The 72,089-nt window shown below is 35.6% G+C and overlaps 5 protein-coding genes across 5 annotated transcripts; 2 read left to right on the top strand and 3 right to left on the bottom strand.

Moving 5' to 3' along the window:
* Positions 1 to 22,588: 22,588 nt before the first annotated feature.
* Positions 22,589 to 24,942, top strand: LOC145018383 (uncharacterized). Its single transcript, XM_078976278.1, has 7 exons — positions 22,589 to 22,786; positions 23,234 to 23,322; positions 23,437 to 23,619; positions 23,837 to 23,917; positions 23,993 to 24,064; positions 24,174 to 24,290; positions 24,399 to 24,942. The coding sequence occupies exons 1-7, from the start codon at positions 22,651 to 22,653 to the stop codon at positions 24,855 to 24,857; spliced, it is 1,137 nt and encodes a 378-aa protein (XP_078832404.1). The 5' UTR covers positions 22,589 to 22,650; the 3' UTR covers positions 24,858 to 24,942.
* A 12,148-nt stretch (positions 24,943 to 37,090) lies between these two features.
* LOC145018488 (uncharacterized) lies at positions 37,091 to 38,195 on the top strand. Its single transcript, XM_078976369.1, has 4 exons — positions 37,091 to 37,167; positions 37,268 to 37,339; positions 37,420 to 37,530; positions 37,645 to 38,195. Exons 1-4 carry the CDS (start codon positions 37,120 to 37,122, stop codon positions 37,936 to 37,938), a joined length of 525 nt encoding a protein of 174 aa, XP_078832495.1. The 5' UTR covers positions 37,091 to 37,119; the 3' UTR covers positions 37,939 to 38,195.
* A 6,295-nt stretch (positions 38,196 to 44,490) lies between these two features.
* Positions 44,491 to 46,195, bottom strand: LOC145017963 (peptidoglycan-binding LysM domain-containing protein). The gene is made up of 3 exons (XM_078975908.1): positions 45,711 to 46,195; positions 45,030 to 45,445; positions 44,491 to 44,659 (listed from the first exon to the last, which is right to left on the bottom strand). The coding sequence occupies exons 1-2, from the start codon at positions 46,140 to 46,142 to the stop codon at positions 45,071 to 45,073; spliced, it is 807 nt and encodes a 268-aa protein (XP_078832034.1). The 5' UTR covers positions 46,143 to 46,195; the 3' UTR covers positions 44,491 to 44,659; positions 45,030 to 45,070.
* Positions 46,196 to 49,374: 3,179 nt separating this feature from the next.
* Positions 49,375 to 53,010, bottom strand: LOC145017792 (histidine acid phosphatase family protein). Its single transcript, XM_078975745.1, has 11 exons — positions 52,803 to 53,010; positions 52,172 to 52,259; positions 51,785 to 52,078; positions 51,530 to 51,688; positions 51,307 to 51,447; positions 51,162 to 51,218; positions 50,902 to 51,040; positions 50,685 to 50,789; positions 50,368 to 50,558; positions 50,002 to 50,043; positions 49,375 to 49,758 (listed from the first exon to the last, which is right to left on the bottom strand). Exons 1-11 carry the CDS (start codon positions 52,913 to 52,915, stop codon positions 49,588 to 49,590), a joined length of 1,500 nt encoding a protein of 499 aa, XP_078831871.1. The 5' UTR covers positions 52,916 to 53,010; the 3' UTR covers positions 49,375 to 49,587.
* A 5,344-nt stretch (positions 53,011 to 58,354) lies between these two features.
* Positions 58,355 to 65,889, bottom strand: LOC145014756 (long chain acyl-CoA synthetase 7, peroxisomal-like). The gene is made up of 23 exons (XM_078973195.1): positions 65,538 to 65,889; positions 64,935 to 64,995; positions 64,747 to 64,824; positions 63,994 to 64,065; positions 63,803 to 63,884; positions 63,264 to 63,369; positions 63,113 to 63,189; positions 62,980 to 63,024; positions 62,791 to 62,877; positions 62,542 to 62,631; positions 62,374 to 62,453; positions 61,946 to 62,039; positions 61,389 to 61,477; positions 61,219 to 61,307; positions 60,922 to 61,051; positions 60,695 to 60,813; positions 60,106 to 60,229; positions 59,931 to 60,017; positions 59,733 to 59,836; positions 59,523 to 59,608; positions 58,919 to 59,005; positions 58,738 to 58,824; positions 58,355 to 58,543 (listed from the first exon to the last, which is right to left on the bottom strand). Exons 1-23 carry the CDS (start codon positions 65,659 to 65,661, stop codon positions 58,445 to 58,447), a joined length of 2,097 nt encoding a protein of 698 aa, XP_078829321.1. The 5' UTR covers positions 65,662 to 65,889; the 3' UTR covers positions 58,355 to 58,444.
* Positions 65,890 to 72,089: the final 6,200 nt, after the last annotated feature.

Raw genomic sequence — 72,089 nt, forward strand, 5'->3', positions numbered from 1 at the left:
AGTTTCCACCATGAAAAACAAAAAAGAAATTTAAGTTTTAAATCTATGAAAACTCCTAGATCCTTTGAGATTCATTGAACATTTCAATGGCATGTTTAAATCTCGATATGCCCCTCTAGTTTGTGACTGGGATGCCGAGGATCACAAAGCGGGTGTGAATAACCATGCAAACTACATGGTGCCCTCACATGTTACAATCACCTATTCGATGTGCCGGTAAACCACACACGCTCCACCGAACTATGACAAACATTTAGTCACCCTTTGCTACCTTTGCTTAGAACCATTTAGTGTGCTGGTAAACCACACACGCTCCACTAACGTCTTCGCAATGGCACAAAGTGTAATTTCATGGAATTGCATCAATTCACTTTGCCTAAGTAACTAAGATTGGGAATTTGTAAAACTATTTAGTTACTTTTTGTATTTCATTATACTTATAATGGAAGGTTTCGTCCTATCCTACCCGTTCGGCTAACGACCCTCCACTAGTCAAAAGTGCGGTGGGTAAGAGTGGATACCCATTCAATCGCCATTTTATAGGCAATTTCCTTAAACACCCCTTATAGACCAGCTTTGTGAATGAGGCCTACTAACGATAAGACTGACTTTTACACATACATATATATAATGTTAGACTTTTAATGTTATATATAGTATAGGGTGCATTTTTACACTTTTAAAATATTAGGTGGTTAACTTTAACAATTACACTTTTAATTCAATTAAATGGTTAACCTAGACTTTTATGGATTTATTAAGTCTCTTTTAATGATACTCCTTAATTAATTAATAAAACCATAAGGGTGTATTTGAACTTTTCAAAACATTACTAGAGTTTTAGAATTTAACATTCCTAATTAACTTTTAATCAACTTTTAAATTCCAAAACTTGAGGGCAAGTTTTGAAACATTTCAAAAACATTAGGGTTTCAATTATTTAAATTTCAAAACAACAAAACCTTTGGGTTCAAATTTAAACTATAAAACCTAAATGGTAAAATATGAAACTTTTCATAACAACAAGGATCAAATAACAAATAATCTACACTAACATTTAATTACATAATTATCAATATTTGATTTGTTTAATGATTTCTTGCAAAACAATTTATCAATTTACTCAAAATAATTAATCATTTATCTTATAAGGAAACAATTATCTTATTAATTGATAAATATCTTCAATTAGATCAAAAATATAGTCAAATATATCATATAATCGGATTAATATTGATCTAACATGATAAGGTAACTATCCATATGCAAAAATAGCAAGAAATCCCGAGATAATCACTATCTGACGAGTTGACTCGTCGAGTCAAGCCTGGACTCGGCGAGTTCAGCTATGGACTCGGCGAGTCCAGCCACTAGAACACCAAAAAAACGAATTTTTTAGATATACAATGCATCAATACAATTGAAACCATCCTAGGCTCTGATACCACTGATGGGTTTTGGTCATAAGACATCCTATGTGCTCATACAAACCCTAATGCTTGGATCTAGGTTTCTCTATTGTACATGCTTTGAATCCAAGACTATAAACCCTAATTCTAACATACATATAATCATATTAACATGAGAATAAGTTTATAGTGTTACCTTGATTGTTATGTAGCAATAACAATCCCAAATCTCCTTGAATTGACTTTGGAATGCTTAGAGTCACAAGTGTCACTCCTCTAATGGCTTACAAACACCATAAGCAAGTGGAGAAGGTATAAAGAGAGAGGTGAGAAGTTAGAATTCGTATCTAGGACCTCTTGGGAAGGGATACATGAATTCATGACCCTAGGGGTGTTTATATAGGTGTAGAGATAGGGTTTCAGTCATTATCCTTATCTAGTTGATTATCCATTAAGCAACCAATAAGATAATCCTTGAATCCTTATCATACTCAAATTCTAAGGCTTTCCAACCTTAAATTCCTCCACCATATAAATAAGATAATCCTTACCTTATTTTGTAACTATCACATAATTACAAATCAACCCCTCTAGTTTAATTAATTACATTTGATCACAAAACTAATTCTTAATTAATTATTGACCAATATTAATTAAACAAATATGATTTCTCCTTTAATATATTATTCTTATAACATATTAATAAATCATATTATCCTCTCTCTCTTTATTCATTTCTCCAATCAAGTTGCTTTGGTGAAGGCAACTCAAAAGGACCATGCACCATCGGGTCAAGTACATACCAAAATAGTTAGGGACTTAGACACTAATCCAACAGAATCTGGGTCACGGAATCCACTTGATGGCAACGATCTGGCACTGTAACGCCCGCAGATCCGGGCTAGTCAATTTAGAGGCCATAGGGGTCGAAAATGACTTTTCGACAAAAGATTATTTAGAATAAATAATCTTAACCAAGTTGTATAATATGTCACAAGGTTTCCGCACATATAAAGAACGCCGAAATACGAGTTATAACGAAGAAGTTATAACCAAGGTGTAAGGCCAAGGGACTTCAAAATCAACACAATGACTGATACTTTATGCTTCTCCAGGCCCTAAAACACTTGAATCTGAAGTAGCAACTCCAGATCCGGCTTCTAACCCAAAATAATAACATTATGGCAAAAGAGCCCCAACAACCACACATAGATCTAGGTGCAAAAAGGGTCCAGGAACTAGTTTATTACCTCCAAGTTCTCAAAATGAACTCACAATCCCAGATCTATAGCTCCTTCTTGCTCCTCCAAGTTCCTTCTTCCTTTTTCCAAGCTTTAAAGCACCTTCCAAGGCTCAACTAGGAGATATGACGGCTAGGGTTTGATATCCAGGGCTAAAGAGGCAGTAAGGAACCCTGGGAAGAAGATTAAGACATTTATATAGGCCCCAAGTCCCGAATTTAGGGTTTTCCACGCATAGACCAGACTCGCCGAGTCCCCCTGGTCGGCTTGCCGAGTCGGTCACTTACTCCCTGACCCGGATCCCGCTCGGACTCGCCGAGTCCCTCCTTAGACTCGCCGAGTCAACCCCTAAACTTAGGGTTTTCTTTCCTTTCTTGGTCTTCGAAACTTTGGGTGTTACAACTCTCCCTCACTTAAACTAAACTTCGTCCTCGAAGTCTGCTATGGCCCACTGCCTGCGAGCTGCCTCTAAACCCAACCAACTATTCCAACACCAACTGCCTACCCTTGCTGGCTTTTGCTCGATCCTTCCGACTAACCTTAATCCCTGCAGACAACACCTCGGGTCAACCCTGACCCTGAACATCCTGGAGACCCAACTTACTCAACTGGCAATCCTTCTGGTACTCACCGAGTGCTGAACTGAACCTATAGGGGTTCACCCCTTCCTGTCCTTGCGCAAATCCCTTGCCTTCCCAAGGCAAGGTTCTATAACCAACTATTTCTCTGTAACTGTGAAGGTCCTATACTTCACCAACTCCATCACCCCCGCCAATTCCAGTACGGGTCAATACCGCCAACAACCACCGACGCCCCTATCTGACATAACTTGGTGCCGAGCACCCCCGGTCCTTACTGACGTCTCCATATTTGGGTTACCGAACCCTACCGGTTACTACACCCCTTCGTAATCTCCTAGTCGCTTCCAGCGACTCCTGAAAATACTTCGACTATCTAACTGTTCTATCCATTCTTCCGCTCATACTGAAACGATGCTGCTGGGAATAGCTTGCTTATATCCCATTTGATTACTCAACTCCTACTAACTCGAGTCTTTCATCCCGAAGAAAAGCTACTTGCCTAGCTATCTTTACATGTCACTTATACTCGGCCGAAGGCTCAACTGATCCTGTTGAGAGAGACTTGTCATTTCCACATCAACCAACTATACCGTCAACACTAGTATTCCAACTCAAATACAATACTGACCCAAACTCTGAAACCTTTCAAACACTGAATTGTCTGCAATACCGAACCTGCCTGAAACATTAAACTGCCTGAAACGCTAATCTGGCTGAATCACTGAGCGGCCTAAGACACTGAGTTGGCCGAAACACTAAGCTGCCTGAAACATTAAACTGGCTGAAACACTGAGCTGCCTGAAACACTAAACTCAAGTCCAACTGTGGAGTCAAGGGACTCCTCCCTTAGTCGCTTCCACGACTTCTGAATGAAATCTCCCTCAAGGACTAGTTTCCACTAATTATCCTGTCACTGAGGCTCTAACAACCTTCCGATCCAACCGATCGGGTCCATACTTCACATCCTGACATCATCCATTCTATGACTAACAACATGATGGCTCCCAGACTGACGGTAGCCCTTAACATACCCGAACCTCAACGGTCCACTGCTACTCTGATCTCATAACTGATGTGACGATCTATAGCCAAGATTCGCTGACTTAGCCATAACTGAACCATTTGGGAAATCCGAATCTAATCCGTGGATTCCCATATTCCCACCGCTGCACCCGAACGGGTGGGAATTACTACATTCCCGCGTTCAGCCACGCGCTCATGCTGCTACCAATCTGATAAAAGCCACGGCTACACCCTCGGATTCACAAGTCTCAAATACTATCTGGCTGCTAATGAACGCTACGGCTACCCCCGCAGGCTTACAACACTCCACTACTATCTGACTGCTAGTGAATGCTACGGCTACCCCCGCAGGCTTACAACACTACTACTACCATCTGACTGCTAGTGAATGCTACGGCTACCCCCGCAGGCTTACAACACTACTACTACCATCTGACTGCTAGTGAATGCTACGGCTACCCCCGCAGGCTTACGACACTACTACTACCATCTGACTGCTAGTGATTCTTCATCCCGATTTCTCAAACCAGCCCTCAGTCTTTGAATTCTGCATCATCCTCAACATCTTTTATCCTTGATATACTTAGTGCTTCGTCGAGGAATTCTCCGGCTTGGTTCCCAACCCAACTGTCTACTAATCTGAATACAAGAAGCTATTGTTGGGAAGTTTCCAACCTCCCAACTCCTGAATCTACGCAATCTGCATGCTGCCTCAGACACTGGCTACCAATGCTAAAACATCTCCTGCTACCCGTTCTCAGGGTCTTCATTCTGACTCTCATGCGTCCGACAGGTGACCCTCAATCTTGGATTCCCAACCAACTTCTAACCATCTCGATTACATGAACTAACTGCTGGGAAAAATTCTCGAACTCCTAATTCTGAACTTCTCAATCCATCCATCACTGAGCTACTACCATTTCTTCTTAGAGGTCGCGCACTCATTCTGAGTCTACGAGACTCTTATCCAAATATACCCGGAGGGTTCTCCCCCACTTCGATCCTGCTTAACCCTTGCGGCTTCACACTCAAAAGAGATCCCGATCCTTTACTACCATTCCAAAACTTCTACTGGGGAACCCGAGCCCGCCAGGTAGGAATTTGACCACTCCATCCAACCCACTATCCACTCCGAACTAGCGAAACGATCCAGATCTCTCCCTACCATGCTACAGTTACTGCATCCTCCGAAACTTCTCCATATGAGCACATCCCCTAACTACCAACCAATTATCCGAGGTATGAAAATGGCATATGACGTAATCACAAGCAAGCCACTCCATAACACAACACTTATACCACCATTGATGCAAAAACCATAACAATATAATCATAACATAAGCTGATAAACACAAAGTTACATACCTCCATTACTCAGTGCTGCTCGAATCCCTGCTGAAATCTACCGGAGAAACTCGGCTCCGAGCCGTAGGCACCCTTTCCCGGCCTTGACAACCACTGACGGTACTTGAAGTTCCAAGGGCAGGAGCTGGCGCCTGCCCTGCTGAATACAAACTCGGACAGTGGGCCTTCTTGTGGCCCCTCAAACTGCAATGGAAATACAACAGATCAAGTCCCTGGGCGATGGTAACAACACAGTCTCTGCTAAAATGACCAATCTGGCCGCACTTGAAACACCCAGCATCGCCACCACTTCTACGCCTACACACACCCATGTGCGTCCTTCCGCACTTCCCGCGTCGACTGCGGCTCTGATAGTTCCTCGTCCTCAAATCTGAACCCTTGGGCCTCTTACTCGAACCTGTGGCAACCTGAGTCTCATCCATTTTCCTCTTCCCTTCCGGCTCCCTGCCCGACTCTCGCTCCTGTGTTACCCCAACGGTAACGTCTGCTGACTGAACAACAGATGTCTGATCCTGAAGCCTCGCTATCAATCTATCAGTGATCCTCACGACCATGTCTGGCAGACCCTCGTGAATGGCTCGCGAAACTTCCTCAACTATCCAATCATGCAATGGTTTCTCTTGGAGACAGAATGCCCCACACACCCCTGCCCCCTGATAGCAGAAACTAGAAATGGGATCTCCCTCCCTGATGGATCCCTGAACTCCATAGGATTCGGGACCTAGACGAGCCCCAATCTGTCCTGAAACTAATCCGGCCCTAAAGGCCTCAAGATGACTGTCCATGAGCTCCACAATAGCCTCTCTAACTGAACCGAAAATCATTGGAGTCTGATCGATGATGTTGCGCATAATCTCTGCGGAAATGAAATCCCTCATCTGATCATCAAGCTGCCCGGCTCTAAAGCCCGAGCCAGAACCCTCCCCTGCACCTGAACTGCCAACTGATATCTCGCGCAACGTCACCATGCTGAAAAATATAACAATCCCTGATCAATTACATACTACTGCTGAGGGATCTCTCACATACTCTACTAGTTCCCTGGTTTCGCCTCGGCCCCTCTTGAATCGAGTACGGATCCTCTGCTTTCAGTAGTATGGGCCCCTACTACCTTCCACATCTATCCGTACTTTCCTCAAGAGTTACCTCAACTCCACCAAGTCCCCTTTACTCTTCTACTGATCTCTGCTACTCTCATCCTAGGCTTGCCCTAGGGAACCTCTAACTCTACCCAAACAGTCCTCAGCTGCCGAAGGCCTCCTTGTAATGCCAATTAGTCACCACCTGAATACCATCACATGTGACGAGGCTCAGATAATCCTTCAAGTAAAGGACTCGTCCCTACAACGGTTGGACTCAAACAAGAGCTGCGCAGTAGGGCCAAATCCAGCACTCTGAGATTATTCAACCCTGATCACATGTAATGTGACGTATTCACCTAATGGCAAACTCTCATCACTCAGAGTTCTACAAAGCACGAAGCAAGCAACATTCGGATAAGGGAAACATACTCAGGCAAAACTATTCTCATAACAAGAAACTGCACTAGCATACAATGCTAAGCTCATACTATCAGGCATAACCTACCCAGGCTATCCTACTACTGTCTACTCATTACTAACATGCAATTCTCATCAAGCTGGAACACATAAAGCAGGAACATAAGGCATCATCCTAGATCCTTAGTCCTATTCCAGCATGCTGTTCTACTGAAGCTGGAACTGAAACTGAACTGAAACTGATACTGAAACTGATATCGAAAATAATAACATAACTTGTATGGGTAAATTGGGAGTACTTACTTGAGCTCGGCTGATTGCATGCACCACACCCTTTTCTCGTTTTTAAAAAAAAAAATCTTTTCTTTCTATGTTCTTTTTCCAAAACCCTTTTTCAAAAATGTTTTTCTTTTGAAAATCCCTTATCGTGCCCTTAGTTTGAGTTCAGATACACTCGAATGCATATCTGAATCCCTCAAACCAAGGCTCTGATACCAACTTGTAACGACCCAAAAATCACGACCAAAAATTTCTTTAAAAGCATTACTAGAATCATATTTATAAAAACTGTATCATAATTCATAACATAAATTCTCGAGTATTAATTCAAAACATAATATCATTATCAGAGTCGATCATTCCCAGGCTAACTGACTACGGTGTGTGCACTGCAATCTCCCCGAGCTCCTCTTTTGAAAACCGGGTACCTGAAACCAAAACTGAAAACCGTAAGCACGAAGCTTAGTGAGCTCCCCCAATCTAACACATACCATACAAAAACTTATAAAGCACATACTAGGCCTTGCCCACTGCATCGGACCAATGTCCGGACTAACTGGGGCCTTGCCCCCTGCAACGGACCGAAGTCCGGAGACTGACTGGGACCTTGTCCCCTGCATCGGACCGAAGTCCGGACTAACTGGGGCCTTGCCCCCTGCATCGGACCGAAGTCTGGAGACTGACTGGGACCTTGTCCCCTGCATCGGACCGAAGTCCGGACTAACTGGGGCCTTGCCCCCTGCATCGGACCGAAGTCCGGGCTAACTGGGTGAACACAGCATAGCATAACATATCAACTAGTATGAACACATATACTGCATACTACATCGGGCCGTAGCCCGGAACACATAACACATAACACATAAAACATAACACATAAATCCTGTCTGAGCCACGAAGGCATCAAACATGCTAACTACTGCATCGGAAACTACTGCTAACTGGACGGGCCGGCATTGTGGCCTTAGACCCGTCCCTACTGGAAGGAAACTCACCTGAGACTGCTGAACCCTACTGATAAATCTCTGGCTGCTACTCGACAATCCCCTGATCCGCTGCTCCTCCAGCTCTCCGAGCTATCAATATACATATAACACTTAGTCTGACAGTCAACTAAGTCAACTCTGGTCAAAGTCAACCTTCCAGGTCAACCCTACTCGCCGAGTCTTCCTAAAGACTCGCCGAGTTCATAAACTCAGGGTCTTTCTTATTCGCGACCCGACTCGCCGAGTCAGTCCATGACTCGCCGAGTCCTAGACAATCTTCAACCAACTCGCCGAGTCCATGCCTAACTTCATCCGACTCGACGAGTTGTTCATCCTACTCGTCGAGTTCCTCCTCATCTTCAAGCTACTCGCCGAGTCCACTCGAAGGACTCGCCGAGTCCAGTCGGTTCTATATACATGCAGAGGACCTTTGAGTCATGCATGGACTCCAAACTGTAGATCCACTCTTTTAAGGTCTATTCCTTACGTAAAGTTGCAAACTTTACGTGTAGAGAAGGAGATCTAGGCAAGATACGCCATTAACTAGGGTGTAAGGCCAAGGGACTTCAAAATCCACACAATGACTGATACTTTATGCTTCTCCAGGCCCTAAAACACTTGAATCTGAAGTAGCAACTCCAGATCCGGCTTCTAACCCAAAATAATAACATTATGGCAAAAGAGCCCCAACAACCACACATAGATCTAGGTGCAAAAAGGGTCCAGGAACTAGTTTATTACCTCCAAGTGCTCAAAATGAACTCACAATCCCAGATCTATAGCTCCTTCTTGCTCCTCCAAGTTCCTTCTTCCTTTTTCCAAGCTTTAAAGCACCTTCCAAGGCTCAACTAGGAGATATGACGTCTAGGGTTTGATATCCAGGGCTAAAGAGGTAGTAAGGAACCCTGGGAAGAAGATTAAGACATTTATATAGGCCCCAAGTCCCGAATTTAGGGTTTTCCACGCACAGACCAGACTCGTCGAGTCCCCGTGGTCGGCTCGCCGAGTCGGTCACTTACTCCCCGACCCGGATCCCGCTCGGACTCGCCGAGTCCCTCCTTAGACTCGCCGAGTCGACCCCTAAACTTAGGGTTTTCTTTCCTTTCTTGGTCTTCGAAACTTTGGGTGTTACACTATGTGTGCATATTATCTGAATACTTGTTGTCTATGCTGGATGAACGTTTTATACATGTTTTAAATAATTTAAACTGTATACGTATTTTATATATACAAATATGTTGGGTATGAGATGGGTAGATGAATGATGAGAGATAAAAGATTACATGAGTATACATTGGCAGCTATAGACTTAGTGTCTATGGGACAAACACTGGTAGCTATGGACTTAGTACCTGTCAGACGTTGGTAGCTATGGATTTAGTACCTGTTAGGAGTTGGTAGCTATGGACTTAGTACCTATTAGTTAGACACTGGTAGCTATGGATTTAGTACCTGTAGGAATTGGTAGCTATGGACTTAGTACCTGTTAAGCATTGGTAGCTATGGATTTAGTACCCGATGAGTAAGATATAGCAGCTATGGAATTAGTGCTTTACGAACGAATATCGGCAGCTATGAATTTAGTGCCAGTCCTATAACCCTGGGAGTAAGGGACTTCGGAATAAACGAATGCAGGATAGACGACTCTTAGGTTAAATCCTTAAGAGTAAAGAAGATAATGGGGATGGGTAATTGGGTTGATTGTTTGATTGAACATAATAATTATATTATTGTGGGTTGAAAACCCTATGTACTCACCAGGTTTCCCAACCTGACCCACTCAGTTTATGTATATCACAGGTGACGAAGTGAAGTGACATTATACTAAGAGATTTAAAGAGATGTAGATCACTAGTGTAAATCATTGTAAGTTCTGTTTATGCTTATGTTTCGGTATTAACGATGACATCCCAATTGTGCATGGTCCTTTTAGGTTGCCTTCACCATAGCAACTTGATAGGATGATTTATAATGAGAGAAGAAATATTATTATTATTTGATTAATATAAGTCATAAATTAATTAAGAATTAATTTGGTGACTTAAAGAGATTAATTAAATAGGAGGGCATAAATTGTCAATTGTATGATAGTTGTAATTTGGGCTATAATCCCTTAAGTATAAAGGGGGACGGTTTTGAGGACTTTGGATAGGCCTTGAAATCATCCAAGGCTTATCATTAGGGTATTGGATTGCTTAGGGCCTAAGTTATCGAATTAGGGTTTAAGGGTGAAACCCTAGGAGCCTTACAAGTATAAATAGACCCTAGGGGTCATGGAATATCGATACACTTGTCTCTACAGGAACCCTAGCCGATTTCTTCCTCCCCTATCCTCTCTCTCAAATCATCCTCTTGCTAGTTGGTGTTTGTAATCCATTAGAGGAGTGACAATTGTGACTCTAAGCTCCAAGGACGAGAAGATTCAAGCAAGCAAATTAAGGTAATCTTCTAGATCTGTTTTTCTTATGTTATTATCTAGATCTATTGTTCAAAAGTCTTGGATTTAATGCATGTTCAATTAGAGAAACCTAGATCCAAGCATTAGGATTTGTATGTGCACATAGGAATGTTCATATGGCTAAAACCCATCATGATGGATATGAGAAAATAGAAAAAAGATTATTAGTTAAAAGGGAGATGAGAATTCACAATATCAGTGGCTAATAACCATTGATTCCTTAATTCAATATATAAAACTAAAACAACATCACATATCACACTTAGATTACGTACCAAACCTATTAATGAATAAAATTGCAAAAAAAAAATCACTATATTATCATAAAATATCGACAAGTTATATTTTTTAGCAATTATATCATTATATTTACAATTTTGTTTTAATATCAACTAATGATCGGCTCTCCATTTTCTACCAATAATCACTTTCCCCAAATTTTAATAAATTTAATAAGTTTACCAAACTTTTGATTTTAACACATAGTTTCAAATTGCAAGAAAGTAACTATATTACCACAAAAGTTAATTTTGACAATAAGTCTTTTTTTCTCAATTATATCTTTACATTTAGAAGTTTATTGCAATATAAACCAATTAAATGATTTAGGAGATGTTATTATGGTTTAGAAATTCAATTTAGAAGCTCAATTTGTACAAAAAATAAATGAAGGTCGGTCCAATGGTTCAAAGTCGCTTACAAGTCAATAAAAATGGCATAGTCACCATTTCAGAAGATGTTATTGTGGTTTAGAAGCTTGATTTGTACATCATGTAAATGAAGATCCCTACAAGTTCGATTTAGTTGTTCAAACTCACTAACTTTCTCCGGAATCGACCTTGTAGGGATCTTCATTTATTTGTTGTACAAGGGGAATCCTTGACGCTACCCCAGTCATCTTTAAGATGGTCAAGGAGGGTATGATAGAGATTATGGAGGAGAGGCTCAGGGCATTCAGAGCCGAGATTGATCCAGGCCAGGTTAGGGCCCGAACTCCCTCATTCCGGGAGTTCAAGGCGTGCGGGGCACCGGAGTTTTCGGGGTCAGTGACCCCATTGTTAGTCGACGCTGGATGGCGAATATCGAGAACGCCCAGAGTACGAGTTCTTGCCTGGATGCGGAAAAGGTGGGATTTGCTTCTTGTATGTTGAGAGACAGGGCCCGAGATTAGTGGGGCATGGTTACTAGCCAGGTGGGAGCAGCTGGTGTGGCTGAGATGACATGGTCCAAGTTTGTTTGATGATTTGACTTGGAGTTTTCACCATCCATTGAGGTGTAGAGGATGGTGAGGGAGTTCCAGGAACTCCAGCAGACCACCGAGACTATGGCGGAGATCACCGCCAAGTTTCGGGAGCGAGCATTATTGATCCCACATTATGCTACCGATGATGATATGCAGAAGGAGAGATATCATTCCATCCTGAGGGATGATATATGGGAGTTTGTAAGCTTTATAGGGTGCAAAACCCTGAATGATATGGTAGAGAAGGCCCGAGAACGGGAGATAGAGTTGGACTTCCGCACCAAGCGGAAGCTGGAGCACGCGCAGGCAGTGGTGGGTCAGGCTAAGAAGCCTAAGACCTCACACACTTCCAGTAGGGGCCAGCATGGTTAGGGCCGGTGTAACATCCCGAAATTCAGGTAAAGATATTTAACCCTTCTCCTTTCCCAAGTTGTCAACTTAAGTCCCTTAGTTTAAGAGTTAGGCTAGTGAGTACTCTGGGCGTACAGAGGAGTACGTTGCGCGTACTCACGTGCTTAAATTGGATGAGCACTTGCCTAGGTGCATTGGGCGTACCCAGGGTTACGCTGGGCGTAGCGAGCTCAGGTGTAAACCCTAATTTGGGGCTTGTACACTATAAAAGGAATGTTATGGCCTTGACCTCAACCTCCATTCTAGAGAGTAATACCCTAATAGAGAGTCCTCCTTCGGTTTCTAGCTAGTGTGTTGGTGTTCTAAGCTTCTTAGTGTCATTTCAAGGTGGTGGAAGAGAATAAGAGGTCACTTTGGAGGCTAGAAGTTTATGGGAAAGAGTAGATCCGATCTTTTCAGAGGTTGGAGCTTCTTCCTGAGGTAAAAAGCTCAAAACTTGCATTGTCATTTGTGTTGTGTGCTTCTTGGACCAATTTCTAGGGTTTTTAGTCCCAAGATGGAGACTTTATGAGCAAAAGGTCTCCATTGGCCTAGATCTATCATATTTTAGGACTATAAGAGTTGTATGTTCATAAAAATGCAATATTGGATGTATATATTGAGCCATGCATGTGATCTAGACCTTTGGAGGAGGAAGGAAAGAGGTTTGAGGGTGCAGGGATCTTTACAGCCATGCAAAGGCTTAAAGGTTCTGACTTTATGGGATAAGAGGCTTTAAGAGAGTCATATCTGTAAGTTGAAGGAATGTCTTAACCGTTTAAGACCAAAATCTATGAAATGGTTGAACTAAGACTTATGATGGGCATAACTCTCAGTACATGCAGCATAAGGGGTTGAGGCCTCGATTGTGGTTCGCTGGCGTATGCCCCACGTACAGATAAGGTACGCGCCGCGTACTGCCTTCTGTTGACTTTTAGGGTTTTGGTCAACCTTTGGACTTTTGGGTCAGGGAGAGGTAAAATGGTCTTTTACCCTTCTATGGAAATTGTAGAATGGATTTAATCTAGCCTAGCTTTTATTTATTTGATAGTATTGTTATATGTTTAGGCGGGCGCTAGACCAGTGTGAACAAGTGCGAGACTATCCAAGATACCGAGGTGAGTCTTCTCACTATACTGTACCTGGAAGGGTACCTATGTGTGACCGGAGGGTCTTGTATGCTATGATATGTATGTGTTATATGTTGTTATGTGATATGTATGCGTTATGTATGTTATGTATGATATGGACCGGAAGGTCAAGATGACATGGACCGGAAGGTCAGGAGGTTACGAACCGGAAGGTCAATGTGGGTAGGACCGGAAGGTCTACCGAGATTCGGGACGGAAGTCCCCTGAGACACTCGGATTGGAAGATCCTACAGGGTTATGGCCTAGAAAGGCGTATGTGTTGTATGTGGTATTTTGGGGAACTCACTAAGCATTTATGTTTATAGTGTTGTGTTATGTGTTTCAGGTACCAGTGAGGATCGCGGGAAGGCATCGACTTGATCAGTACATACATGAGGAGTTCTATATGTTATGATCTTAGGATGTAACGTTATGGGTTGTTATGTGATACAATGACATTTTTATAACTATTATGGATGAAAGTGTGTTTTTAAAATGTGAAAATTTGTTTTGAAATTTACGTCGTTACAGCCGGTGTGCCAGGTGCGGTAAATCGCACAATGGGGCATATCGGACGGCAGGATGTGGATGTTACTCTTGTGGTCAGTAGGGCTATTTGAGTAGGGATTTCCCCAAGAAGGGCTTGATATGTTTCCACTGCAACCAGACTGGCCATAAAAAGGCCGACTGTCCGAGGTTGCAGGGAGGGGGAGGAGCAGTGGCAATGCCTACGCCCGCCACACTGAGGATCATCGATGGCCGCCCTGCTAAGGAGGATGACCCAACAGTGAAGAGCCATGCATATTAGCTGACTACCGAGGAGGCCCAGGCAGCACCAGACGTTGTGGCTGGTACGTGTCTATTATTCTTTGCTCTTATTATTTGTATGACTTATGTGTAGTTTATGCTTGTATAGGGACCTTTTTGGTCAATGGTATGTCTTCTCACGTATTATTCGATTCAAGAACTACCCAATCATTTGTATCTCTTGCACTCAGCAAGAAGTTCTGGGACGCACCGAGAACTTTGGATTCCCCGCTCGAGGTAGTGATTGCTGATGACCGCATTGTGAGTGTTGTGAAGGTGTATCAGGATTGTGTCCTAAATGTGCTTGGCGGGAGGTTTTGCATTGATCTAGTCCCGATACCACTGCGAGGGTTGAAGGTGATTGTCGGGATGGATTGGTTGGGGGCCAATAGGGTCATGATCGATTGAGAGCGCCAGTTGGTTAGGGTTTGAACCCCTAGTGGGGGAGAACTTGTTATACATGGTGAGAAGGCCTCGAAGGGGCCGACTCTATGTTCGACTGTGAGGGCTAGGAGATTTCTTCAGCAGAGATGTATGGGATTTTTCTGGCTTCTATCTCAGATACGAGGGTTGAGACCACAACGGATGTGGGCAGTGTGCCGGTAATACAGGAATTTTGGTATGTCTTTCCCGAAGAGTTACAAGGAGTGCCTCCAGAGATGCAGGTGGAGTTTTGTATTGATTTGGTATCGGGTGCACCCCGATAGCGAAGGCACCATACCGATTAGCACCACCCGAGATCCAAGAGTTATCTAGGAGCTGCTAGACCGAGGGTTCATCCGTCCGAGCAGTTCCTCATGGGGAGCACCGATACTATTCGTGAAAAAAAGGATGGATCGCACAGGATGTGCATTGATTACCGAGAGTTGAACAAACTAACAGTGAAGAACAGTTATCCGCTGGTGAGGATCGGTGATTTGTTCGATCAGCTGCAAGGTGCGTCTTGCTTTTCCAAGATTGATCTTCAGTTGGGGTACCATCAGATGAGGATTCGGAATGAGGATATACCGAAGACAGCTTTCATGACTTGATATGGGAATTATGAGTTAGTGGTGATGTCGTTTGGGCTCACCAATGCCCCAGCAGTGTTCATGGATCTCATGAACAGAGTATGTAGACCGATGCTGGATCGGTCGGTGATCATTTTTATTGATGATATCCTGGTCAATTCTAAGACTAAGGAGCAGCATGAGCAGCATCTAAGAGAGGCACTAAAGACCCTGAGGGCGGAGAGGTTATATGCCAAGTTCTCCAAGTGTGATTTTTGGCTGTGAGAGGTACAGTTTTTGGGGCACATCATCAGCCAGGAGGGCATTTTGGTTGATCCAGCCAAGGTTGAGGCAGTGATGCATTGGGAAGTACCAAAGAATGTGTCTGATATTTGTAGCTTCTTGGGTTTAGTGGGCTATTGTCGAAGATTTATCCAGGATTTCTCTAAGATTGTTGTGCCCTTGACCTGCTTGACGAAGAAGAATGTGACATTTCGGTGGGATATAGTTCAGCAGTTGGCTTTTGAGGCCTTAAGATAGAGGTTATGCGAAGCTCCGATCCTAGTACTACCCAAGGGGTTAGATAACTTAGTGGTGTACTGTGACATATCGATTTCAGGGTTAGGTGCGATGTTGATGCAAAAGGGCCACATAATAGCTTACGCCTTGAGGCAGTTGAAGCCTCATGAGGCAAATTACCCCACTCACGATGTGGAACTGGGAGCAGTGATGTTTGCCCTCAAAATTTGGAGGCACTACTTGTAAGGAGTGCGGTGCACCATCTATACTGATCACAAGAGTTTGAAGTATTTGATGGATCATCAGAACCTCAACATGTGACATAGGAGGTGGTTGGATGTGCTGAAAGATTATGATTGTGAGATCCTATACCATCCAGGGAAGGCCAACGTAGTGGCCGATGCTTTGAGCTGCAAGATGGTGGGGTCCCTGATTGGGAACATTTGTATGAGGATGAAAATGATATCTCCATTGTTGGATATGATTAAGGAGGCCCAGGTCGAGGGAGTGAAGAAAGAGAATTGGAAGATAAAGCGGATTCGGGGACAATATCCTTTGTTTGTTAAGGATAGTTGTTGCCTTTTGACACAGTGTGGCCGGGTATGGGTACCAGTGACTGGAGGAGTGAGATAGAGGATATTAGAGGAGGCACATAAGTCCAAGTTCTCTATACATCCAGGGGCTACGAAAATGTATAGAGACTTGAGACTGAGTTATTTGTGGCCTTTCATGAAGTGGGAGATCTCCTGGTTTGTGGAGAGGTGCTTGACCTGCAGGAAGGTCAAGGCTGAGTATCATCGGCCTAATGGCAAGGTACAGCCGCCACCCATTCCCATGTGGAAATGGGAAGAAATCACTATGGACTTCATCACGAAGTTACCGAGGACGGCGAGGGGCGTGGACGCCATATGGGTGATCATGGAAGACCAACGAAGAGTGCCCACTTCATTCCGATTTCTGAGAGTATATCCACTGAGAAGTTGGCGTATATTTATGTGCGAGAGGTGGTGGCTAGACACGGGGTGCCAGTGTCGGTAGTCTCTAACATGGATGTTCGGTTTACATCTAGGTTCTAGAAGAAGTTCCACAAGGAACTAGGCACTCAACTACATTTTAGCATGGCGTACCACCCCCAGATCGATCGCTGGAGTGAGAGGATGATCCAGACACTGGAGGACATGCTGCGAGCATGTGTGTTGGATTCTGGAGGGAGCTGGGATATGTACCTCCCATTGGCAGAGTTTTCATATAATAACAATTATCATGCCAGTATCGAATGAGCTCCATTCGAGATGTTATATGGGCAGAGGTGCAGGATTCCGGTTTGTTGGGATGAGGTTGGGCACGGGTCATGGGGAACATTGAGGTATTGCTCAAAACTACCGAGTTGATTCATCAAGCGCGCGACCGGCTGCGGGTCACGCAGAGCCATCAGAAAAGTTATGCTGACCGGCAGGAGATCAAATCTTGAGTTCCAGGTAGGGGACTTTGTGTTGTTGAAAGTGTTGCCCTAGAAGGGGATTATCAGGTTTTGGAAGAGGGGAAAGCTAAGGCATCAATACATAGGTTCGTTCAGGATTATGGCCCAGGTGGACAAGGTAGCATATCGCTTGGATCTGCCGAATGAGGTTAGCCAGATTCACAACACCTTCCATGTTTCACAGCTTCAGAAGTGTGTCATTGAGGAGTCCGCAGTCGTTTCCCTGGATGACATTCAGGTAGACGAGAGCCTGAATTACTTGGAGAGCCCCGTTGCGATTTTGGATAGGAAGACCAAAGGTCTTCAAAGAAAGGAAGTGAAGCTTGTAAAGGTGCAATAGCAGCACCGAAGGGGCTCTGAATGGACATGGGAGTTGGAGGATGAGATGCGGGAGCATTATCCCGATCTATTCACAACTACGGACTTCGAGGACAAAGTCTAGTTCAAGTGGGGAAGATTTGTAACACTCCAAATCATGTATTACCTTGAAGCCCTTGAGAATTATAAATATAGTGTAATAATTCCCTTAAGTACACTGATCGTACTCATGAGTACGCTTAGCGTACTTTGCAAGAATGGTCGCGGAGGGACAGCATGTACACTGGGCGTACGTAACGGATGTCCAAACCCTAATTTCCGAACTTGAGGCCAATTTATACGTCCTTAAGCCTATTAGACCTAACCCTAGAAAAGTTATGCTGACCGGCAGGAGATCAAATCTTGAGTTCCAGGTGGGGGACTTTGTGTTGCTAAAAGTGTTGCCCTAGAAGGGGATTATCAGGTTTTGGAAGAGGGGAAAGCTAAGGCCTCAATATATAGGTTCGTTCAGGATTATGGCCCAGGTGGACAAGGTGGCATATCGCTTGGATCTGTCGAATGAGGTTAGCCAGATTCACAACACCTTCCATGTTTCACAGCTTCAGAAGTGTGTCACTGAGGAGTCCGCAGTCGTTTCCCTGGATGACATTCAGGTAGACGAGAGCCTGAATTACTTGGAGAGCCCTGTTGCGATTTTGGATAGGAAGACCAAAGTTCTTCAAAGAAAGGAAGTGAAGCTTGTAAAGGTGCAATAGCAGCACCAAAGGGGCTCTGAATGGACATGGGAGTCGAAGGATGAGATGCGGGAGCATTATCCCGATCTATTCACAACTACGGACTTCGAGGACAAAGTCTAGTTCAAGTGGGGAAGAGTTGTAACACTCCAAATCATGTATTACCTTGAAGCCCTTGAGAATTTTAAATATAGTGTAATAAGTCCCTTAAGTACACTGATCGTACTCATGAGTACGCTTAGCGTACTTTGCAAGAATGGTCGCGGAGGGACAGCATGTACACTGGGCGTACGTAACGGATGTCCAAACCCTAATTTCCGGACTTGAGGCCAATTTATACGTCCTTAAGCCTATTAGACCTAACCCTAGACAGCCTCCGTAGCCATTTTTTCATCCTTCTACTCCCGAGAGAGCTTTTGAGATCATTTTTGAGCTTGGAGAGGGTATTTGTGGCCATTTTTAGTGCCATTCAAGAAGAAGGAGTTGCTAAGCAAGCTTAGAGTGGCCTTGGACTTCAGGAATCTGTATCTAGTTTACCTTGAGGAGCTTCTAGAGGTATAAAGCTTAGATCTTGCCTTCTTATTCTTCAGATCTAGTTAGGGTTTTCTTTATGGTCCTTTTTGTTGGTTTTGGACTTCTCTTGAGAGTTTGATCAACTTCAGAGCTTAGTGAGGACAGATTTGAAGCCCTTTGATCTATTCATAGCATAAAAATGAAGTCTTGATGGGTATTTTGACCTTATGCATGGATTAAGACCCTTAGAAAGGTCTTAATGTGTTGTTGGGAGTATAGGGGACATGCAAGGGCATAAAGTTTCAAACTTTATGCCTTAATGCATCTTAATGAGGTCAGATCTACGGTTGATCGTTAGAACACAAATTATTAAGCACTTAATAGAAAAGGTGCTTAATCTATTTGTACGCTGGGCGTAACCTGGAGTACGCAATGCGTACAGCTCAAGGACCAAGTACGCTATGCGTACTAGGATGGTACGTAAGGCATACGCACAGTATATGGACTTGGATTCGTTTTTGGCCTTTGAGTTGTTGGGCCTTAATTAGTCATTGGGCCTCTGGTCGTATTTTGGCGTTGGTGGGCCAGTTTAGCTGTTTTGGGCCATGGATGTATGATTGGGCTTTATTGGTCCATGAGGCCCATTAATGATTTTTCACATGGACTTTGGACCCATTAACAAAGGAAGACTATTTGGGCCTGCTTGAAAGGACTTGATGTTTGGGCTTTTCCATTTGATTATGTGAAGTCCTAACCTTGGGTAATGGTATCATTGCTCAGCACAGGTGGTTACGAACCGCTAGGAGAGCAACTTTCGGATTCTTCGGACAAAGGTGAGTCTTCTCACCATGACAATGGGTCTAAGGCACCAAGGTCGGCCCATTTTATGTTATGTGGTACACTAGTGTTTATAGAGATATGTGGTATGATAGTTAGTTTTGTGCTAAGTGGTATGCTAGTGATTGTATGTTATTGCATGGAAGACCCCGGGGGGGAGCCCGTGGCAGTTGGATATAAGACCATGTGGGTTAGCCCATGACATTCCTAGGAAAATACCATGTGGGGTAGCCCATGGCACGATGGTATAAGACCCTGGGGGGAGCCCACAACATCCTTACAGGTTTATGTATGTGTTATGTAGTATGTTAGACACTTTTGTGATACGATATCCTAAGTTGATTGTGTATGTTATTGCATGGAAGACCCATGGGAGAACCTATGGCAATTGGATATAAGATCATATGGGGTAGCCCATGGCATTCATAGGTAAAGACCATGTGGGGTAGTCCACGGCACGATGGTATAAGACCCTGGGGGGAGCCCACGACATCCTTACAGGTTTATGTATGCATGGATTACGTGGTATATGTAGCTTTCATAGCTAATATGATATGTATTACGTGGATTGTGTGTGGGATATGCCATGGAGAACTCACTTAGCATTAGCTTACATGTAGTGGACTTGTTTCAGGTACATCGGATCCCAAGGTCAAGGGTAAGGCTTGATGGCGCGGCGTGCACTCTCTCACAAGCGTTTTATGGGACACTATGATATTTTAAATAAAAGTTGTAATTGATATGAGTTTGAAAACAATTATATATGGGAATTTGTAATTTATGGAACTGTGTTTGGATAATCAAAAATGAAAATTTTCCTTTTGAAAAATAGGGTCGTTACATTCCGCCACGCTACGCCTCAAGCCTTTTAGAACCTTGGGCTTATTATATGATGGAGCTGAGAAGAAATTGAGATAAAGTGCAAAATAGCCATTTTTTGACAATACTATCAACCTTACACCATTCTTTGTTAATCAGTTTATTGGGGGTACCCTCGAGGTGATCATAGACTCCATATCTGATGCAGTAGTTCTTGAAAAGCTCACACCATGAATCATAATTCATGTGTTCCAAATCTAGGATTAGAGGAACATAGGATTTGATGTTTGTGCATTCGTATATTTTTTCTTTAGGAGAAGACATGATTAAAAAGATGAGAAAAAGGGGTATCAGTTATAGAAGGTGAAAACGACAGGAGAGGGAAGGAAACAACTTGCTAAAGTTTTTGGCCTGATACCATGTTATTGAGAATCATTTCCCATGGTCGATAGATTTTCATTATGCTGATAAATATACAACGTACAAAGGGCTAGCTATAATTAGGCAATACTACAATGGGCCATACACAATAGAAACAATACAATACAATAAAACACATACCATACGTCTAACAAAAAACTTCGTTTGGCAGTTGAAGCTTCTAACATTTAGCTAAAACAAAAGGTTTGAAATCCAAAAGTCACTTCAAGTAAAAGTTACAGCTTTTCAGCTAATTTTGTTGAAATCATTAAGCGAAATCAATTATCCATCCTTTGATATCTTTGATACCCAAAAATAATTTCCAAATATCATTGAGTAGATTGAAAATTTTTATTACCTAGTTGAGATATTTTTAAACATACAACATACATAAAAAAAGGGGTATCATTTTGAAATAATTTCTAAAACTGACAAAATTTTAAATAATAATAATAATAATAATAATAATAATAATAATAATAATAATAATAAATCATACTTCTTCTGTCCCAAAATTATTGTCCACAGATAAAAAAAAAAAAAAAAAAAAAAAAAAAAAAAAAAAAAAAAAACACATATTAATAAAACATTAATTATCACAAACTTTATTAAATAAGATGATATGGACTATTGATATCAGTGGTGGACGCAGAACATTTTCGTAGGGGTGACACTAAAAAAATTTCCAAATAAATCTATATTAGTAGTGTCACTCGTGTTTTAAGCCGGTGCACCCAATAGAAAAAACATTAAAAAACCATTAAAAAAATTTACACTACGTGCCGGCATCGAAGCAGTGGCTCTGGACCCCTGGGGCACCACTAAGGTCCGCTACTAATTAATATGATACAGATAGAGTAATAAAATAATTTTCCTTCGGGTGAGGGATATATCTCTTTATAATATGATTTCACTTAACGCATTTTCCTGTTCAAAAATAGTTATTCTGTTAAAGAACGTACAATTAGAAAAGGCAATTGTCATAAATAAAAAAAACTTTTATGTTTGTAAGTTTTTATCTATTTTATCAAAAGTTGTGTTTTAGTTTTATTAATACTTCAAATTTGCAAATTTTTTTCTATTGTATCATTTTTGCAAATTACTCTGAAAAAACTGAAAATTTCTATCAAACTCAAGGTTTTAATGAATCAGAAAACCAAACTTAAAGGTTTTAATAAATGAAAAAACCAAACTTAAGGGGTTTTATGAACCAACAAAATGATAAAACTAAATATTTTTATCAAATATTAAAACTTTAATTAACATCTAGTTTTAATAAAATATGCAAAAGAATTAAATCAACAAAAAAAACTTGCAAACTTAATAATTTTTATGTCATCATCCCTTTAGAAAAACAAAACTTGAACTCCCATGGTTTTACAATATATACAGGGACTAATCATAAATAAATGATATATCAAAGGACTTAATTGAATAAAATAATTTTTTCAGCATCATGTCGATTAATAACAGAATTTCCCGCCTCTCTTATTTTTAACCTGAAACCCGTCATACAATACCTGTAAATCACTTCACACGACACAAAAACTTCATTTTCATTCTTCCTGTTCATCTTCTTACTTCACAAATCTTTGGAAGGAAGCAGGATAATGGATCCAAATCCAGAAATAGAGAAATATGCGAGAGCCAAAATTGAAGAACAACATCCAGATCTGCCCTTACATCTGTCGTTGCTTAAACCTGATGGTGGTTGCATTAATCCTCACTGCTATATGAAAATTTTCGGTAAAGAATTGAATATAATCACCATCTCTTTTGCTTGTTTGATTACAACCTCGATGTTCAAGAACTCGATGGATCTTTGTTTTTTCTTTATCTAATTTACGGTGAGGTTTCCATTTCGATTGAATTTCAAGAGATTTATGTTGTGTTGGGGTTCTTGACCTAAGTATTTGTGTGTAGTAATCCGATTTATATGATCTGTGGTTGATTTACTGACAAAGAAAGTTGCAATCAACGCTGTACATATATAATCATGATCTAAATTTCAAATCCAAGCTACTGTTGATGAACGTCTTTGAGTTGGTGACGTTACTTCAACGAATTATCTGTTTTTTCGCAGAAATTTCAGTTCTATAATCTGTTTCTTGAAAATAATCTTTTTGCGTATATTCATTTCAATTATTTGTTTCACTAACATGATCTGTTAATATATTTTCTCACGATTATCAGAAGAAGAAGGGAAAGCTCAGAAACTAACTGAGGCACTTGCTTCAGGGGAGACACTTGTTAGGAAATTACACAGGATTCGTAATAAAGAAGTATGTGAAATCGCGCACATTCCCTCTGTAATTATATACAAATGTGAAACCCAAGTTTCATTGGTCTCCTGCTAATTAATAATCTAATTTACCCCTTCTCTTTTTCATTCACAGCTTGTCAAATTCATTGACAAAGATTTTAATGGGATAAAAGACATTCACGTAATCTCAAAAGCCACAATTGGGGTAGTAGCTGATGCTGAATCCAATCTTCTCAATCATTCATTTCTTGACATGGTGGGTACAGCTGGCGAAGTCAAACATGCTGAAGAACTTATCCTAGACAACATTCTGAAGGTCATACATATATATATATATATATATATATATATATATATATATATATATATATATATATATATATATATATATATATATATATATATATATATATATATATATATATATATATATATATATATATATATAGTAGCATTATACAACATAGACACCAACATTTTCTGTTAATTTCATACTTACACTTGCCAATTTTGTGTGAATTCATAAACTGTAGTCATATAGTTGCATTTGCTATCCAATAATTCTAATGCCACCAGGCATTTGTTGGGACAAAATCAACATCCCTCTCCACAAGGTGATAACTACATACAAACTTAGCTTCACAGAAAAGGGTATTTTGGTCTTTACATTTCTGTATCTGTTTATATAGGTTTGTCGTGTCCTCGGCACATATGGAAGTAATCTCTTGAGAATTGAAGTGGAGACTAAAACATGGATAAAGGTTTGTTATTTCATTTACACATCTTGATCATGTGTATACATTATATATATAAATAAATTATAAATATATATTTATGTTATAAATTATATTTAAAAGTTTGAATGTTCAGATTGAACAAGGACCCTCTCCTGGTGTTTGGGAATGGGAGAGAGTAGTGAATGTATTTGGTCCTAAGGAAAATGTTAACAAGGCCAAGTCTGTAATTCAGTCAGTAATATCCGATCAGGTGATGTAATACAGTAATTAAATATTAATACTATATATTTTTTTTTGTTCAAAGACTGTATATCATTGAATTTGGGTTAATGGGGTTTTTGTTGTTGCATGCATGCAGCCTGGGGAACTATCTGCTACTGAAGCACTAAATGAATTCTTGAAGCAGTTTAAAGAACCTAGTTGTAGCGAATTAATTGATACTATTGAGGAATCAAACAAAAAGAAGAAGCAGAAGGTTGGTGAACATAATTGGGGTCAAACTTTTCTAAGAGTTAAGAAATCTGATAGAGAGGGGTCTAAAGAAACAGAAGGTAAATCAGAGTTTAAAGTACCTACGTGGAGTCAAACTTTTGGACATGGAACTTCCAATTCTCCTGGGGGAAGTAAACAAACAAAAGAAGGTAATGAATATGATAATGATGATGAATCCGGTGAAGTGGAGAAAGAGAAGCAGCAACCGCTGCAGGCTGAGGAAGGTGGTTCTGGTTCTGGTTCTGGTTCAACAGAAAAAGAAAAGAAGAAGATGGATGTTGTGGTGGATAAAGGGAAGCAGCACATGAAATCCGAAGATGAATGATGTCAAGAATCAGAAGATGAATGTGTCCCATGTATGGAAGTGGAAACAAATTGTTGTTGTGTAATCATGCATGAATGAATGAATGAATGATTCGAGTATTATTGATACAAAATAGTTATGAAATATCGTTTTTGGTGAAATTTACACCACCCCATTTAACAAGGGATGGGAAAATATTAGTAACTCTTTTTTGTGTTGATGAAATGACTATCCACTCCTCGAGGTACATGTATCATAAGAAGGAATCTTTATCAATTAAAGATGATGGAATTGACAATTTTTGTAATAATAACGGATATACACAATAATAGGGAATGTACACACAGAATATATATTGGTGGCAATTATATATATCATGGAATATACACAGGAAATATAGTTGTATGCTATCCCTCTTTTGAGGCTTTGATGTGTGCTTAGAGTTCAAGGTTACCCAAGATCTTTTATATTAGTTATACAACTCGTTTTACTGATTATGATTATGATATGGTTTAGCCGTTTAGGTAAATAATGTTTATAAGACCACTACTTAGCAATTAGTCGTAGATGCATGTTATTATGAAGTAAATTACATGAATGGTCCATGTGGTTTGGGTTAGTTTGCATACTTGGTCCCTAACATTTTTTTAACTAAGATGGTCCCTCAAACATTATTCTTTTTCGTATTTAGTCCCTAATATATAGGAACCCAAACTTCTATTTCTTCCTTCTCTCACTGCAACACCATTGCCGCCCACAAGGTCGATTCACAAGTGAAGCAACTGGATCAGTTGCCGCCCGCCAAGCTTCATTTGCGGGTGAAGAAGACAGTTTGGGTTCATATATGTCACTAGTTTATGCATCGTTTGGTCCCCAATTCCATTGATTTTGCCTTTTTTTCAGATTCTCATTAATTTTGGAATTTCCCTTTCTGATGATTGAGAATATGAGTTTGGTGGGTAGTAATGGCTGTTGATTTTGAATTGCGGATGAATTTTGTGGTTAGGATTTGACCGCGGTAGGTGAGGTTCGTAGGTTTTTTTTTATGATTAAAATGTTGGAGATGGTTTTTGGCTTGCTAAAGATAAACAAGTGTATTTAGGTTTGATTTCCAATAGTTAGGAATTTTGATTTGTTGGTTCCACCGAACAAATCGTCTCTATTTCCTTACCTCTACGTAATGGTGAATTTAGAGTGAACAAAAGGAATTTTTGCCGACGAGATATGTTGTGAACCTTGTTAGAATCAACGACGATTGGTTTTTCGATAGGAATTCAGTGGCGAGTTTATGTTTGGTGAAGGTGGGTTCTTTGACCCAAAGACAAAAGTAATTAAACAGGGTAGGGTCGAATTTGTCAATGTAATTAAAGGCTTGGAATTTAAAAATGAATTTAAATAAAGTAATCAAACAAATACTTTATTTAAATTTACTTCCAAATTCCAAGCCTTTGATTCATAATTCACAAAATTTGTTAGTGATTTTAGCAATTGGTTCTTTGGACTTGTTTAGTTACATTCACTTCCAAGTTTTAGAATTGCATTATTTAGTTGTTGATTTGTTAATTGCCATTTGTTTCATAAATTAAAATAAAAAATGTATTTATTCAAGTTTTTTTTCTAAATGAATGATAAATAAAAGTACTAAGATAATGATTAACATAAATATATAAGAGTTGGTTTAAGTTCATTACCTTTTGATCCGACATAAAGACTAAGTAAGAAATTTTATCATGTAAATTAGAGAGATTTAAATTAAAAGAGCATATTATCAAAAGTAGTATTTTTCATTTTTGTTTTTTCTACATTTTCTATCATGTTAATATAACTTGATCCGGACCCACTAGTAGTACTTTTTTATTTTTACTTTTTTCTATTTTCTATCGATTTTACCTATGAACCATGTGGTTTTTAGTTCTAGACTCACCACTAGATAGGATGTCTTTCTCAACATATTGGTAATGACATAGAAGGATGCGAACATGATGGCCAAGATGTTAGGATTTACGTTAGTTGATGGTGGAATTGATGTTTTTATGTTTGGGGGTTTGTTGGTTTGGAACGAAAAAGTCATTAGGTGCCTTGATGAAGATTTGAGCGTTTCTTCATGAATTCACCTCTTTATGGAAGTCACAAAAGAGACAATTTCAATAAAAAGGACGAAGAAGTTATAAACATCGATGGAGAACATGACTATCATCCGTGACTCTTTTAAGGAGATGACCGCTAGAGAAGTTGACGGCGGGAGGAATAGAAGGGATAAGTTGTCGTTTGTGGGTTGGTGAGTTCGTTTCATATAATCAAAATAATAAACAATAAGAAAGAAATAAAAAATATATATATATGTAAAAGAAATAAATAAGGGTAAAATGATTTTTTTTCATGTATACTATGGACAACATACATAATAGAATAAAGTTTTAAGGATCATCTAAGTTTTAAAATAAAAAAGTGAAAAACCAAATAGTAAACTACTTCGTATCATATCAAATAGGACAACTTTTTTGGATGATTTGGTGTTTGTGCTAAAATTATTGTAAATTTGTAATAATGTTATGGACTTAGTTTTTCCATATTTTGGACTTGATTATGTTACAATATTAGTTTTTTCGGTTCATTGTTTAACTTTTATAGCTTTTTCCAAAAATATGTTAATTTTTGGTTTTCCAGATTTTGGTTTAGGGAAAAACTTATCTGATAAGATCCCCAACAGAAAACAGTGCATGTTCAGTGAAGCATTTTAGTTCCGGATGCAGGACGGGGATACCCTACCCCCCCCCCCCCCCCCCCCCCCTCCCCAATTGTCATTAGTAATTAGGAGCTTAGGAGCCGCAATTCATATTGTTTCACTAATGTTTTTGCATTTAATGTATTTTCCATCGAGAATTGTATGTGAGACTGTTCATTAGAAGTTAACATGAATTCAAAGAGAAGTCAACAAAGATTATCAAACGTACCAATTAAACAAATACTTTCACATATGGTGTGGTCATCTTCAACCTACCCACATCAAAAAAAAAAAAAAAAAAAAACACTTTTTTTCTCTTTACTTCGTATATTTCTTTTTTAACATAGAGTTGACCCTATTTGAACGCAATTTGCCTCTAATCATATTCAACTACAAAAACCGAACTTGAACTCCCCATCTTAATTTATACAACACATACAGTACAGGGACTAATCGTAAATAAATTATATTTAAAAGGACTTAAATCTATTAATTATCTTTTCAGTGACATGCCAAATAATAACAGAATTTCCCGCCACTCTTCTTTTTTTTTCTTGAAACGCTGTGTTCAAAAAAACATATCACTTCACGCAACGCAACAAATTTCATCTGCATTCTTCCTTTTCTACTTCTCAACTCTCAAACGAAGCAAGAAAATGGATCCAAATCCAGAAAAAGAAAATTTTGCGAAGGCCAAAATTGAAGATCCAAATCAAAATCCAGGTTTACTTCAATCGCTGTTGAACACAGATGGTGTTCCCATGGATGATCGCTGCTATATGAAAATTTTCGGTAAAGAGATGAATTCTAACCTCCATGTCCAAGAAGTTGATCGATATTTGTTTTTTTCATATCTATATGAAGACTTTCGTTTAATTTTCAAGAGAATTCTCTATTGTATTGTTTTTGTTGACACTAATCTGTATCTGTAGGAGATTCTTGTTATTTTTTGTATCAGTAATCTGATTTATACGATCTATGTAGTTGATATCCTCACCAAGAATGTTGTAATCAATGATGTTTTCCAAGAAATTTCTGTTCTATAATCTATTTCTTGAAAATAATCCCTATGCGTAGATTCATTTCATTTATTTGTTTGATTAACATACATTCTTTATCAATTATTTTCTCATGGTTATCAGAAGAATATGGGAAAGCTCAGCAACTAGCTGAGGCAATTGCTTCAGGTGAAAAACTTGATAGGAAAGTATATCGGATTCGTAATAAAGAAGTACGTACATTCCATCTGTTACAAATATGGAACTCATTACTCATGTTTTCATTCTCATTCTAAAAATCCTATTTACAGCTTGTCAAATTCATTGACAAAGATTTCGAAGGGATGAAGGACATTCACATAATCTCAGAAGCCTCAATTGGAGTATCAGCTGATGCTGAATCCAATCTTCTGAATCATTCATTTCTGGACTTGGTGGGTACTGTTGATGAAGTTAAACTTGCTGAAGAACTCATCCTAGAGAATGTTGTAAAGGTAACTAACTCCCTTGTTTTTTCAAAAAAATAAATAAATAACCTTTCATCTTTCTTACTAATGTTTCCATTATCTATAGACATATAGTAGCGTGTGTTATCCAGTAATTCTGATGCCACAAACCATTTATATGGACCACATCAAAATCCACCTCCACAAGGTGAGAAATATATACTTAACTGGACATAAAACAGGAAGGGCATTTTGGTCATTACGTGTTGTTTTCTCTGAATCTGTTTATATAGGTTTGTCGGCTCCTTGGAACCTACAGGAGTAATCTCTTGAGAATTGAGATGGAGTCGGGTGCATGGATAAAGGTTTGTTATTTCATTTAAATATCTTGAACCATAATTAAATACATTGCTATTACTAAAACTGTCGATTTTCAGATTGAACAAGGTTCTTTTCCTGGTGTTTGGGAATGGGAGAGAGTAGTGAATATATTTGGTCCACGTGAAAACGTTAACAAGGCTAAGTTGTTGATTCAGTCAGTAATATCTGAACAGGTGATGTAGTTATTATTTTTTTTTTCTTTTAACTTGTTATTCAAAGACTGCATATAATTTAATTGGGCTTGATGGGATTTAATTTGTTGTTGCATGCAGCCTGAAGAACTATCTGCTACTGAAGCACTAACTGAATTCCTGTATCAGTTTAAAGAACCTAGTTGTAGTGAACTAACTGATCATAAGAAGTCTGCTATTAACGATGACTCAAACCAAAAGAAGAAGCAGAAGGTTGGTGAACCTATTTGGGGTCAAACTTTTCTAAGAATTAAGAATTCTGGTGGTGGGAAATCAGAGGGATCTAGTTCTAATCAAACAGAAGGTGAATCAGAAGAAAATAAAAAGCAACATGAGTTTAAAGAACCTACTTGGAGTCAAACTTTTGGACCAGCTGTAATTTCTTCTCCTGGGGAATCATCAGGGGGAAGTAAACAAACAGAAGAATCCGGTGAATTGGATATAGGGAAGCAGCAGGTGCTGCAGGCTGAGGAAGGTGGTTCCAGTCTAACAGATGAAGAAAAGCAGCAGCATTTGCAGCATAAGAAATCTGAAGATGCTGGTCCTTTGTCAGCAGCATGATGGATCGGGTGTGTCACATGCATGCAAATGGTAGGGAAGGGGAACAAATTCTTGTTACATAATCATGAAAGAATGATACACAAATGTTTGAAGTACAAAATGGTTAGGAAATCTTGTTTTTGGTCAAATTTACACCACCCCATTTTACAAGGGATGAGAATCTTCGAAATTTTTGTTGTGTTGATGAAATGTCTATCCCTCTCTCAGGCACATATGTATATCGGATTTCGAAACCGTTTAATTGTATTAAGAAAACGGAAACAAAGGAAGGAATATATTTTGGTTGAATTTATTTGTTGTTACTTGTTGATGAAATGCCTATTGGCATATGTTGTCATTATTGGTGTTGCCGTTATTTCTAATTTTTATTTTTAATAAAAATTTATTATGTTAAATGTGATTTGAGAATTAAAGACCATCAGCTAGTTGGCAAAGCATTAGATAGCTGAACAATCAGATGATCTATAACTAATTCATAGCTAGTTGGTTGGGTAACTAGTTTGGCTGACGATCAGCTAACAGAATCGAGCCCCAATTCGGTTGTGTAGCTAGGGTTTATGTGTATTCTTTGCCTATATATAAGGGATAATAGCTAGGGTTTAAAGTGGTCGCCGTATATGATTGTGATAACGTTTTCAACTATGTGAATAATAATACTCCCTCCTGCCATGGACATAGATCATATTGACCGAACCACATAAATATTATGTTTTGTGTGTGTGATTTATTATTCTTGATAAGTGATATCATAGCTAAGATTTGTTTTGTTGATTATGTTGGATATGGGTACATACTAGTTTAGTATGTCTTGGGTTTAAACTTATGCATACTTCATTGACAATCGAACATTCCATTGGTGCAAAAAATTGTTCCATTACTCCATCATAAACATTCAATCAAAATTTACAAATAGCCATTTGATTGAGCAAAATAACCACACCACAACACAATCTTAAACTTGATAAAATAATATGAATTTCCCTTGCCTTCTCATTCATTTTATATCTGTATATATACAAGTACAATCGAATCCTTGTAATGAAGGAAAGAATGACTTCTAAAGATAAATACAAATAATATCTATACAATATCAACTAATAGCCTCCCTTAGTTGGAGCAGGAGGAGGACGGATGCTTAAACTGGATCTAAAATCCACGAACAGTTGGTGAGGCAACCCTTTAGTGAAAATATCGGCGAACTATAGGCGGATGGAACATGAAGAACTCGAACATGACTGAGAGCCACCTTGTCTTTAACAAAATGAATGTTCATCTCGATATGTTTGGTACATTGATGTTGAACATGGTTGCCCAAAAGATAGACCGCTGAAATATTTGTTACAATACATCAATGTAGCGGTCTTAAGAAGAGTATGTATCTCAAGAAGAAAATTACGCAACCAACAAGCCTCAATAATAACATTTGCCACACATCGATACTCCACTTCAGTTTTGGAGCGAGAAAGAGTTGGTGGGTGCTTAGTAGACCAAGAGATCAAATTGTCTCCTAAAAAGACACAATATCCTGAAGTGGATTGACATGTTTCTGGATAGCTAACCCAATCGACATCTGTATAGACAATGAGTTGAGAAGGTGTTAATCTGTTGAAGTGTAAACCAAGATTTGGAGTGCCTTTCAAATATCATACGATCCCTTTTAAAGCATTCAAATGTGGTTCTCGGGGTGCATGCATGAACAAACAAATTTGTTGAACAACATAGGCGATATCGGTCCGAATGAAAGTTAAGTAATGAAGGGCACTAGCCAACTATCAATAGGCTGATGCATCTTGAATGGGATCATCGTCGGTTAAGCTGGGTTTTGAATTGGTATTAGCGGGTGTAGCAATGGGTTTGAAATTCTCCATTTTAGCCCTTTTGAAGATTTCAGTAGTATTTTTCTATTGAGATAGGAACACACCACCCGATGAGTAACTAACAAAAATGCCCAAGAAATATGTGAGTTTGCCAAGATCATTCATATCAAATCCTGTCTTGAGTGAAGATATGCTTTCAGCTTTGACTTGAGGAGAAGCTATAAGAATGATATTGTCGACATAGACAAGCAGATAAGCATGTTGGTTGTTTCGACGGAAGGTACACAGAGAATTGTCACTCTTGCTACAAACAAATCTGATGCTAAGAAGATATTGAGCAAACCTTTAGTACCAAGTCCATGGGGCTTGTTTCAAACCATATAGTGATTTGCGTAACTTGCAAACATAAGTGGGTCAAGAAAATTTTCCACGTCCTGATGGTTGGTGCATGTACACGTTTTTTTACTTGATATTACATATTACAATCAAGTTTAACAAAAACCTACACAACAAAACCATGACACATATATATATTATTTCAACATAAAATAGACAAGCATGAAGAAAATATATGCTTATCAGGTACAACTTCAATTTGGTCACTTCGTCCTCCATTTTACCAAACAATGAAGTTTGTTCATTGATTTCAATAATCCTAGAATTATGTCTTTTGCTCGTTTACACATATGTGGAGCCAAGAAACCCATATGTAGAATCCTTTAAATAAATTAAGAAAAACTTCAAAAAGATGTGAACCGACAAAAAAAACTCAAAAATACAAGCTAAAAAATAATACATACCAGTTTAGGGTAACACCATGATTGCCTCCCAGGGTTGCGATGGGTCCATAAAGTATGCATGATCGCCACTTTACCAAAATAACAAATCATCATTGTCGATTGTTTTTTAGTTCAGTTGAAAGGGATAGAGATGAAAGGGATGTTTGATCTTCAATCCTTTATAGATATAATACATTGCAAAAATGGACTATATGTTTTCCAACCTAAAAATATGAAAATGACCTCATGTGGGGAGCACATATGAGATATAACGGGCATAAGCAAGACAACAGTTAACTTGAGGACCTAAATCATAAAACAAATAAATAAATATAAATATAAAAAAACACATTTTGGACCATTGGTGTGAGTAGAAGAAAAAAGTAGATTAATCATAGAGGTCTTTGTAAACCTTAGGTACCATTGGACCATTTTAATTTGTAATTTACTTTAAGTAGAATTCATTCATATCTGTATTATATCGATAGATATAACAAAAATGGAAACAATTAGTATATAGATATATAGGCATTAAAAACATAAATTGGAATCTAAATGTTAGAATTATAAATACAATTTTGCCATGATATATATCATGCTTCATAGCCTTTATCATGTGTCACTATCACGTATGATGAATATAAATTCACTACATATGCCATCCGTTTTTATCTCAAATGTTAATGTTATTCATAATGTATTAAACTTAGAGCATGCATAATGGGGATTTTAATGGAAGAGTTGAATGAAGTGTCATGCCTACTTGTCATTCAATGGATACAACTCTACCATTGTGAAATGTCACATTGGCATTCAATGGATTTAGAGTTCAATGGTCATTGAACTCTTCAATGGGAAAAAGGAAAGTCTTTAAATCTTTAAATAAATATTTTTTTAATATGTTTCATTGAACTTGTAGAGTTTAATGATTGTGGGATAAAAATGAATAGAGTTGTATTGAATAGTGAATAATGATGTGGCACTCCATTGAACTTTATAGAGTTCAATGCATTGTGGATGCCCTTATTAGAGTTTAATAGATTGACACATCATCATTTTACTTACTATACAACTCTACATTAATTTTCATATAATGCATTGAACTCAATAAAGTTCAACGGAATATATATTTAATAGTTAAAAGGTTTTCTTTTTTCCATTGAAAAGTTCAATAACCATTTAATTCTATATTCATTGAATGCCAATATGATATCCCATTATAAATTTAATCCATTAAATGTCGATTAGATATGTCACCTCATTAAACTAGAGGTGGCAAAAATTGACACGACACGAAACCCGATACGAAATAAACAGGTTTGGGTAAGATATTTCAATCCGTTTAAATAAACGGGTTGACACGACACAACACGAAAATTAAACGGGTAAGGTTAGTGTTGAGAATTTCAACTCGAATATGACTCGAAAACGACCCGTTTATTTATATGCAAGTTTTTTGAATTATTTAAATAAACTAGAGATATTCAAAACCAAAACCATAAGTAAAAGAAAACCTTAAAATTGAGTCGTTTTGTAATGTTAAAATGATTTGGTCATCTAGATCAAGACTTAATTTCAATTTTTCCATTCTTTCCCAAACTACCCAGTCTCTTTCATCACTCTCACATCCTCACGACCTTGTCATCCGCATCCCCAACTCCTACTCTTTTAATTTTGTCATCTGAACTTGCTATGAATTTATCTATTCTGCCTCCAAACTATTAGGTTTTCCCTTCTGCCTACCCAACTCCTACTCTTTCAGCATGCTCAATCTTCTAACCTCACATGACACGAAATATTTCAAGGTATAGCCCTAACCCGAAACTTGACACGAACTCGATACGAAAATAAACAGGTTGACACGACACGACACGTTAATTAAATGGGTTGGGTTAGGGTCAAGCTCTTTCTACCCATTTAGTTTTTCGACACGATACGAACCCGACACGACACAACACGATTGCCACCTCTACATTAAACTATGCATTGTAGATGCTCTTAGAAAGAAACCGAACGTGAATATCATACTAGAGATATCAACGAAAAGACAAAAAGATGCCAAACAATACTAATTAAATGAAAATATAAAAAGAAATACACGCGAACCGTCTATATCTATAATTAATGAGGCCTTTTTTTGCAAAATTAAAGATCGGTTTATGATAATTGTTGAAATTTGGTTATTTTTTTTATAAATGAAAACTAGGTTATAGCCATAGAAACCACAGTTATAAAAATAATTAAAATTTTATAGTAAAATTCGTAATTATTAATCAATTATTAAACATGATTTATACTATTTTCAATATAGAAATACAATTAATTATCGACAATTATAACTGAAACTTATTCAAGATGAATTTAAATTTCCCCCAAAAATCAGGGGTCAAATAAATAATTGTCTAACTTATTATCAACATCAATACTTTTTGAAAAATAAAAAATAATGAGAAAATAACAAATATCATTTTTATAAAGCGTTCAAATAAAACGTAAATTATTAAAAAAATAACAAATTAAATTAATAATTAATTTTTTATTAGTATAGAAAAATATAAAAATATATGATCATTTTAAGAAATAACTCTTAATAAAAAAAAATCAACTCACCTCAACTTTACAAGTAAATAATAGTCGACTAGATGTCAGACTCATATATTACATAAGTTTATTTAAAAGGAAAATAAAATACAAAATTCTAAACATTTGAGAAGTATGAATTTATAAAAAAATGAAAAAATATTGAATTATAAAAATTAAAGTGTTTTTTTTTCTCTTTTAAATTTAAACAAATGATAAGAAAATTAATGAATCTTTAATTTAGTAATTTTGAAATTAGAAAAAAAAAAATCATTAATGAAACTGATATGTATTTATTGTTGCAGTTAAATACTATTTAGAATTTACTAAAATGAAAAAAAAAAAAAAATAACATGTAGAATAAAAATTAATTTAAAATAACCATAAAATTACATGTGGTAAAATAAATAAGAATATGACATGTGGAAAAATATTTTTATTTATAAGAAAGGATTAGTAAATTAGTGATTAAAATATATTTTATTTTTTTAACATTCTTAAACAATAATTTTTCATATCTCGCGTCATATTGTTGTTAATTAATGTTTTTTCTTAATCTGTGTGTTTTTTGTCTGTGAACAATAATATTAAGACGGAGGGAGTATATTCGATTAGAAAAATCCGAACTTGAACCCATCTTCTTTATACATTATACAACAAATACAGGGACTAATCGTAAATACCTTATATCTCAAAGGACTTAAAAGTACAAACTATTTTTTAAGTGTCATGTCGATTAATAATAGAATTTCCCGCTTCTCTTCTTCTTTACTTGAAACCCTTCGTACAAAAACCTGTAAATCACTTCACGCAAACAGAAAAACAAAAACCATTTTCATTTTCCCTGATCGTCTTCTTTCTACAATCGTTCGAAGGGTGCAAGAAAATGAATCGAAATCCAAGAAGAGACAAATTTGCGAAGGCCAAAATTGAAGAACCAAATCTAAATCTGCGTTTATCTACAGAGCTGTTTCTGAAACGTGATGATCATCCACTAAATGATCTCTGCTATATGAAAGTTTTCGGTAAGGATCTCATTATCATTACGAAACTGTATAATATCAGCGCCATTTCTTTTGTTTTTGTCATGTAATTTCCACGTTTAAGAATTTGATCGATGTTTTGTTCCTTTTTTGCTAAGGATTCTTGGAGAACTTCGTTCAATTCTCACAAGATTTCTGCTGCGGTGTGTTCTTGTTGTCTTTTTGTATCAGTAATCTGATTAAAATTATCTATCTTTTTTGATTTTATCATCAAGAAAGTTGTTAATTAGTTGTAATCAATGTTTTTACTTTTCTAATTTTCAAAATGAAGATAATACTCGGAAAGCTCACCAAGTAACTGAGACAGATGCTTCAGAGGCCAAACTTGATAGAAAAGTATATAGGATTCGTAATAAAGAAGTACGTGATCACATTCTACATTCCACATTCAACGTATCTCATATCTGTTACAAATATAGAAATCATTAAATTCGCTGAAAATTCTGTATATATTACTCTTTTTCACAGCTTGTTACAGTCTTTGGGGACGATTTTGAAGGGATGAAGGAGATTCAAAGAGTCTCAAAAGCCACAATTGGGATACTAGCGGATGCTGAATCCAATCTTCTCAGGCATTCGTTTCTGGACATTCTGGGTACTGCTGAAGAACTCATCCTAGATGAAACCCTAAAGGTTATTGAAAGAAACAAAAAAAAAACTATGATGAACTATTTTTCATTTGATACTTATATATACTTGCAAATATTGTGATTAATTCATCTTTTGTAGACATATAGTAGCTTGATTTTTCCCGTAATTCTGATGCCACCAATCATTTATGGAGACAACATCACCATCCCTGTCCACAAGGTGATTATAAATATACACTTAACTGAATCAAAAACAAGAAAATCATTAATGATCTGATCTTTATATGAAGGCTTCGTGTATATCGTATATGTTTATATAGGTTAATCATGTCCTTGGCAACTACAGCAGTAATCTGTTGAGGATGGAAATGGAGTCTGGTGCATGGATAAAGGTTTGTAAATTAATTATGATCTTAATTACTTAATTTTAAGGAACAAGTAAATTGCTATTATTATAACTTTGAATTTTCAGATTGAACCAGGTCTCTCTTCTATTGGTTCTGAATGGAGAGTAGTGAACGTATTTGGTCCACAGGAAAATATTGTTAAAGCAAAGTCGTTAATTGAGTCAGTAATCTGTGAGGTGAAGTTAACTTATTAATTAAAAAACTTGATAGGTTGATGTATGTAGAATTAATTGCATGGGCTTAATTTATATGGGATTTTGTTCTTTCTTTGAGTTTGATCATGCATGCAGCATGAGGAATTATATAGTGATGAAGCGTTGAATGAAATGATGCACCAGTTTAAAGAAGCTAGTTGTGTCGAATTAATTGATGGTAAGAAACTAAAAGGGAAGCAGCAGGCTGAGGAAGGTGGCTCCGGTGTATCGGAAAAAGAGGAGGAGGATGTGCATGAAGAAGATGAAAAAGAAGGTGATGAATGGAAAGAGAAAAGGCAGAAGGGTGTTGAAGAATCTGGTCCTACATTAATATTAGCGTCAGGGTGTTATGGATCGTATCTACACTGTGTGTCCCATGCATGGAAATGATATATACTATAGATATTGTGAAACAAGGCTCGAATCCAACTCGATCTGGTTATGTAATCATGAAGGAATGATTCGAATATGCATGGCTGATACAAAATGGTTAAGAAATCTTGTTTTGTGTCAATTTTGCACAGCCCCGTTTAAACAAGGGATGAGAATATTAGTGAGTTGTTGTATTGAATTGATGTACAAAAGGTACGTGTCCATATACTTCCTTTTATTTGGAAAAAATGTAAAGATTATGTCAAATTTGGTAGGTGGACATTCTTATATGTGTTTAAGATGGACATCCATAGTATTTTAGATTAAACCAAATCATACGGTTATAAGAAAGTGTAACATGGAATTTGAGAAAACAAAAAGGAAGTGAATAAAGACAAACATTAACAATAACAGAAAAAAAAAAAAAAATACCAGATCAACAACAGTTTTAACAAATTATAAGGACGTGTAACATGGAAATCGAGTATAAAAAAATAGCTAAAAAAAGCCAAAACACCTAACAATATCATCGAAGATGTGATTATTACTTTTGTTGGTCTTTGTAATTTTCCGGAAAGTACAAAAAACTGGATTGGTTTTTCCATAACAAGTTCAACTAAAAACGAATCACCGGTTGAATATAGGTTTTTAAGAAAGTGTGAATCAGTTTTTTACCATGATTTTTCCGATTTTCGTAACCGAAAATACCCGTTTTTTTAACTTACTTTCACTATTAAAAAAAAAAAAAAAAATCAACCAGGTAATTAGGTTTTAACCGAAAGCGAAATTAAAAATAACCGGTTATTTTAAAAATAGAAACCGGTTTTAACCAGCCTTAGTGCACCTATCTATTCTCCACTCTCGGTTCATTGGTAGTCGACAAGCTATCACATCGGCTAGAATATGTCGGCGGTTTAAATTTTGATTCTTGTTAGTGGTCTTCCCCTTCTTTGTCGGTTCTACCCATCTCCTTGCATTTTGCGTTTCTCTGCAACTAGCGACAAGTACTTCTCTAGTATCCATCCTTCTCATGTTCTTCGATCACTCGTCTTGAAAGGTGGCCAAAAGTTTGAAAAGATTTCTTTGTCTAAGAAATGAAAAATGAGAGAAGCTAATTTGGAATGTTATTCAAACCATAAGTCTTCTTCTTATACTTTTCATTTATCTTTCTCTCATTTTGCGTATCACGTCGCTCCCATATCACATAACTTTCATATTATTTCCTTCTCAATCCTTCATTTATTCTTATTTTTTTCCTTCTATCATATTTCTTCACACTTAAGATTATAACTTTTATCATATTTAATAAAATTAATAAATTTTTTTTACATTTGTCATTATCTAAAAGTGGTAGGAGAATAAGTATGAGGGAAAAATAGATGGATATTTTTTTTCTATTTATTCTCCCTTTTCACCTATTTGTTTATCTTTTAATATAAGTTCTTGGCAACTAAAGCAGTAACCTCTTGAGGATGGAAATGGAGTCTGGTGCATGGATAAAGGCAGGGGCGAAGCCAGGATTTGCGGATAGGGAGGGATTATATTAATATCCGACAAAGATCTTGGATGATAGTGAAAAAATTAGAAATAAAAATGATTAAGAAAAAAAATCATATAAAAAGGAGTTAAATACTATATTTTTTAATTAAACCACTAGAATAAAAAGAAAATAGTAACCTAATATACCCATAAATCGGCAATTAAAAGAGCTATTAATGACATAAACTAAAATAAATGTGGAATTTTAGTTGTGTACTTCAATTTTAGTCACAGTAGAGCCTTATTATTTTTCTTTATAATAATTGAAATTTTAAAAGGTCGAGGAGGGCTTAGCAACAAAAAACCAACATGGGCTTCAAATTAGTGATAGGTTCATTATTAACATGCATATTTTAAGGAATAAGTAAATTGTTATTATTATAACTTTGAATTTTCAGATTGAATCAGGTCTCTTTTGTCTTGGTTCTGAATGGAGAGTAGTGAACGTATTTGGTCCACAGGAAAATATATATAAAGCAAAGTCGTTAACTAAGTTAGTAATATGTGAGGTGATGTTAGTTTTTTTTAACTTATTAATTAAAAAGTTGATAGGTTGATGCATGTAGAATTACTTGGGTGAAGGCATGTGCTTAGGAGAATGTTCATCGGAAGAAGAGTCATTCGGTTGGGCTGGCCGACGTCGCTGGTAAGTATGCAAAGGTGAAGCGTATTTGTGATAAGATCAATGGGTAGTGACGAATCATTGATTGGATCTGTGATCAGATCCACATAATAGAATTTTGGTGGGTTATATGGATCATCTTCAGGGGTGAAATCAAGAGAGCACTTACTACGGTCGGTACGATTGAAGAACGGGGTAGTTTCAAAGAAAGTTACATCAACGCAAATGAGATGTTGTCCAAGATCAGAAGAGAAACATTTGTAACCTCTTTGTGTCCGAGAATAACCCAAAAAGATATATTTGAGAGACTTTGTGTGTAGTTTATCTTTTCCTGGTGTGAGATTATGGACAAACCATGTGCAACCAAAGACACGAGGTAGAAGGAAAACAGTGGTTGAGTATGAAATAATAAAGAATGAGGAATTTGTTTTTTTAACACTGAAGAAGGCATGTGATTAATTATGTAGCATGTTGTCAGAATGTCATCTCCCCGAAAACACAGTGGAACATTGTTATGAAGAAGGAGAGTACATGTTGTTTCCATCAGGTGTATAATTTTTCGTTCATCCACTCCATTTTGTTGTGGGGTATGTGCACATAAGGAGTGATGAAACATACCCTCTGAGGTCATGAATGACTAAAAGCGAGTTGAAAAATACTCTTTTGTGTTGTCACTTCGTAGGATACATATGGGGATACTGAATTGAGTTTTAATTTCAGAACAAAAAGACTTAATGATAGAAAATAATTTAGATCTATTTTTCATTAAGAATAACCAGGTACACCTTGAGTAATCATCAATGAAGGTGACAAAATAATTAAAACACAAATGTGATGTAACACGACTAGGAACCACACATCCGAATGAACTAAAGTAAAAGGAGATTCATATTGTTTATTGACTCGACTAGGAAAGGACTTACAAATATGCTTTCCCAACTGACATGACTCTCACTCTAATGAAGACAACTTTGCAAATAATGGGTACCAATTTTTGTAACTTTGAAAGACTAGGATGTCCCAAACAATGATGAATAATGGCAGAAGAATCGATTGTAATACATGTTGTGGGTGAAGATGGTGGTGTGAGGTAGTATAGCCCATGGCACTCACGTCCTACACCAATCATCCTCCCAATGTTTTGATCATGTACAAGAAACAAATCATCCAAAAAGATAACTTTAAATGGTGGGGTTTTAGCTATTTTACAAACAGAAATAAGGTTGAATGGAAAACCATGTACAAAAAGGACATCAAGAGATAATGAAGGCATAGGTTGTACTTGTCCAATGCTCGTAGCTTTAGTTTGTGAGCCATTAAACATGGTAATATGGGAAAATGTATTTGAGTATGTAATCTTAGATAATAAATTTGTGTTATCAGACACATGTTTAGTAGAACCAAAATCAATCACCCAAGGACCCATCGGGGATGATTGAGATACACAAGCAACAGGAGATTGGTTATCTTCTCGTAGTTTTAGGAGTTCTGCATAGTCAGCAGCAGAGATAAACACATTGCAACATTAGGTTCCCTCATTATGTGCAACATTGGCTATCTTAGGTGATTTAAGTTGAATGCATCGATCAACTATATGGCCAATCTTATTGCAATGACTGCATCGGGGTCGGTTTCTATTCCCGCGACCACGGTTGCCTCCCTCCTTAGATGCAACAAGAATTGCAGAAACAGTAATGTTGGAACCAGTAGTGATGTTTGTTGGTGGTAAAATACGAAGTAGTTGCTCAAACACATTATCAAGATTTAGAACTCCTGGAGTAGCTAAGATTTGGTTACGAACAGAATCAAGATCTAGATGCAATCCTGCAAGTGCAAGAACCACAAAGAATTTTCCACGTTATTCATCTTGCAATTCGAGATTGGTAGAGGATGGCATCAGCTCATTGAACTCTTGTCAGATAGTCTCTATGTTCCCAAGATAGGTCTTCATATCTTGTTCTTGCTCGATTTTCTTCATATTAGAGACTATTGTGTATAAACAATTGATATCGTTCAAGTAAAGTTTCTTTGCTTTCTGCCAAACCTCATAGCAAGAGCGATACGATCGGTGTCAAGCAACAATCGTTCGGTCTATAGAATTCCAGAGGGCATTACAAAGGAAGGCATCAGTCTCATTCCACTTGGGTTGGTCTTTGACATCAATGTTTTTCAGTATCTTTGTCAAGTGATCATCAAGACCTTGACTTATAAACCACAACTCCACAGTAGATGACCAAGTCATATAATTAAACCTGTCAATTTTTCAGCAGAGAGAACTAGAGAGGAAGAAAGATTGAACATGTTGTATGTTCCATACATTGTTTAATAAACATAATAAAAGAATGCTTGTAATAGGAGTATGATAACTGAGAAAAAAACTTATCAACAGAGACGAAAGGATCTGGAGAGTGATGGTCAAGGTTTGGTACAAAACACAGGAACCCTAAAGAACTGGAAATAAAAAAATAATAAAAAAAAGGAACACATCAGGAATATTAATGCTGCTCTGATACCATGTGAAAGATTGTAATCTATATTTTACACAAAATAAAGATGTATAGGGCCTTAATTTATACTAGAGTCTATCTTATTAATCTAGGCAACTATGTAATCGTGGAAATTATACACCTTGATTTACTCCTAATTGACAACTTAAATTACAGCTAATTTACAACCGATTTTCAACATAATCCATTCCTTCAAACTATCACATTATAAAGAAAATGAACAAGAACCCTAGATCTAGAAGCACAAACTAGAAAGCTTGGTACTTGAATACTCACAAGGGTACAATATATATGTTCAAGATGGTGATGATGAAGTTTGCTTGCTAGATTAATGCACCAAAACACCTTCTTTTTCTTCTTCAAGGCACCAAGAATATCAAAACTCTCTAACGAGGCTAGGGTTTGAGGTACATGGTTGGAGGCTAAAGAGGATGTCCTAATCCTCTGGAAATGTTGCTTAAATATGGGAGGAAACCCTAATATTACGGGATTGGGCCAGAATAGTTGCCACATCGTGGCCAACCTACTGTCACACCATGGCACTCATGATAAACATGCATTCCATTTAATCCATGCCACATCATGGGCATCCATGCACCAGATCGTGGCATAGAGTTTTTCCTAAAACTCCATCTTTGGTCTCTGATAAATAGTAAGCTAAACCAACTTGGAATACAGGTGTTACATGTTGATTAAGATATCCCCATTTTGCAACTTCTTTAGCTTGTTATTGCTTTTCATCTACAAAAACTAAATGTTGAATAAGCTAATGTCTTCCTTTTTAGTTTGACTTCTTGTAATATATACATACGACATAACATACTAGTGTCGATAACAAATCCATCTTAACTTACTTGGTTGCACACATAGAGCATATAGTCGATAAATGAACATGCAATAGATAGGGATATATTGATATTAATCGGTTACATAGTAGGTTAGTTAATTGAGTTTGATCTTAAGGAAATTACACAGCCTCCTTGTCTTGCTAAGGGCATTTATAATGCATAGAACTCTATAATTTGATAGATTATGACATTAGAATTCCACTTTTTTTAGTTGTGGGAAAGTTGAGTAGGTATATGAGTAAGTACTAAGTACTAACATTTGCTAGCAATATAAAGAGTATTTATATAATGAAAGGGAACCATGAACCACGGTTTAATTTATCTTGGATGTCCTTCATTTTTAATAGGATATTTTGATGCAAGTTGGATATACTACATGGACAATCATTGCTCTACGAGTGGTTAAATATTCTTGTGTAGGAGAGGAGTCATTTCTTGGGCATTTAGGAAACAAATCTGCATTACTAATTCAACTGTGGAAGTTGAGTTTGTTGCGTTATTCCCTGCTAGTAAACCAATGTGGATTTTATCTCCATGTATTCAAATGGGAAGGGGTTGACAGCTTCAATCCTTATGACATCCCGATTCTCGGATATTTGGAAAATATAGAACACTATTAGTGAACATTCAATTGATTCAATATTTTCATTTATGCATGATTTGAGTTGTTTATTTTGCTTGTATTAAGCAAAGAATTACATTAAAATAGGAGAGGGGAGGATTGTTGGTGATCACATGTCATTTTGAGTGTAATATGAATTTATACTAGTTTCAAAAGGAACCAAAGTAAGTAATACAATTTAGGTGGTGAAAATGCACACTTGTATAAAGCAAGCTTGATCATGAACACCCTGAATTTTATAGGGTCATAGGTGTTGTAACCCCTTGCAAGGTCAAAGGATCAGAGCCCCAAAACTTTTGCAGAATACCGAAGCAGTATCTATGAATATAAATAGAAGATAAACTCCAGTTTTGAAATTAAAGCATGATATATAGAAGTTCAGAAAAATTGAACATTTTTATGAATTATGGGGAATGGGAAGGAAGCATCATGTAGTTTAAATTATGTAGGATTAACATAATACGATATAGCTTTACAATTACTACTAGTATATAATATCATCACAGAATTTACATTTAACACACATACACTGATACATATAATCAGCTGCCTGTAGTCCCACTCCAAGTGTTTCCACTTGAAAGAAATCACAAACCATTTTCTGCAACAATTTCACATGTATTATTCTAACAATGGAACAAAAGGAATACAAAATGTCACAATAATGAACAAAAACATGGTTACTATTTAATTACATTATCCCCATCTCTAAATTCCCACATCAGTTTGTAGGGAAAAATGCAAGAAAAGCAATGTACTTTTATTTATTTGTTTTTTTATAGCATCCTACATTCATTTCCTCTTCAAAAATCTACCCACTTAAAGCATAGTCATCTAAATTCAGAGCATTTTACAAATGTCCTAATAAGAAACTAAAATTGAAAGTACAATTCTATAATTGGTTGGATTTTTCAAAAACTGAAAGTATAATGCTGTAAATAGAAATAAAAAGAAGATATAACTTGAAGTACCTTGCTATTTCTTGCCTTTAGCCTTCAATTGTATGACCAAATTAGGCAAAACGAACCTCCCTCTCCCACCTAAGATCTTCAGAAAACTCCATGACCGCACCTCTGGGATCACCATTTGATAAAGACAAGTAGTACTGGGCAGTACCATCATCAACCTGCATGCTTCTCCTCAATGAGTCGATTATCCTTCTTTTTCCTTGCTCAGAGGTCACGTTATTCAACACACCAGTCACCTTTCTCTCAGGTTTACCTTCCAGATACAAAACTGCCACTTCCCTCTTAGCATGAGCATCCAATTCTATATAGCATGTGCCATTGATGAGAAGGCTTGGCGAGCTTACAGGGATTAACAATCGGTCCCTTGAGTGTATCCCGTGGTCGCTCATCATGTTGTTCAAGCGTTTAATGTCCATAACCTACACAAGAAACAGAGTTAATCATCACATCAACGAAGAACAAATAGATTGAAAATTCCGATTAGCATCATGTAGCAATTCGACTGAGATAAAATCGGATTCCACACTACACATGGGGTGACAGATAAGAAACGGGGTGAATTTCCATTCTCAAATTACAATCAATTCTTCATCCCTGATTATCTATCACACATAGATTGAGGAATCTGATGAACAAATAGATTGAAATTTAATAAGACAGACGCAGACAGGGATTGAGGAAAACCTGAACGGAGTACTTGACAGCGAGGCTAGCAACAGTGTCACTGCGAACCAACCGATGTGAAATAGCGAAACGGCTAAGTCTATTATCTCTCCAGAAGCTACCGGAGCTAGGATTCCCGATCACGCCCTTCAGTTTCCACGGCGCCTTGAAAGCCCTAACCTGAATATCTCGATCAGAAGCTACTGAACTCCACAACCTGCATACACACGCCGACCTTGCTAGATCTACCACCGGAAGCTTTTCGAAGATCGTACGCAGGATATCTTTACAAATTAAAGCCGCAAAATTGGAATTCATCGGAGATATGGTGGTATATGAGTCATCGCCGGTAATTGACGACGCCATGGAAGAGGATGAGGAGTGTAGGGTTGGGGTTTGTTGTTGTTGAAGTGGTTGGAGGATGTCTTCCTCTTCTTCACCACAGCATCCCATTTTTAGAGAGAGAAAAGAAATGTGTCAAGCAGAGAGTTATGGTTGGTTTACGTGGATAAAACTTTACCATTTAAGAATTTGGGTAAAATACCAGACGAGTCCCTTAGCTACTGAATATTCCCATTTTGGTCCTTAATAAAAACATTATATTCTCAACCCTGAAATTAAAAACCCATTTAAACAAACGTATAGCAAAATATAATAGTTGATGATGCAAACTCTAGTCAATAGGGGTACCCTTTTTGAATTTAGATGTTATGGACCAAGGATAATCTTGGCAAAAAGTTTAGGGTTTGCCTAACTTTCTGGTAAGTAGGTTTTAATGTTTAAGTTAAATGTTTTTGTCGTCTGATTTTAATTGTGGTTTAAAGAATCTAAAGAAAAAAATGTAATTTTTAGGAATGAATGGATGAAGAATCAAACAAGAAGAAAACATGACATAGATGAAGTTAAAGCAAGCTCCTTTGACTTAATATTGCAATTCTAGAAAATGAGTTGAACATTTACAAGATAAATACTTGTTTTTAGTTTTTGAGCTTTAAAAAGAACTAATCAACTTAATAGAAATTATTTACTCACATAAACTTTAAGAGAGTTGAAGTCAGACTAGCGGACTCGGGCCAAATGACGCTTTATAGTGCACATCAATGATTAGGAACTGCGATTCATGTGTATTAGACAAAGTCTTAGTTGTCTTTTCTTGTAAGATGGTTTTATTGTAAGTTAGAAAGATGGTTTGAATCTGACTTAATGTAATAGATCCTAATTTTCACATGAATTTGGATAATATTTATCTAAATATCAATAAGTTGAGTGGTTAAAGTTATACAAAATGTATACGTAATAAGACCTAATGCTCATGTAAGTTTGTTTTCTTGCAATGTTACCAGATAAATCTCAAATTCTTGATAAAAATATTGATTTTTGAACAATTTTGAGACTTTATTGATATAATAAGCTAAAAAATAATGTTTTTTTAACAAACCTAAAAGTTTCTTACCATCCTAAATCGTTTTCCCAAAAAAAAAAAGACCTAAAAAGAGTCATTGCCCTTGTCCCTATATGAATTCATTATTATAAATTGTAAAAACGCTTAAAAAGCCAAAAATAGCATAGTCATTTTCGTTTGTTATTTTAAATAAATCTTTATTATGTGAAAATAGTGAAGGTAGCAACTATGGCTATATGATGTTTATGAATAGTATCAAATTTAGTTTGATCACCGAAGAAAACATTTCATCTTACATATTTACTGATAAATAATAAAAGTAACATTTACTGATAAATAATAAAAGTAACATGACTTTACCATCCTGTGAAAAAGAATTAGAGTCAAACTTATCTTAAATGACTAACACTTATTTTATCCTTTTAAGCTATTTTTAAAATCTATATTAACATATAAATGCATAGCCTAATTTCATACACATCTATAATAAAAGTAGAGTAAATGACACAAAAACACTTTTTTAACACAGAAATTTGATTTTGACACCGTGTTATTTTTTGTGTCAATTTTGACACCGTGTTTCTCAATTTGTTACAATTCTGACCACTTGACTGGTTAACCATGTTACATACTGACGTGGCATGATGACGTGTCAATTTTGATGACGTGGCATGTTGACATTATATGCTGACGTGTCAAAATTGAATTTTTTTCTTACAAAAAATACTAAGTTTTCATTTTTTTTCGATTTTGACACTAAGTTTAATTTTTTCTTTCAGCTTTGACACTATTTTTTTTATTCCAAATCGAACATCATTTTTTTTCAATTTTGTTCAATGTTGATAATTTTCTATTTGAAACCATATAAATATTTTTTTTAATACATTTAAACCTTATAAATATGTTTTTTTTTAACTTAAAAATCATAGTTTTGTATAAATACATTTTTTACACTCAAACCATATTTTTATATATAAATATGTATTAGTTATATAAAAATTGTATTTTATATTAAATATGCAACTTTAAAATGCGTTTGAAGGTTTGGAGGCATGTAGTCGATCAAAACTCAAATATCAAGTTTGCAACCATCAAATTTTTACATCTTACTAGAAACTTATGGTTAGTTTGATTCTCATTATATAACTAATGATTTGAATGTAAGAAAAAAAACACCTTGTATTTAAATAAAAATGTGGTCTTTAAATGAAAAAAAAAAATATGTTTATACGGTTTAAAATGTAATAAAAAAATATATTTATATGGTTTCAAATGGAAAATAGACAAAATTGAACAAAATTTGATATATGATGTCCGATTGGAACAAAAAAACATAGTGTCAAAATTGAAATAAAAAATTAAACTTAGTGTCAAAATCAAAAAAATAATAATAATAATAAAGTGAAATATTAGTGTTTTTTGTGGAAAAAAAATCAATTTTGACACGTCAGCATATAATGTCAGCATGCCACGTCATCAAAACTGACACATCATCATGTCACATCAGCATGTAACCTGGTTAACCGGTCAAGTGGTCAGAATTGTAACAAATTGAAAAACACAGTGTCAAAATTGACAAAAAAAAACACGGTGTCAAAATCGAATTTCTGTGTAAAAAGAGTGTTTTTTGTACCATTTACCCATAAAAGTAACGTGACTTTAAAAATCAAAGGATATGTAAGGGAGGTAAATGAAATAATTAATGTCTGATTTAAAAGGATTGACATAGGAAATCAAATTGTATTCAAAATGAAAAACAATGACGGATATTCCACCGGATTTATTGCCTAAAATCCATTAAAATCACATTAGTAGATAATCAATTTGACAAGTAATAAATGATTAGAAAATAACTTTCGTGATTTTTTATAATAACATAACATTTTCTAATAACTAATTGGTTATTTTAGGGGAAGAAAAAAAATCATTCTTTATTTTAAGAGATTTACCGATTACTGTTTATAATAGTTATAATGGAAAATTTTCAAATTTTTATAGGAAAAATTACATGGCAGAAAAATTGAAGGAAGAGGCTCTCAGAACGACACGTGATCAAAACTATTCTTTTATTATAATAGATAGAGGTAGATACTTTTCCTCCATATTTTGTTTGTTTGTAAGAGACAATATCTTTCATCTTCTAGCAAATCTCTTATTAATATCAGCACAAATGACAAATACTGAAATACCACACGTATGCATGACGTGATCAATTCATGGCTGACGAAAAAAAAGGAGAAATTTATATAGAAGTGCAAAACATCCAAAGCATCTAAAATTGGATTTATGAAATTGAAAATGTAATATAAATATAAAATCATAATATTCCAAAAAGTGAAGTACGAATCTTGGATTAGATTAGTCCCTAGCCTAAAACTCCCGGCATACATGCTAAAACCTTGACTAGTTACATGGTCCCACAAAAAACATGCCGATGCCAGTTTCAAAAGTTGAGTAATAAATGCAAAGAAAAGTGATCTGTTTATAATTAATTTATTATAGTTCTTCTTTCTGTGATGATGTTTCATCGTTGTTGGTTTTTCCCGAGAAAATCGAACCAAACATTTCGGTTATTTTACTCGTATATGACTTACATTCCGGCTCTTGCACCTTTGCGTTGCACAGGTCCTCGTAACTGTGCTTCAAATGTGGCGCCGCTATTTTCTCCTGTTGGGACAAATTAAAGACATACAAATGTGGCTCAATTTAGGACGAAACAAGTGTTTGGCATTTATCAGACTGAGACTGATGTCAATATGACAAAAATATATATATACAACTTTTTGTCCCACCTAAAAAAGATGGGACAGGAAGTCGCTTTCAATATATCGTATGTGCAAATGACGTAAATGCCCTCGTTAACCTGATCATCGAAAAGAAACCCTAGAAACTAAAAGGAAATATATTTACCTTGAAAACTTCAAATGGACAGAAATCGGTACCCCCGCATCCCTGTGTATAAAAGATATATGGGTTTAAATGTTTGTTTATATAATCTTTTGCAACAATGTGGTTTTTTAGATGAAGTATGCAAACCATGATTAAGGAGCTGTTTTTTTTTTAAATTAATGAGCTTATATACGACTGTTACTTTTTTACTTAATCTGGACAGAATGACTTAATGGTTTAGCCAAAAAAAAAGAACCTGGATCAAATATATTAAGACAGTATTAACCTATTTGCACTTTTTTTTTTTTCTGTAAACTCATCTCACATAAAAACTGTTAAGAAATTTGAAGCTGATCCAAATATAGAAAAGATGAAGGAAAGACTTACAGCCATTGGGATTGGTTGTTCATTGTGTAAAACTTGCATGAAATATTTATTTGTGTTATTTCCGGAACAGCTGTATAAAACTAAAACATTATTCCCAGCAAAAGGAGCCACTCTGCTTCCCCTCCATGTTCTTTTCTCTGGGGGTTTCGGGGGGTATTTCAACGGCTCTTCTCTTTGTATTTGTTCAAACTCTGGATATAATAACAAACAATTAATTTAATTATATATATATATATATATATATATATATATATATATATATATATATATATATATATATATATAAAATACAGATAAAATAACTAACAAATACTCACCAGATCCTTCAAGAAAGAGCCCAATCAAACATGAAAAAGGAACCAATGTCTCTGCATGTGCAAACCTTAATGTTGCCTTTTCATAATTCCCTGGTGCATACCCTTCTATAAACAATAAATTAATAACAACATAAACTGTGTGTTCATAATTCATAATTCATAATTCATTATTCATATAAATAATAAATGATAGAATTTTCTAATTATTAGTGATTACCTTCTTTTGCTTTAATCGCCTGCTCCATGGACAATATTACATCCTGCAGCAATGGCACTCCCATTCGATAATTTAATGCATTTCCATAACCCTTTACTATGAACATTTCCAGATCATCTGTCCACTCTAATAGACTCACCTATATAAAAAAAAAAAAAAAAAAAAAAACAAATTTTTGAGTATATAGGATTTGACAAAAATAGCATCCTACTATAGTTTCTGCAAAATAATTAATTGTGTGAATATGAGTACAGATGTACCTCATCATTAGTGAAAAGACCACAAGCTTGATCAGTTATGTCTAACAAGGATGCTTCCTGGAATTTAGTACAAGAAAAGATTTATTAATTAAATATAAAAAATGATTTCCACAGTTGAAAGTTGAAACCCATCACATGTTATTACCTGCTTGCATAAAAACCAAAGTGTGGTAGTATCTTTAATTGTGAAATTAAGCCCATAACGTGCTGCTAATGAATGTGTTATCTCTTCTAATACAGGTTCTTTAAGCTTATCAACAGCAGGTTCCTGTTGTTTCCTATAAGCCTGCAACAAAAGGGAAGCAATTAGGAACAATCTTTAATTTTATTATGATCATATCATAATACAAAAAAGATTAGTTATGTACCTTGTAGTTCTTACAACAATCATGAAATCTCAACATTATATCACTTGCACGACTTTCACTCAAAACTGCAAAAGCTCGATGCTTTCCTACTCCAAGTTCTCCTCTCCCGCTAAACATGCCCATTCCAAATGAAACAGCACTAGCTGAAGCTCTGGGAATCTAAATCATATTTAGAACAGATATAAAACTGTTAAAACTTATAAGATATGGTAGAAAGAAAAACCATGTTCAAGCTATAGGTTAAGGAAGGAAAACCTGGGATGCTCTAATCTGATATACATCATGGTGATATTCGTCACTAAACAGTTGTTGAAACCGTTCCCTGATTCTGATTCCAAGATTATACATTTCATCTTCTCCTTGACTTATTAGTTCTCCACCTTTGGTTTTCCCCTTCCATGGAGACCTCCATTCCCACAACCAGGAAGGAAGTTTTTCCAAAGATGCCCCTCTTTCTTTTGCATCCTTCAAAAGAGATTTCAGTTGAGCTGAAAAATTTTCCAGGTCTTTCATCCTTTTCTTGGTAGGTGCACGTGTCCCGTGCCTTGCCTGCAAAAGGATTCACACAATGTTTGTAAAGTGTAAGCAGATATGCATGCAAATTGTTGAAAGATATATGAAGAAACAAGATATTGGAAATACCACAAGATTTAGGTGGATAGGAGAACATTGTTCAGGGATGTTTGATGAAACAAACGGATTTTCTTTGATGTCTTTTGAAACACCATATCTGCAGTCAAAACATAAATCACTTCATAAGTTACAAAGGGATTATTGAAAAACATACACTGTGCACTCACAGTAAACATCATTAACACATATGAAGATAAACTAAGATGTAATGTGATTCTTGTGCATAGAAATCTCAACATATGATACATTTCCCCCCTTGATCAACTAGTGAACGTGGATACATCTAGTAGCTGGATATAAAATGTCACTCGCGCTAGGATATCTTTAATTCCTACTATGACTAACGAACCATTGAAATCCAATCTTATTTTCTTAGAATCAAAATCCGTCGGTTATTTCCAGTTTAATAAAACCCTAACTGTTCCAATAAGATCATTTCACTGATTGAATCTCAAATATCCACAAGGAAGTAAGACCAAAACCTACCGACATTAAATTCCTCTTACATAAAAACACCGTATCTGTCGTATTTACTTTTTGTACACTTGTTGATTTGCGAAACGACTCACACCTTTGAAGCTGAACAAATGAGAAACCTAGATCATGAGTGATGAAATCAGAGAAAGGGTAAAGAGTTTACCGTGTTACGGTAGCCAGGTGTTGACGAACGTCAAACGGTTGTTCAGCGGAGGAACTAAATTGAATACGATATAAAAACAGTAGTATGAGGCCTATCTTCGCCACCATCGCCATTGTCAGACACAGTCGAGATTCGCCGGAAAGAAGAAAGTTGAAGGCTGAGGAGAAACGAACAAACTGGACTTCTTTTTGGATTCTATCTATGCGTTAAAGGAAACTGACCCACCAAACCGACCTGGATGATTATGATAACCGTACAGTTAGATATTGACACGTGGAAATTCATTCTTCCTTCCGATCAAAATCTCGTGACATAAATAATATAATTAGTAAGATAAATGTTGTTAAAAAAACCATTGCGCCGAATATTTTTTTATTCATAGCCCGTTTGTTTTTTCAAAAAATTTTGATTAAAAACTATTATCCATGTATGCACTTGACATTTGCTTCAAATTTTTTCATACATTATTTTAATTTATTGCAGCAGTCTGCAGATGTTAAAAAACAAACAGATTTTTTATTATATGCTGCAGCCGTTTGGTCTCTCTCTTGTGTTACAGATGGTTGCAGAGGTAATCCGCAGACTTCAGGCTTGCTTCGAAAAAACAAACGGTACCTAAGTTAGACTTGTCGATAAAAAAATTTAAAACTAATCAATTATTTTTAGTAAAGTCTATTATGAAATCACTAATTTTTTTTCAATTAATACATTTTTACAAAATTTTAAATAAAAAACTTCATGCTCTAATACATCTATCAAGTGTTAGGCTTTATATGGTTGTTTGTCATAGAAATTAGGGCTTCTATGTTGATCCTTTGTTAATCAAACAAAGTTTTGATTTTTGTCTTCTATCAAATTTTGGGGTTGTAAGCATGTCAATTGATTTGGGTTTAATATGTGTCGTATTGCATTATATCAAATCTGTTTTGTTCAAGTCATTAATATAATTTCCTCATTGATAAATGATAAAAGATAATTATCACCCGTTTCGATTGATTCGTCGAGATTGTAGCTAGCAACCGCATCTAGGGCGTCAACTCGTATAGATTTATACATATGCATCTCGCTCCGAGGATTAACAGTTATAACTGATATGGTATACTAAGTAGTTAAACTTAGGTAATGAAAGGTGTCTCACTATAAAGGTCATCGACTAAGGTACACGATGAAGTTTCACTATAAAAGCCAAGTAGCTCGATACATTCGTAAAAATGTATATAACTCGCTTAAATAGGTAGTATGTTGCTCAAGTGCATGTATAAATTCTATGATATAAGTGTTATAATTTATATATATATATATATATATATATATATATATATATATATATATATAACATATGTATTTGTACATGATATAGGTTTGAAATATTACAAATTTGATAACATTTTTCATGACATAAGCTTTATGACACACATTAGTTTCACATGGAATCATAACATTTTGTAGCAAACTAGTAAGTTATGTTTTTCTAGTTTTACATGTTTAAGCCACAACAAAATATACATGCCATGATAAAACTAGTTTATGATATATTATCTTGACAAAATATCGATTATAACTAGATATAAGTTTTTGCATGCATATTTCATAATCGATAAATATTTTTCATGTGTATTCTCCCCCAAAATAATAAAATCATTAAAAGGGGTCGTAAGCACTCACTCTTGACGCATGAGTTCGATCTGTTCGGAGTCGGTTTATTTTGAGAAGCTTGACGTGAGAAAGTTGGAGGTTCTTCGATTTCAACATTTCTAACCTTACTAGGATTAGGGGACATAAAATATGTATGTAAATTTGTTTTCCTATGCTCAGTATATATGTCTATGAGCTTATGGTTACCAACATACGTACCCAAATGATGAACATCCTAATCATAACCCAAAGCAAATAAACCAAAATCCATGTCACCAAATGGTCTCAGAAAATGATAATAAAAATGTTTGAATCAATATGCCTAAGTTCCTCCATCATCTCGTCAATGTCATGAATGGAAAAAGTGTCGAGGTCAAGCAAATCGACGTACTTTTGCTTGCCTTTGATGTACCTTCTTCCAGGGAACTGTGTAAACTCTCCACCATGGTGTAATCTGATAGAGAATATCGTAGGACGTCCAACTATAGATTGAGGGGAAAGATCAATCATTTAAATTATTGGCATCTTGATGGAAACTATGAACACTTACCATATCTATGAGAAACGTCAATCTCGTCCATGGTAGCACATATACTCTCATCCATGGTTGCACATATCCTCTAAGGCATCATCGTCGTCTTCAAGTATAGTGTTTCACGTTTAGGGTTTTCTCGATCAAGGGTTTTCAATCAAGTTGTGTGAAGATTTTATTTCCGATATAACAATATAGTGTGAATGTTATAAACGATTCATCTTATTTCTTGACGGTAAAACATTGCAAATGTAAAAGGTCAAATATACCCCCAGCGTGCAAGGCACATGAGGTGTCTAATAGGAAAATTTGATGAAATCTTAAAACATGAGAATAGTCCGAGTTAGAAAAATAACTTAAGGACCAAGCTTGCAATTTATACTAAACTGTAAGAACCATTCATGTAATTCTCTCTTTTATTTATTTTTATTTTTTTGAAAAATTGTATGACCTTTTTTTATATTTTTTTTCTTCCTTGTATTGAAGCGTATGAAGCCTTACACTCATGATGCATTGTTGGGAAAAGTAGGGTTTGTGGGAAGATCTAGATACCAACTTGGATCGTGATATCACTTTCCGAACTGATATTTCTACCCTATGTCTGGGTTACAAGAAATTCAGCCTAGGATAATCCAAGTGGACACTTACGTTTATAGGCACAGAAAACGTAAGTCAATATGCTAAAAGGTTCTGTGAATGTGTGATGAAAAACGAGAGCTAAAGAACGTAACCCCCTTCTGAAAAGAATAGTTGTTTATATACTAAACACGATTAGGGTTTTATTAGGGTTGGGCCGTCATTAGTTGCATTGGAAGCCAATAATATTAATCCGGATTAGGGTTACCAAAATTAACGAGTTTTGTTAGTTTTACCATAATCACCCTCAGCGGGACCCCAGTCAGGGGCTCTGCCCCTTGGACCCCGCTAGGGGCGCTGCCCCTAGACCCCGCCAAAGGGGCGTTGCCCCTTTGGAAACCCCGGACCCCCGACGAGTCGTCGAACCGGCTTCTGACTCGATCTTATACATGCGTGCACTCCGCACAACCTCGTATATGTATTAGAGTACAAATCATAAAGCCTCTTAGCTCACATGTTAGTTCCATTTACTTAAAATGATATGGTGATACTAAAATCACCAACATGCATTGGGGCGGTGTAGCTCCTTCACTTACGCATGACTATGTAAAGTCACTTCCGTATAGCCTTAGGGTTTTAATCAAAATAACAAATGTGTCATGATATCCAATTACACTTTCGTTAGGCTCTTTAATTGTCGCAAGTAATTTTCTTACCATTATTGTTATAACATGTGAATAATTTTTAAAAAAATATATCAAATCTTTATCGAGAGCAAATTACAAAAATTGTCCCCTTTCTTATTGTCACCTTGTTTGGTCCAAAAATGATTTTTTTTTTCATTTTAATTCTTATTTCAAGATTTTGTATCAAATTTGGTCCACGGCATTTTGTATCAAGATTTCAAGGACCGACATCAAATATGAAACTTTGAAAAAAGAGATTTCAAATCTGACGTATCAAAAATAGAAAACATAGGACCATTTTTACAACTTATCCTTTTATCCATATTTTGCAATTAAACCTACTTTATGAGTAATAAATCTTTTGGATGGCTTGACAAAAGAGTTTGAGATAAAACAATTATGTTGCCGACATAAAACTTCAATACCTTTTGATCTCCGGGACCCTTTTTTTTTTTTTTTTTTTGAAACATTGAATAAAATTTAAAAGACCACGAGACTAGCAAGTAATTAGTCGGGCCAAAAACCAAGTTTATAATTACATATTACAACAAAGAAACGGAAAATGACACCAATCAGTCTATTTACAATTTTCAGGGTTTACCTTATTTTTATGTCAAGAATACGCCAATGAAATTACTTCGTCAGCTACCATGGTGGGGGGTTGTATCAGATTGTTGTATATTGTATTGTTTCTTGACTTCCATATTCGTCAGATAAGGCAATAGAGTATGGTGAGTAGTGTCTTACGTTTCCTTGGATAATTACCCCATCTTGCACCAAAGTGTGTCAAAGCGAAAGAACATCTGGTGAGTGCATGGTCGACCGTTTCCTCACCTTCGTCGCAAAGCTTGCAATAGTTTGAAGGAATTTGAACTCCTCTTTTTGTAAGGGTATCAGCTACCAGAATTCTACCCGATTTTGCTCTCCATACAAAGCACCATATTTTCAGTGGAACAGTTTTTAGTCACTCTATCGTATTACCACCTCTACAAGTGACTTTTGAATCCACAACCACAAGTCTCCTAGCTGACTCACTCTGCTATGAAATCACCATCTGGGTTGAACACACATAGAAATTTGTCCGGTCCCTACAGGAAAATATGATTATATAAAAATGAAATTTCTCCGGGACCACGTAGTTTACATACTACATGTGCTTGAGATTTTTATTAAAGCAACAAGATCGACACATGGAACATTTAAACTCGTTAACGAATAAAATAGCAAATTTATTATGGTAAAATTCATGTAACTTCGAAAAGATATAGTAATTTTGTAGGATAATTAGTTTTCAACATTACTTTTAAAAATGTGCCATGGTCATTACACCTTGACTTGATATATAGGCCAAATTCCATAAAAGTTACTACAAGTTGATTTTTTTCTTTAACCATCAAAAGGAAAGTTATGGTTTAACCACTCATTTTGTTTTTATATAAAAAGAATCCACTAAAAGAGTTTCCGGTAATGAATTGTAGAAAAGCATAGGAGTAATATTTTTTTGGTAAAAGTTATTCTTTTTTTTTTTTTTGTTAAGGAAATTTTAAAGGCTAAATGATATTTAAAAAAAAAATCATGCGACTAAAACAATCAAACCGAACCGGCGAACCGCAGTGATTTTTATAAAATTTAAAATTCGATATAGTTGATTTCTAAAATCATAAAAGTATTTCAGTGGTTAAACCAAAAAACTTCCAGAATTTTATATAATTTTCTGTAAAAACATACACACGAAGTTTGTCTAGTTTTTTTTATATATCTACCTAAATGTATTTATTCTTCTTCCATAAGATTACATGCTAAACTCACAAATTGCTTGCATAAATCAATCGGCCACCATAAATTCCGGTCTGTATAGATTGCAACTATTTTACACAATCAATTTTGTACAACTGAGCCTTAAATTTTTATTTTTTCTGGTCAAACAAAAATATTGTGAAAAGGTAAATCACATATACCCATACTAAAAAGATAACGTTGAGCCTCGCATCCTTACTGCTAACAAAAGCATGAAAGAACGGAAAGACCATTAAAAAAAAAAAAAAAAAAAGACTTATTAATTTAATTGATCCTTGAGAGGGGCTTACTGCCAAGCAACTCAAGGGACAAAGGCCAAGGCAAGATACTATAAAAATGTTTTTTTTATAAATTGTCGAATTCAACAATTTAACCTTACAATAAGAACAATTTGTATGGAACTAAGGAAGGAGCACTCATAATGGCTTATGAAGGGTGGGATCCATAGCTGAAAGCTCTGCATACATGTTTGATATTTCCTTTGCAAAGTACGCCTTTGCCTGTGGTCTCTTCACCTGAAACAAATCAACAATTTCACTCCTTTTAAGCAACCACCTTCTTACAATTTCTTACTAATAATAGCAACCTATTTACTCAAAACCCATAATATTTAAAAAAAAAAAATCAAATATGTTGGTATTATTTGGTTAAAGAAGTAGGTAGGTTGCTATTATTATTTGAGAACAATAGAGGTAGGTCAGGTGGGTACCTTGAACGTGGGGGTAAGAAGGCCATTTTCCACACTAAATGGTTCAGCCACTAAGGTAACAGCTTTTGCAAACTCAAAACCTCTCAGCTGAAATAAAAATAAAAAGATGTAAAAAATTAGTGTTTGTTGAAGAAAATATAAAAATTAAAGTAAAAGTGGTTGTCATATTTAAAAAAATCACCTGAGCTTCCCTTGCTACAACATCCATCTCAGCCAAAACAGCTGCTTTTGCCCTTGGATCATTGCATAGTTGTCCCAAATCATTATACTACACACACACACACACACACCCCATAAAACCTTATTTAATGAAAAATAATAATAATAATAACATATGAATAGTGATGATGGACTGGATGTGCATAAATGACAATTTTACCCTTCTGTTCACAAGTGACTGACAAACGACTGTTTGTTTATTTGAGAACTGTTTAGAAATGATGCTGAATAACAATTGACCGTTTATGTCAATAAATGACCATTTTATCCTTTTTTTTTTTTGTAGGAAATTACCATTTTACCCTTCTGTTTATAATTGACGCTGAATTTTAAAAAAAATGTCGGTAAATGACCATTTTACCCTTCTATTTACTGACTGTGTGAGTAAATGACCGTTTTACCCTTCTATTTATAGAGTAAATGACCGTTTTACCCTTATGTTTAAAAGTGTAGTGAATAACACAAATGAGAGAGTTTACTCGAGAACAGTTAAGAAGTGATGCTGAATAATATGTGTGAAATTGACAATTTAAGAGTAAATGACCATTCTAGCCTTGTTAGAGTACCTTTATGCCCTGAGATGCAGCCCAATCCTTCATTACATCCGGATCAACCGAGATGATAGCCACCAAAGATGAGTTGAAGCTATCACCTAATCACACAAAAACAGTCAGCAGATTATATTTATTTATTTAGATTAATACTATATGTTTGATTAATAAAGCAAAATGGTGTTCATTAATATTATTAGCAAAATCAGTGTCCTTAGTCCTTACCATATATGAAACTCTGGCTAATAAACCTACACTTGGCATATACATTTTCAATTTTATCAGGTGCTATATACTCCCCTTGTGCCAGCTTAAATATGTTCTTTTTCCTGTGTCACAAATCAAAGAATATTTATTCTTATTTGTTATAAAATAAAATAAAAAAGACCAAAATGCCCCTGGAGTTTCTCAACAAACACATACCTGTCAATAATCTTAAGGCGTCCTCCGGGTAACCACAATCCAATGTCCCCTGTGTGAAGCCAGCCTTCATCATCGATTACTTCTCTTCTGCTCAATTATGTAAAAAGATCATATCAGTTGAATCAACAGATTTTTTTTTTTTTTTAAAAAAAAAGAAATTATGTTAGTGACAGACGTCTGGACTTCATCTTTGTAGTAGCCTTGAAAGATGATGGGCCCACGAACACAGATTTCTCCACGAGGATGAGGCTGATCATCAGAGGTGTAATTCATCTCAGGTACATCATCAAGTTTTATCTCTGAAAAAAGAAACATAATGTTAGGACACAATCACACAGCAGATTCTGATTAATAGTTTGTTTATACAAAATCAGTTAAACGAATAGAATTCTTCTTTTATCAGGTAAATGATATTTTAAGAGTATTTGAAACAACGATGACATGCTCATATGATAATGTGGAAATTCAAAAAACTGAATTGTGTCATTTTCTTCAAGGTTTAAAAGATTAACTGTATCAGAAAAAGAACCAATAAGGCTGATTTCTCTAAAACCCTTAATTATGGAAAACAATAGCCATTCGAATTTAAACATGAAACCATGCATGACATGTTTTAAGTGCTAAAAGTAATTATAAAAACTCTTATCTTTAAACATACAATGTTGCAATAGAAAGAAATGAAAGTAAGATGTAAAAAATAAATAAAAGTACATTGCTATTTCTTGCATTTAAACCTTCCTAAAAAAAGAAAAAAATAAACTCACCACATGCAGGATTAGGAGATCCAACATGACCAGACAAGTTATCACCATCATCCATGATTGTTATGACACTGCAGCTTTCCGTCATACCATACCCTTCAATAACCGAACACCCAAAGCATCTGCACAAAACAAAAGACGTAAATGCCCTCATTTCCCAACATCAAAAGAGTGTGTTTACTTACTTTACTTTACTATTCTATAAGTAGAGTATATGATGATTAACTTACACCCTTAAAAAGTCCATGATATCAGGAGATAAAGGCGAAGCACCTGAGCCCATGAAACGGACACGTCCTCCAATTTTTGCTTTTATTTTATTGAATACCAATCTGTCCCAAATTGGTGATGGCTTTCGACCTACAACAGACACATACAACAATTAGCAAAAGACGTAAATACCCTCCACATCCTTATTATTGAAAACATCCCTACTAAGCTTGTCCAGTCTTGTCCCATGTAACAAACGAAGCCTAATGAACAAGATCTAACAAAAACTTTCAATATGCGTACAAACAAGGGCATACCCATCATTATCGCCTGTTTCTTAGAATTGTATGCAGCAGTAAATAGTCTGTGCTTTAAAACCCCAGAAGTGTTTACAGCATTCATGATCCTACACAAAAACAGACCCAGAAATGTTAGAATTTTTTTTTTTAATTAAAAAAGTTTATTTAGATTTTAAAAATGGCTCTACCCAGCATATATTCTATTGTAGAGACGAGGTACACTACAGAAAAGTGTTGGTCTTAGAACTGCCAAGTCATCCATCAATTTCAAATTGTCCTGCACAAAACAGAAACTAATATCAGACAAACCGTTCTTTTTGTGTCTGTTTATTGTGGTCCCACAAAATTCTCTTGCAATTTTGGTCCTTATATTGATCTATCTTAACAATTTTGGTCCTTGTTCCAAGTAAAATGACTACTCTACCACCCTTATTTGAATTTTTTATAAAACAATTTTTTTAAAAAAAATCAGAAAAGGTTAATATAGCCATTTCACTTGGAACATGGATCAAAACTGCAAGAGAAGTTACTGGGACCAAAATTGCAAAAAACAGCTATACAAAGGAACCAAAAATGTAATTTACTCTAATCCCTATTACCAGTTTGACCTGCAACCAGGCATCTTAAATTCAATGCTTCTTTGAGATATATTAATTTATTGATTATGTGAGAAAAAAAATAGTACTTTCCAATTGAATTCTAATAATTAAAGCAAGCTACATGTATAATTGTAAATAGTACATACCCCTTGGTAAAAACCAACAGCAACACCACAGTATGACAACATAATTTGGTTAGCTCTCTCATAGATGTGTGCCAGTGGAAGATAAGATATGTAACTGTCCATTCAAAATAAAGCATAATATTTAACACAAAGTATGAGCATAATCAATAAATTTGGGAATAAAAGAGAAGGCCTAAAAATGCAAGAAATAGCAACATAATTTCATTCATTTGTTTAGTATAGCATCTTACTTTGATTTCTTTTGATTACAATTACACATTCTACTTTGAAAAATCTAATAGAGTATAACAGTGAAAATTGCTATAACTGGGTGGATTTTTCAATTTTGTAAAACGAAGAAATGGAAGTGGGATGCTATAATATGTAATAAATAAATTTATAAAAGTATGTTGCTATTTCATGCATTTAAACCTAAAAGAGAAACACACATGTCTGTGGAGTTGAATTTAATTGACAAGCTCATAGCTGCAACACTTGCAATCAAGTTCCCATGTGTCAGAACCACACCCTACACACATCAAATACATAAATTTAATATGTATACATTTTATAAATTTATAAATATTTGAAGTAAAAATTGAGATGCTTAATGCTACCTTTGGTGTTCCAGTAGTACCACTTGTGTAGCATATGGTTGCAATGTCTTCAGACTTTGGAGGGCAAAAAGGTTTAAGATTATTATGACCCTACAAGATTATTAATTATTAGGAGAAATTTATATTATAAAGGTGCACATCAAATTGATGCTTAGTGATTTCCTTCTTTTTCAATTGAAATTAGAATTTTTTTTAACTTCCTAAAATACCAAGTTGATAAAACAATTAAGAGTCCTTAATTCAACCAACCTGACTGAAGAGTTTTGAATAAGATACAAGTTTCACACCGGATGTTTCCGGAAGAGAGGGAAGGTGTTCTTCTACCCCTCCTACTACCTGAAAAATGGATATCACAACAAGAAAAGAATTTCATAATAAATCAAGCAACATCATTTCTGTATAAATTCTTTGTGGCTAAAAAGAGGTTTGAGAACATACCACTATTACACGTACACTACTAATCTCAGATAAGAAGCTCAACAACTGCAAGTTGAGAAAAGATTGTAAGCCTCGATTCTATAAGAATATTTTTTTTATTCAAATAACTTTTTTTTATTTTAAAATGACTTACGATGTTCAATGTATTTGGCACACAAAAAACTGCCTGTACATCAGCATGATTTATGATGTACTTAACAGCATCAGGACCTGAAAATCAAGTATTAGGAACACACTAGAGATCTTGCATCCTATGAAAAACTTATGACACCACACTTACACACCAAGTGTGTCATATAAAGGCACAGAAACATATGAATATGCTGAACATGCATGATCTGCAACCATCCACTCTGGTCTATTTATCAAATAAAGTCCAATGCATGCTCCCTGCTCCAAAACAACCCAAATCAGATGGCTGTTAGAGAAATTTTCACTTTCTTTTATGGTTAAATGCAAGAAATAACAACATACTTTCATCCATTTGTTGATTATAGCACCCTACTTTCATTTATTCTTATTCAGAACAATGTATTTTGAAGATTCTACCAAACTGTATCAATGACATCCAAATAATAAAGCAATTTGCATTTCAAAGTATAATGTCTTAATAAGAAAATGGGTAGTAGATTTTGTGAAGTATAATTAATGTCTTGATAAGAAAAAGACTGAAAGTAGAACGTTGTAATAGAAAGAGATGATAGTGGGATGCTATAATACACATATAAATGAAAGTAAGAAGCTATTTCTTGCATTTAAGTAACATACTTGAGCAAAGCATGTTAGAGGAGATGGAGAAAAAAAAACAGAAAACTGAACTCACTTTTGATAATCCATAATACTGCAGGCCAGATCCTATTGCAGAACGAGCAGTGGCTGTTTCTCCATATGTCATCCACTTGTACCTTAAGGTACAAGTCAGTCAAACATGTTAATATGTATGACTTAATGTGAAATTAGTCAACGCTGGTTAACATGGAATGGAACTTTGTTAAATTTTATAAGTAGACTTACTCGCCAACTGTTCCATCTACTCGTACACGTGAACCCAAGTACTTGTAATCTGGGTATGTATCAACTGCATATCTGAAAACATATTATCACTTGATGTGAAATTCGTTTCAAGATTACAAATAAGGTTAAGAATCAGTTATTAATTCTTCCTATATAACAACATTGTGATGAAAAATCTACACAATTATAGCAAACACAATCCAAATACAAAACAATTTTCACTGCTATTACTAAGATTTTTCAAAGTATAATGTCTTGTATGGGAAAGAAAAAAGTTGAAAGTACAATGCCTTAATAACAAGTATACTGAAAGCACAATGCTGATACAGGAAGTGTTGCTTATAGCATCATACTTTCATGTTTTTTCCTATTACGGCGTTGTAGTTTGAAAAATCTACCTAATTATAGCAATTCCACCGAAATACAAAGCAATTTTCACTGTTGTTATTGTGTAGATTTTCAAATTATAATGTCCTAATAAGAAGACAAATGAAAGTACAATGCTATAATTGGGTGGATTTTCAAAGTACAGTATCTTGATAAGAAATATACTGAATGTACAATGCTGTAATAGAAAGAAATAGAAGTAGGATGCTATAAAACACAGATAAATGAAAGTATGTTGCTATTTCATTCATTTGGCCATTTAATCTAAGTAAGTACTACTAGTAAAACATGAGAAACTATCATAAAGGGGCAACAAATTATCAAGAAGTGTTCTTAGTGAAGATGATTGAGAACTGAGATGCTCACACAAAACTGTCATGCAATGTTTCAATCTCAGGATGATCAGGAAATCTGGTAAGAAGCTTCAATGGAGAGCGTGCAGATCTGCCAGGATGAATCAGCTTTGTAAGAAGCCAGTTATACCAGCATAGAATAAATAAGATAAAACTATAAAACTGAAAGATTATTGACTGAAATAAAATATATCTATCCACCTGTATACATTCCATTTTCCTTCCTTCAATTTCTCTGGAAGAACAACACTGTATCTTTGATCTGCAGCATATATGAATGTGTGATTAAACATCATTTAGAAACCAATGTTTAGTGAGTCACTTTGTGTGTGGCACTTCAGATCAAGTGTCTACAGATAAATTTAGTAAAAAAATCGATGAAGTTCTTCATTGACTTGACCTAAAGTTCTTAATTTACTTAATAAACTGTTTCAAGACCACTTTGTACTACTTGCCTCAATAACTCAAGTCTTAAAGACTATATACCTATGTTTCCAATTTAACATGCTGCTTGCCTATATGATTTGACTTGCACAGTAGTTAATGTGAAAAATAAAATAGGCAAATGAGGGAAAAAGTGCTTGTATGCGGAAAGATAAAAGAAGGTTCTAGAATCAGATGTCTAATTAACATAGCAGAACAACAGAAAACTGTAACATAAAGATATCTAATTACATAATCAGAAGGTGAAAAAGAAGTGCTTGACGACATCATTTGACAACAACAGTAGTTAAGGTGAAAAAGAAAAAGTAGTAAAATACTCATATGACACTTGGAATACATACAACAGAATTGGATGATTACCATCGAAGAATTCTCCAGCAGTGCTATTGGTTTCAATCTGAGAGTTGGTATTGTCGGTCGACGTAATAAGATGACTGTGAATTGCAGTAAGGCGTCGACCAGCGATCGAATTTGAATCCTCCATTCAATAATCAGAAGCACGATCACACTGTCAATCAGTTGCAGGTAAAGATAAAACAGCAATTACAGAATCAATCTCCAGTTTTGGGGCAATTGGTGGTCGATATGAAAGCCTGAATCTGATATAGATATGCGTGTGTGTAAAGAAAAAGCGAAATAGAGCGATAAAACAAAGGAGGGCACGCAATTCAATGGTGAAGATGACAGAATAAATTATAATAATCGTGTGATAATTGAGGAGGATACTTATACACATACACATGTTGTTGATAGAGATGGAAAAGTGAAAATTGAATGGTATTTGGGGAATTGGATAAGGGTTAGGTTAAAAAAGAAATCAACGACCTCCTTCCATACTTGAAACGATCAGATCACAGGAATTGAATGACGAAGTGACGGCTACATTCAACGAGCCGTGTGGTTATGGTCATTGGCGGGTATCTATGCATAAGCACAAGGAAAATGACTTAAAAAAAGTAACACAGGCTTTCATAAAAAAATCATTATTTTTTTTAATCTAAAAATACAATTAAAATATATTTTTTTTATACAAAATATTAAGTATATATGTGTTCAAATAAAGCATTTTGTTAACCGGTTACCTCAAATAAACGGAAAAATAACTAAAAAATGTAATAAACTTTCCAAAATATTCAAAAATATCATTGTTTTTCAGTATAAAAAATATCACTGAAGTATATCATTTATATACAGAATACCAACGAAGTACATATTTTAGTATAAAAAATATCATTGAAATTTCCAAAATGTTGAAAAAAAAAATTATTGTTGTTGTTTTTTCAGAGCATCTTTTGTTAACTTCTTTGTTTCCGGATTATGTGGAACACGGTCATCGAAGATTATTCACCATCGTATCAGTTCGTACCAGTTGTGTACTCTCTTTCATTTCCTCACTCGATCATTTTTACAATCATAGAAAAACACATAACTAAGAATCTATTAATTAGGATGCAAGTCATTCAAGCGCTCTAACACATATGTTGTTCTCTTTACTTTGACTACAAATAATCATCGAATCAATTGCATGACGTTCAGTGTTCCTGGAAATTCATCTCTCATTGGTCCCAGAGAATTAAACACAACTCCTACTCTCTACATCCACATTTTAAGAATTCTCATGACATAATGTCACATTTGTTTCTCATTTGTGTATATCTTTGTGTTGCAACACCAATGAATGGTTCACCTTGATGTATAATATATGATCTATATAACATATATATGTTTTAGATTTGAGGCATATAATGAGATTGAGAATCAAGAATGTTTAACTAATGTTATTATCCACTTACTTCTCATGTTACCACAAGAACAATTAAGTGAGGGAATGAAAGAGACTGCACAACAGTTATGAACTGATATGATGATGCATGATTTTTGGTGACTGTGTTTTATATAATCTGACAACAACAAAGTTAACAAAAAGTGCAATATTTTTTGAACATTTTGAAATTTCGTTACGCTTTTAAGTCATTTTTCTATTTACCTCAAGTACCAGGTTACCACAAGGTTTTATTTGAACACATGTTTACTTCGTTGGTATTCTGTGTATAAATATATTTTTTGTACTAAAAAACAATAATGGTATTCTTTGAACATTTTAGAAACCAGGTAACTAATGGTTACTTACAATAATCAATTCAATGGTATTTTTATGTATTAAAAAATGGGTTTTTTTATATATTTTTGAAACTTTGTTACCTTTTAAGTTATTTTCCCTAAACATTATCACATTAAAGAGTATTATTAGATATACTTAGGTTGTGTTTGGCGCGTCACAACTAGCTGATAAACTAGCTTATTTTTCGAGTTTTTTTATGTTGTCATGTTTGGCAAGCCAAAAAATAGCTTATAAGCTAACTTTTTGAAAAACTACTTAGACTAGCTTTTTAAGAGTTTTTTTTAAATTTTCAAATATACCCCTTGATTAATTATGGAAACAAATACTCTTAAATGTTCTTTTACGTAATTTTATATATTTCAACTAGCTTTTCTGTTACTTTTACCATACGTTATTTTTTATCAGTTAGTTTTTCAATTATAAGTTAGTTTTTCAGCTAGTATGTCAAACATAGCTTTAATATTAGTGCGAAAATTTTACCTTCTTTGAAATTATTTGTTTTTACAAAAAAGGAAAAAAAAAAAAAGAATGTAATCATTCAAATTTAATGTAATTATTTTATTCTTAATTTATTAATATGTAAATTTATTATTATAACATTTTCACTCTTAGTTTTTTATAGTTTATTCATGTAGATTTTTTTATTGAGTCTTTAATACCATTGGAGTAGGTAGTTTTTTTACCACTCTATATTGAGTTGTCAATATATTTTATATAACTTGTACATATAAGCCCTTCTAATTTAATTATATTTCATTTATCTATTTAATATGAAATATTATTAATTTTTTTACCATAATTATACCTATTAAATATTTAATAACATCTCATTTATAAATAAAAAATTATGACAATAATTTAATATTTTCAATGTTTTACTTCTAATTTTGTAATTATAATATAATATTATTTATATTTTTTATATATAAATAATGAGCATATATATTTGTATTTATACGTTCTCATTAAAAAAATTATTTGTGTTTAAAAGTAGATATCTAAATGAAGGTGTTTTATAAAATATTCAGATAGGTGAGGGTATATTAAAAAAAAAAAAAAAAAAAAAAAAAAAAAACTATTTAAATAAGTTCAACCATTACAGTGCTTATTTACTTAGACATGGATGTAATAAAATGATGATATGTTAATTATTTTAAGTCATAATAAAATGTAACCATTAGAGATTTTTTTTTGAACCGACAAATATGTGACAACCCGAAATTTCCATTCTAAAGAAACCATATCAAGTCAATAGAAGTTAGAACAGTTACAGTGAAATTCCAGACTTTGGGTATAAGTTTGAGTATTTCAGGATTTACACTTAAGGAGATATCAGGAGAGTGGATGCACTAGGGTTTTGTGCAACTCTGTTATTCCAAAACTCTATGATATTAGAGTTCATTTCGTGAATAAAATATTTTCTACCAAAAATCCCAGGACTATATATAGAATTTTGAACCGTATTTATTCATTAGTTACATTTCCAACTAGAGAAAAGCCGAATTCTCTCTTACGGATCTTTGGACTTTTGTCCCAGAACGTGAGTCATTCTATCTAGTTGTATTATATAGCTTAGATTGTGCTTAATAACATCAAAATCATATCAAAACAACATGATTTGGGAGTTTACCGCCCAAGAACACCTTGGGGAGTAAACTCTTTTATAAGGGTCAAATGGTGCCTAGTCCCTTCTAGGGATGGCAAAAAAACTCGAACCCGACGGGGAAACCCGAAACCCGATCATTTCGGGTCGGGTAACGGGTCGTTATCGGTTTCGGGGCAGGGAGTGGGTTATCCTCGCCCCGACCCGCCCCGCCCCGATTTTATATATATATATATATATATATATATATATATATATATATATATATATATATATATATATATATATATGTTCAAAAAATTTTGCTGTTAATTGTACACGTTCAAATATAAAATACTTATCGTGGACAATTTTTTTAGTTATTAACAATCTGGTGTTAATGATCATTTTTATGTGTTTTGACGTATTAAACAAAACTTAAATCAAATAATTTTTTATATAACGTCCAGTTTATTTTGTTGAAGTGATGCATCATGTTTTTAATTTAAAAGAGTTGCTAGAACATGTATATTTTATAAGACATTAGGGTACCCTAAAAGAGAATAAAGATTTCGTTATCAGTTGTTGTAAACCCGATAAGATACCCGAAACCCGACGGGGAAACCCGAAACCCAATGGGGCGCCCCGATAAGATACCCGAAAGTTATCGGGGCGGGTTTGGGAATCCATGCCCCGCCCCGAACCCGCCCCATTGCCATTCCTAGTCCCTTCCTTAAGCAATGAAACTAGTTTGGAATGGTGCCCAAATGTATTTAAGGCTAGAAAACAACCTTAGAACACCAAGAGTAAGGTGTTCACGACCAAAGAAGTTCCAGGGCAGTGAACTCCATTTTAGGTTGCCAAAATGCCCTAAATGCCTTCATTAAGCCAATAGACTAGCATAGCACTTTACCTTGAGGTGTCTAGGACCCAAAACAATCAAAATACCAACACCCATAAGTGTTCACGGCCGAAAACACATGACCAAATGGTCCATGGGCCGTAAACTCAAGTTAGGGGTGTTATGATGCCACAAACACTTCCTAAGGCTTAGGCTTGAATTTAGAATGCTTCCTTATGACCTTTAGGACCCTCATAAACATAAATGGTTATGAGTTTACGGCAGTAAACTCATAAGGGCCGTGAACTCCTCAAAAACTCCAAAGATGGTGGTCTTCTTCATCCTAGGTTAGAGTTAATGTCCCTAAATCATTCCCTAGCCTTCAAACTTGCATTCCCACATGAGTAGCCATGAGTTTACGGTCGTAAACTCCCTTGGGTCGTGAACTCATGGTAGTAAACTCATGTGAGTGCCTTTATACCTTCCTATGTTGAATCACATGTGATTCCAACACTTTCTCAAGGTGTTTCCTTTCATATAGATGTTATAAACACTATATTCATGTCAATATGTATCCTTATATGTCATTTAGGACTTATTGTGTCTCGGGACTTCATTCGTGGAACTTCTCATCCCTACACGCATACCCATTAGAACCACTCACAACAGGTGAGTTCATACCCCTTAATCAATGTTTTAAATGATTTTAAATGCTTTAATGGGGGGGATACAAGTAGAAAACAGCATGTTATTAAATCAATCATATGTATTTATAACTGTGTTTTTATTCAGTAGATTTCACATACTACAAAATGTGATGCATGAAATGGTTTTATGTCTTAAAAATACCTTGATAGCAAAAGTATTACGTTTGAAATGTTTATTATAATGACATCAAGTCATTGTTAAATTATTGTTCAAATCTCTTAGATGTTTTACAAAACCATTTTTACCTTCTTGAACCAAACTATATCTATACGCTTATGTTCTTATATATGTATTGATGTTATAGTTTTCATCCTTCGGTCAGTTTCCCACACTCTTGTGTAGCAAGGGTGTATAAACCCGTTTGGACAATCAATTACCTTCCTGTTAACTATTATAGGGACAGTTAGGAGATACATAACATTATTCCTATTACAAGGAATTACATCAGAGTCAGTTCATTCATGAGTCTATACTATACATTACATGTTACATAAATACGCTTACATGAATACGCTTACATGGATACACTTACATGAGTACCTTACTTGAATACATTACATGAGTACCTTTACGTAGATACATTTACCTGTATACGCTTACATGGATACACTTACATGAGTACCTTACTTGAAAACATTACATGAGTACCTTTACGTAGATACATTTACCTGTATACGCTTACATGGATACACTTACATGAGTACCTTACTTGAAAACATTACATGAGTACCTTTACGTAGATACATTTACCTGTATACACTTACATGGATACTTGTACCTCGATTCACTAGGATGATTTATTAGTACCTTCTGTGTAAATTGTCCTGCCTATCCCAGTTCAACGGGATATCTAGACGGGACTAACCATTCCGAATCCCAGCTGTTAGCACCAGTGGTTGATGAACATCTACGGATGCCTACGGTTATTACTTATACTAGGAGTACCTTTATGGGACTAACCATTCCTTGGGCCTACTATTCGCTACAGAGGTTGATGAACATTTACGGATGCCTACGGTTAATACTTATACTAGGAGTACCTTTACGCGACTAACCCTTCCTCCCACCTGCTGTAGCTACAGAGGAAAATTGAACAATCTACGGATGTTCAAAGGTTATACATTTCGCTAATCGCGATGTCTTGTTAATCCTAATACAAAAGGATAACAATTATATTAGTACATTTTCCTATTACCTTATTTTGTGATACATTCACATAAACGATGAGTTAGAATAAGTACTTTTAGTAATAGTCAAAAGAAAGGAAAAACTATCATTTTCACTTACAAAACATTCGGGTCTTGGTAGAAGACTACATTTTATACTAGTAGGAAATAAGGGATTTTCTAGGGTTTTCATTTCTTACATCAATTGTAACGCCCGTAAATCCGAGCTAGTCAATTTAGAGGCAATAAGGGTTGAAAACGACTTTTCGACAAAAGATTATTTAGAATAAATAGTCCTAACCAAGTTGTAGAGTATGTCTCAAGGTTTCCGTACATATAAAGAACGCCGAAATCCGAGTTATAACGAAGAAGTTATGACCCGTTGAAGTTTCGCGACGGAACCAGTACGATACCCCGAAGCGTAAATAGTGAATTTACGATAGAGTGAGATTTATCCTTAGCGATCTAAACAAAATTCGTAGAATATGTTAAA

Source organism: Lactuca saligna, chromosome 9 (genome assembly GCF_052625555.1).
Source record: "Lactuca saligna cultivar CGN05327 chromosome 9, ASM5262555v1, whole genome shotgun sequence".
In the NCBI taxonomy this organism is placed as follows: domain Eukaryota; kingdom Viridiplantae; phylum Streptophyta; class Magnoliopsida; order Asterales; family Asteraceae; genus Lactuca; species Lactuca saligna.

Coding starts and splice junctions, on each gene's coding strand:
- LOC145018383 (XM_078976278.1), top strand. CDS start 22,651: ATGGATCCAAATCCAGAAATAGAGAAATATGCGAGAGCCAAAATTGAA. Junction 22,787..23,233: donor CTGCTATATGAAAATTTTCG/GTAAAGAATTGA, acceptor CACGATTATCAG/AAGAAGAAGGGAAAGCTCAG. Junction 23,918..23,992: donor TCAACATCCCTCTCCACAAG/GTGATAACTACA, acceptor CTGTTTATATAG/GTTTGTCGTGTCCTCGGCAC.
- LOC145018488 (XM_078976369.1), top strand. CDS start 37,120: ATGCCACCAATCATTTATGGAGACAACATCACCATCCCTGTCCACAAG. Junction 37,340..37,419: donor AGTCTGGTGCATGGATAAAG/GTTTGTAAATTA, acceptor TTGAATTTTCAG/ATTGAACCAGGTCTCTCTTC. Junction 37,531..37,644: donor TTGAGTCAGTAATCTGTGAG/GTGAAGTTAACT, acceptor TCATGCATGCAG/CATGAGGAATTATATAGTGA.
- LOC145017963 (XM_078975908.1), bottom strand. CDS start 46,142: ATGGGATGCTGTGGTGAAGAAGAGGAAGACATCCTCCAACCACTTCAA. Junction 45,446..45,710: donor CTGTCAAGTACTCCGTTCAG/GTTTTCCTCAAT, acceptor TTTCTTGTGTAG/GTTATGGACATTAAACGCTT.
- LOC145017792 (XM_078975745.1), bottom strand. CDS start 52,915: ATGGCGATGGTGGCGAAGATAGGCCTCATACTACTGTTTTTATATCGT. Junction 51,689..51,784: donor ATCAGATTAGAGCATCCCAG/GTTTTCCTTCCT, acceptor AATATGATTTAG/ATTCCCAGAGCTTCAGCTAG. Junction 50,044..50,367: donor AACAACCAATCCCAATGGCT/GTAAGTCTTTCC, acceptor TTTTATACACAG/GGATGCGGGGGTACCGATTT.
- LOC145014756 (XM_078973195.1), bottom strand. CDS start 65,661: ATGGAGGATTCAAATTCGATCGCTGGTCGACGCCTTACTGCAATTCAC. Junction 62,632..62,790: donor ATTCAAAACTCTTCAGTCAG/GTTGGTTGAATT, acceptor ATAATCTTGTAG/GGTCATAATAATCTTAAACC. Junction 62,454..62,541: donor GTACTACTGGAACACCAAAG/GTAGCATTAAGC, acceptor TGATGTGTGTAG/GGTGTGGTTCTGACACATGG.